Genomic DNA, 72,089 nt, shown 5'->3' with positions numbered 1-72,089 from the left:
TCACACGACCATACACATAAAGAAATGTACAACACACTATGGGTCCAGTCAACCATCGGGTTGGAATACCCCTGGCCCTCAACCATCGGGTTGGAATGCCAACATACTACGAGTCCAATCATCCTCGGGATGGAATACTCTCGGCCCACAACCATCAGGTTGGAATGCCCAGACACCTACACATACAACAACTACAATGGAATACTCTCGGCCCACAACCATCAGGTTGGAATGATTTCCACTAGCATAGCAGTATACTTCATACAGAGTCTTTAGCATAACTGGGCCGTCTCCTTACTCCACTCTAGTAACCACCATCCAACTGCATCAGGCAGCACCTTCAAACGCAAATGCCTCATATGAGAATTTCCAATTCTCCCCCACTTAGAGCACTAACTATTGTCTACCGGCGGCGAAGCTGGTACGCGACTTAATTGTCCCTATCCGAGGCAACGATCTTCAAAGAATCCGAGCTCCTGCTGATGATTTTTGAATCCCTGAATCACGGCTTCTCATCCTGGTATGACGATTTCTCTATCCTATCTCTTTCTATTGAATGCACCACTGGATCCTACCCATCTATAATCCATTAACAATAAATTCTCACTAGCATTTCCTATGCCCTAATAACTCACGCAGAAAATAAAACGGAACTCATAATACCATCATGAACAAAGATAGGAGAAATGACATACCGGCCGTCACCTCTGGCGCTGTCCTGGTCTCCTCGGCCATAAGCTGGTAGGCACACCCATGAGCCTTCAGAGGCTCTGCTCTACCCTGACCCCCATCAGTAAGCCTCAAAGTGGCTGGTGTTGGGGCCTACACTGGCCTGGCAGCCAAGAGAGGACATTGGGCCTTCATGTGGCCCACCTGCTCGCAATGATAACAAAGTCAGACTCCGGCAGCTGGAGTCTGCTGTCTGCAGTCCCTGGCTATGTGACCCTCCTTGCCATACTTGTGGCACCCAGAAGAAGACCAACAACCTCCATCATGCACCTTGCCGCACTTCCCACAAGTGCGACTCCTCTAACTCCCCTGTCGATAATTAGTGGCTCTCAAGCGTTTCGGCGCAGGCTGAGACTGCATCGGGGCCTGCCTCTGCTCCCTCAACATGAGCTCGATCTCTAACGCGCGCCGCCTGGCGGCCTCCTGCAGCTCCAACAAGGTATCACATCTCTGCGTGGACACGAACTGCCTGATATCCCTCTTGAGCATACTCAGATACCGGGTCATCTGAGCCTGCTCCGAAGCAAACTCAGGGCAAAACATCGCCCTCTCCATGAACATCCTGGTGATCTCCGTCACCAACTCTGAATCCTGCTTTAGCTCCAAAAACTCCTGAGCCAACCTCTCCCGCTCAACCCGCGGAACATAACGAGTACTGAACATGTCTCAGAACTGATCCCAAGTAACCGCAGCCCACTGCGCGTCGGAGTATGATCACGTAGCCAATCTCCACCAATCCTTTGCCCCGAGCCTCAATAGGTTCAGAGCACACCTCACCCTCTGATCAGTAGGGCATGAACACGTAAAGAAACATCCCTCCACGTCCGAAAACCATCTCATAGCAACAATCAGATCCTGAACCCCGTCGAAAGTAGGGGGCTTCGTATTATCGAAGTCTCGATACTGAAAGCCCCGACCGGCTCCTCCCCCTGCCGCTGCTACAGCCGTTGTAGCTGTCGCGGCAGCCGTCTCTGTAAGAGCTGCATAGCGCTCATCAAAGTACTCAACCATGGCGGTCTTGATCGACCCAAACATTTCTGGTAACTGGGCCCGGAACATAGCAGCAACCTCATCATGCAGGATCTCACGAATCCTGACATCCAACTCATCCGTCCTCATCTGACCAATGACCTCGGGTGGTGCTGATCCATCCTGACCACCCTCTCCTGATCCTGATCCCGAACCAGATCCCACCCCGAAGCGTCTCGTAACCACCATACTTGAACATGTACCAGGAAGATATCAGATAATCTGCATACATGACGGGGAACCTACTCCCAACCAAACCCTAGGGGTTGTGACTTCCTTGATACGTGTATGGGTCCTGTGCTTTCGGTAGTACGGGCCCATACTACCTTCCACACCTACCCATATTTGTCTCAAGTATCACCACAACACCCTACAATATACATATACATAGCGAGCAATAAATCCTCACTCCTAGACGAATGCTAAATATCTCATAACTGGCCTCCCGGCATCTCACTACCCTCCCATCCTCCAAATGCCACACGACCCTCCATTGGTGCCAGTTAACTATTGCATGAATACAATCACATACCTCACATCTTAAACAATCTCAGACCAAAAGATTTAATCCCACAACGGTTGGACTCAGACAAGAGCTGCGCAGCAGGACCAAATCCCTTACCCTAAGACCATTTAACCCATGTAGCATGTGACTTAGATTATTCACCCAATAGTTAGTTCACATGCGAAAGAGTCATAAACAATCAATTGAGGTACAAAACATAAGATAAGGCATTAAAGATCAGGCAATTTTATCATACGATTCCTGAGGATCCCTATCTTATTACTAGCATGCTGTTCTAACGTATCACATAATATCAAATAACTTGTATGGTATTTTAGGGTCTACTTACTGACTCCGGTTGATCGTACACCCTGCATCCTCCTTTACTTATTTTGAAAACCATTTTAGAAATCATTTTGAAAACTTTTCCTTGATTTGAGACTGGATTCACACGAATGTTCCACCAATTCACTCAAACCAAGGCTCTGATACCAACTTGTAACACCCAAAAAATTCAAACCAATGTAAACTTTCAAAAACAACCCAAGTTCCATTAGTTATTACAAAAAGGTTTCCAAATAGTTTATTATCAGAGTATCCCAGAAACAGAATCATAAAAAGTGAGGTGCAGTACGATCACGCCTTTGCCTTGCCACGATCTTCTGATGTACCTGAAACAATAATCGATAAATGTAAGCTTGAAGGCTTAGTGAGTTACCCCCAAAATACCCATACACACAACCATACACATAAAGCAATGTACAACACACTATGGGTCCAGTCAACCATCGGGTTGGAATACCCCTGGCCCTCAACCATCGGGTTGGAATGCCAACATACTACGAGTCCAATCATCCTCGGGATGGAATACTCTCGGCCCACAACCATCGGGTTGGAATGCCCACACACCTACACATAGAACACCTACTAAGGGTCCAATCATCCCTCGGGATGGAATACCCCAGGCCCTCAACCATCGGGTTGGAATGCCCACATACTATGAGTCCAATCATCCTTGGGATGGAATACTCTTGGCCCACAACCATCGGGTTGGAATGCCCACACACCTACACATACAACAACTACTATGGGTCCAATCATCCCTCGGGATGGAATACCCTCCACTACAAATCAATCATGTGCACATATAACAGCTAATCTCCTACCAACATACATACAGTCAGACCAAACTACAGGTCTCTAAGAATACATGCCCCACAGTGTAAACAATCTTAGGCTAAAGGACTCGATCCCACAACGGTTAGACTCAGACAAGAGCTGTGAAGCAGAACCCAACCCTTCAACCTAAGATCCTTTAAACCATGTAAACTAGCACATACATATAGTCATACAGACCTAACAGATCACTGATCATAACATCATCCTAAAACCAGGATACAGATCTAACATAACATCACAACACGTAGTCACAAGATAACAAGGATAACAATCCAAAGGGTCGGCCTTGGTGCCTTAGACCCTTGAGTATAGTGAGGATAACTCACCTTGAAATGCTGAACTGAAGAGATAAGATCAAATCCTCTGCTCACGGCCACGAACTCCACCACCTAACACTTGATGAAACCATATCTATAAGTTCCCAATTTACCAGAATACCCTTGGAAGTCAAACTGGTCAACTCTTGGTCAAAGTCAAAGTCCTGGTCAAAGTCAACCTTCCTGGTTGACCATACTCGCCGAGTCAACCTAGTGACTCGTCGAGTTCATGAACTCAGAAACCCCACAAATCGCGACTCGACTCGTCGAGTCCCCCCATCATTCTTCGAGCCCTTCAATCCGAGTCCTAGCCTATCCAACTCACAGAGTCCACTCAACTCACTGATCCGCATTATAACCAGATGGGTTAGGGTTTGCGACCCGACTCGTCGAGTCCAAGAACAGACTCGCCGAGTTCACTTAAGTCATCCTCATTCAGACGATTTCAGTCCATCCCACTGCTTCCAACTCACAGATATGGACTCCTTAGGCTAGATTTACACGTAAAGTTTCCAACTTTACGTGCATGCAAGGTGGTATTTGCTCAACACAAGCAAGAGAGAAGGTCCAAGACAAGAATATTCACATACATGCTAAAGGACTGATACTTTATGCTTCCAAGGACTCAAACAATCCTAGATCTGAAGTTGCAATCCCAGATCTGGACCCAAAACCCGAAATGGATCCTCAACATGCTAAAGTAGCCCCAAATCTCATCCATGAATAGATCTAGAAGAGAAAAGCTCAAGGTAACGACTTGTTACCTCAGAAGTGTGCCCAAAATGAAGTAGATTCTGGATCTACACGAATTCCTTGATGCTAGCCTCTTGATCTACAAGCCCCCTTTACTAGAAACACCTTTCAAAGCTTTAAAACTCTCTCCAATGGCTTACACACGAGATTAGGGTTTCCTGACTCTCAAGGGGTAACAAAGAGGCTAGGGTGAGGACTTAAGGTCCTTTAAATAGGGTGCAAACCCTAAAATTAGGGTTTTCTCTTCCCAGCACCGACTCGTTGAGTCCCGCCGCCGACTCGGCGAGTCGGGTCACTTAACACGTGCCCAACACCCGCTCCGAATCGACGAGTTAAGACACCTACTCGTCGAGTCTACTCCTTTATTTACACATAGCACCCCGAACTTATATTCTTGAACTTGGGATGTTATAGTAACACAGTTTTTTTGGGTTGCCCTCAAACCTAGAAATTGGACATGATGACTTTTAGAGAGAGAGATTAATTTATTATGTAATTAGTAAATTGAAATAAATAGTTTATTAATATTTTATGCAAATAATATATTAATTAGAATAGTTATTATTTAATTAATAATTAATCAGAAATTAATTAGTTATAATTTTGGGATTAATATAATTAATTAAAAGTTGAAGGTCTAAAGTACAATTGTTTAATAGTTAAACAAAAAGCTCCAGAACCTTCCACCATTAGAGTTGGACGGTTTTGGGGGATATTCTAGGGTTTCTAGAATATCCCATGTGAATAAATAATGAATGAGATAAATACCATATTTGAAATATTAATTTAATATTCAAATCAGGGTTATCTAGGGTTTCCTTGGACCACTATATAAGGACTCTTAACCCTTGCATTTCTGGTCACTCTTCATTCCAAAGGAATAGCGGATATTCTTACATCCCCTCTCCTCTCTCTATAGTCTTCCTTTTTGCTAGTTTATGTGTGAGCTATTAGAGACACAACAATTGTGATGCTTGCTTCTAAGAGATCTACAAGTGAAGGAATTCTTGTTATTTACTATAATAACAACAAGGTATGTAAACCTAAACCCTTTATGATTTTTGAATTACACCTAGGGTTTCTAGGGTTTCTTATTTGATGTTCTTTGTTATAGGTTCAATAGTGAAAACATAGATCCTTAGGTTGCATGTGAACTTAAGGGTTTTAAGTTTATTTGTTTTACCAAAATCCTATCAGTGGTATCAGAGCATTTCGTTTGTTTTCAATTGAATTGCTATAAGTATTGAATTGGATCAATTAAGGTTTATAGAAATTAAACCCTAAAAGGCCAAGAAATTCGACTAGGGTTAAAGTTTTTTTTTTCGAAACCCTAGCCCCTTCCCTTGGATTTTGAAATTAGGGTTAGGGCTTTCAAACCCTAGCCTTCCTCCCCATGTTTTTGAAAATTGCTATATGGTTAGGGTTTCCCATTTTAGATAATTGTTAGTTTAATTTAATTAAAAGGGATAATTATAAAATTGGCTAACTCCTACACCCTATTTTTCGAACATTAGAGGGTTAGGATTAGGATTAAATTATTTGATTAATTTAATTAGTTAATCCTTATTTGATTTAATGTTTTTAATTAATTGTTAATTAATCGATAAATATTAAATCAATTTTTTGGTTTATTTTAAATTTATATTAATTGATTATTAATTTTCAAATTTTAAAAATTAAATAAACCTAGTATTTTGAAAAGTTTAAAATACACCTTATATATTATTATTATTATTATTATTATTATTATTATTATTATTATTATTATTATTATTATTATTAATTGTTAATATATTATATGTATAAGAATTAGTCAGTCGAATTGTTAGTATTTCTCATTTAAGAAGCTAGTCTATAAGGGGGTATAAGGAAACTGTCTATAAAATGGTAGTTGAATGGGTGTCCACTATTACCCATCGCTTCCTTGATTAGTGGAGGGTCGTTAGCAGAACGGACAGGACAACCAAATCTCATTACAAGTATAATGCTATTAAAATTACTAGAACCTTTTATTTAAAATCCCAAATCTAGTTACTTTAGGAAAAATGTGAATTAGTATGCTAACCCGTGAAATTGCACATTACAGTTTACAAGTCGTTAGTGGAGCATGTGTGCTTAACCAGCACACTAATAGGGCCTAATAACGAGTTGTAATGGGTATCTCATAAATTATCATTGTTGATGGAGCGTGTGTGGTTTACCAGCACATCAATTGGGATGATAAATGACAATGAGATTACCAAGCACATTTCCATGGTTATTCACATCTTGTTTGTGATCCTCGGTATCCCAGTCATAAATAGAAGAACATAATCTGAGATTAAATATGTCATTGAATAGTTTCAATGAATCTCAAAAGACCTAAGAATTTCGCTTAATTTCATTTCTTTTCTGGTGGAATTGGTAAATCGTCATTTACCTACCTTTATAAAATTTACAATTAGATTATGACATCCCTTTTCGAAGTTGTGAATTATATAGTTGGGTACTAGCCTTAATATTTTATTTTGGGTTACTATATTAAGGATTTTTCTTGTCTAACTAAAACTACCTTCCTTTTATAGATGTCTACTCCAGCTGATACTTTTGGTTCCTCCTCCTCCTCCAACCACCATAACTTCTCGTTTTTGTCAATCTGCTCAAAAGTGACATTAGATGGCACCAACTACAACGATTGGATGGGCTGCATTAAAATGACCCTTCGTTTCGAGAACAAGGAGTATGTCCTTGAGAAGGAACTAAATGAAATTGACGAAGAGAATGTCACTCCTGAAGAATTAGCCTCCTACAAGAAACACTACGATGATGCGACAAAAGTTATTTGCATCATTATCACAACTATGACCCCTGAGTTGCAGAGATTTTATGAGGACTATTGGCCTTAGAGGGATTCTTCTTTGGGTCCTTCATCCTTTGCAAGAGTTAGCAATCACAAGATCTCAGTCAAAAGATCAACATTTTTATTGTTTTTATCCTTCTCTAGTCAAATTTTTAAATAGGTTACTATTACTGGTAAAAGCTAGATCCTAGGGTGAATGTATCCTTAGGGATGATTTTGTTTATTTCAATGTGCTAATCCTTTATGTATATATGTAATAAAAGCTAACAATGGTATCAAAGCCTTTAGGTTGTAGTTATATGCACTGCTTTGTTAAAATCAAAAATCAAATTCTGGATCTTTGATGAATGCGGTGCTACCGGATGATTTCCAATTTTTTGGATTTTCTAGTTTTTTCGAACTTTAGGGATAAACCTCTTAATTTAAATATTATTTAAATTATTTAAATTTGAATATTCAATCTAAGATTAGTTATAAATATTATTAAAATAAGAATTTAAATCTGAATAGTTAATTAATTAAATTTTGTTTAATAGAGAGTTAAATTAAAATATTTATGAGATAAAGATTTAAATTCAAAAGGTTTAAATTTATTATATGGTATGATTATTATATGTACGACAAACTTACAACATATGTCCTCACATGTTTAATTAAAACATTATCGTCGAACCATGACTAGGTTTCAGACCTTACATTGCTAGGATGGAAGAGCGGCATTTGGTTTAGTTTTTATGGCGTTACAATCTAACTCTAAAGGATTATATGGAACAATCCTTCATTGAACCCTCTTCCTATCGTTGAATCAGTTGTTCATAAGTTGATTGTAGAGAAGACTTGGTTCAAGTATCAGGAAGATAAATTATCTTCCTATCCTGTTGTCATTTGTTCTGTGATAACCATAATCTTCAAACCAAATAGACCAACCCTTAAAGTTACTTTTGATTAATGTGCTTTCTACAAGTAGAATAACCATTATAAGTTTTAGTTATCATTGTTACTCAACAAGGCAAAGAAACAATAAATTCCCCCACATTTAAAAAATCATCTTGATCGTTTCAGCCACCATTCTAGCCACCTAACCCTCGTCTACCATAATTTACTAATGTTGCACCCACAATAGAAACAAATGTTCATGTTACCACCACACCATCTTCTGCTTTGGATCCTTATGTTTTTTAGGAATTCAAACAGTCCCTTGCTTTGAATATTGATTACATGTAAGCATCTATGTCTCATTTAAGTTTGTATTCGTTTACTACTTCAAGCATGATGGATCTTGGATTTGGGTGCATCTCATCATATGTCACTTTCTTTCTCATATTTTTCTTCTTTTTCTCCTGGTTAACCCATTTCTATTATATTTGTCTGTGATAGATCTATGCATGTAGAGAATATTAACATCCTCAAAAGTTTAGATAAATATAACATGTGTATTTTGAAATGATTGTAGAAGAAAACAAGTGAATTCGTGGTTTATGTAATGCTAAGTCGAGGAAAAATGGAAATGTGTTAGTCTAGAATACATATAATAGACCGAGCTGGCAAAGGTTATCAAATGCTAATCTCTCTAGATTGGTGATAAAGGAGCGAAAATTGAAAGATCCAAAATTATCCGGAAGGAAATTTTGGACGAAGTTGAATAGTTTCAAGATTATTCAAAGGTTGGTTGAAACGGGTGTATTTTTTATTTCTATCATTGATTTATTTAGGAAAAATGAAATATATAGAAAAATCTTAGCTTTTGTAAGACACATGTATAGAGTAGTCTTTTATTTGTAAATTCTATAGTTGGTTTTGACATTATTAAATTGGTGAAGATTGTTATTATGGAACCCTTTAATTTAATGATTTTGAGACTATTAATTACATACGCGGAGTTCTTATCAACCTTGAACTCAGTTTTAGCTATCCAAATATATTGAAGATCAAGTCATTTTGAAGTACAAAACGATTCTTATCAACCTTGAACTCAGTTTTAGCTATCCAAATATATTGAAGATCAAGTCATTTTGAAGTACAAAACGAAGATAAAGATAAGAAGTTTGCACTCAATATAAGAATTGAAGTACTATGTTTGCACCGAGTATTTCAAATCTATTCTAGATTAGTATTTATGTAGTACTCATTCTAGGTTTTCATATACTTTTGTGCATGAGTTTTGTGAGATCAATAAGTTTTAGCTATCATAGAGAAATCACAGAATGTGCTAATAAACTGTGATTTTTTACAATTTATTCTATTTATTCAGAAATCGTAAGTAATAAATATTTTATTTTCACCCATATTCAGTTATTAGTGTTTTATTCTTGAATAGGGACTAACAACAAGTGTGTTGGTTTGACATAAGTATAAAAAGACATAAGATTAGATGGACTTGTTTTCGATCTCTCAAATGTGCAAAAGACATAAATAACCTCACCCTAATAATCGAATTTAGTCATAAAAAAACTTATCCAATATAGAACCATCCCATCTTACCCATGAAACAACCTTAAGGACCACTCCTCTCGTTGTTACTAATCAATCAACACTTATCACGATCATAGTTAACATAAAACTAAATTCATCAAACAACCACACGATCCAAATCACACTTTTAACTTTGCATTAAAAACTTACTACAAAGTCTTCACAACACTTTATTTATTTGTAAATGGAGTTTTCTCTATCATCTCCATCTCTCTTTGTTTTACATTATTATGTTTTACAGGTCGACTGGTTTTATACAAGACACTTGCCAAACCAAGCCACAAGATCCTCATGCGCCTCTTTTGCACACTTCACCGCGATTTCATCATCATCTTTCCATCGGACAGTCCAACCGTGCGAAACCCCATTATATATCTTCACAAAATGATCAATCTGCATACCAACATAAAATTATATTTCCTTCCCTGTCTGTTCATATGTTGGATCCATGACAGAACATAACAGGTTGTACTGTGTTTGACATGCATTGGACTGAAACAGTCTGATGGTAATGGAAAAAAAATCGAAATTTTTTGTCCCACACAAAAAAGTGGGATACGGACTCGCATCCTACTTATATTTCTTTCTATTACAACATTGTACATTCAATTTTGTTGCTTATTATGACATTATATTTTGTAAAAATTTACCCAATTATAACATTGTACTTTCTCTATTTTTTTCTTATTACCAGTTACGACATTAATTTTGAATATTCTACCCAATTATACCATTGTACTTTAAATTATTTTCTTATTAGGACATTATATTTTGAAATATCTACCCAATTATTGCAGTGAAACTGAAATTGATTTGTATTTAGACAACCTTACTAAAATTGGTTAAATTTGGGAGTGCATTGTTATTTTCTTATACTTTATTACAGGTGTAAGAAAAGTAGTACACTTTACAAAGTAAAGTTAAAGGTGAAATAAAAAATGTAAACTTTACAAAAGCTCGAAGAAGTTACCTCTGGTTTTGCTTCTAAAGCAAGCTCAAATTCTTTGACAAGTTCTGGTGGAGACATTCTGTCAATCTCAGCACCCAGTATTGCAATAGGAACCTTAACCCCTAAAAACCATCATATCAATAAGAAAAAAAATTCAAAAAACCTCAGAAATTACAGAAAATTAACGTTTTGATTTAGGTTCGAAGAATTTAAACATGTACACGTTTCTAGAAATGAGGGATAATGATAAATGTTGTTGAATGAAACATACCCTTGATATCATCTAAAGTGAGAAACGAAGGATGCAAGAGAGCAGCAACTTGTATTTCAGCCTCTTTTGCTAGCTCAACAACAACCTTGGCTAAAAAAAAAAAAAAATTAAGTCAACTCAGACCGAGTCAACCAAGCCCGATTTGTTACACAGGACAAGACAGAACATGACAGCCTTGTACTGTGTTTGGCATTTATTAACAAAGTTGATGTGAAGCTAGTCTTACCACCCCAACAGAATCCTGCAGCCCCAATTTTAGAGATACCCTTCTCTTTGAGAGCCTGAATAACCGATTTTGCAAATGCTACTGCTTCCACCTACAAAAAGAAAAGAAAAAAAAAGTATAAATAATGAATGTTATTTGACATTGGAAATCTAGAATTGAAACTATACCATTAATCTATTCATGGTGTTTTCTTTTAAGTGCGAGGTAGATATCACTTCTTACAGAACTTGCTAATTTATATAATTTGAAGTTTAAAACATTTGGAAATGGAAAACAATAAAATTTAACTGATAACGAGGTGTGTGTTAGACAGAAAACCAACCGGTCCATGATTCTTTAGCCAATCTTGAATCGGAGAATCAGGAATCAAGGGGTCTCCATGGAAGAAGTCAGGGACGACGACATAATACCCAGAAGAGGCAATTAAGTCTGCAAGCTTCCTGTAAAATTAAAATTAAACACCGTAATCTTATTTTCCAGAAGGAACTAATGATCAAATCAATAAATTAACCCACAGAAAAGAAAAAATTTAATATAAGGGGATGTTCTTGCAACAAGGCATACCTCAATTTTGGAGCTCCATAACCTGCACAAAAGATACCAGACGCAAACAAATTAGAGCAATAAGATGATCATACAAACTATGGTTGACTTGCAAACCAAAAAAGGGCTAGTGATTTTAAAAGATAGGCTTCACAGTTATAAAATACAGGTGTTTTAATGAATTAGCTTCTTGAAAGGTAAATTATTTATGGATTAAAACCTAATTTTTGCAAGAGTGACTAGTGAACATCCAGATATAAATCTTATCATTGATTACAGTAGTTAGAGTTGGTAAATAAGAACACTAAGAGTGGAGTGAAGTTGCGTACCATAAACATCGGAAATCAGAACAACGGCGATCTTCGAATCAGTGTTCCCGGTAACGTAAGAATTGAGAGAGGCGATCTGCAGGACATCGCCGGATTCACCGCCGGAGGAGAGTGTAGGTGGGTTCTCGCAACATTCAGGGCCAGACATTGTGGACAATGGAGCAGCTTGTTGAATGCGTGCTCTGGTCAACTCAACAGGTGTTTTTGGCGAGGGAAGGGTTGGTAATTTAGTGCACTCTGGTACCCTCGGGTTTCTAATGTATTTCAGATCATACACATAAGTTTTGAGACCTTGCACATTGATACCCATAGTTTGTAGTTTTAGGGTTTCTGAAACCGGTTGGCTATCTTCTATGTCGAAATCACTCCTTTGGAGCTGATTTTGTGTTGTGGTGATTCTTTGCTAGTTTAGGGATCAAATATATATAGAGTAGAAGTGGCCTTACTTTTCGTTTAATGACAATAAGTAACGGATTCACCGCCGGAGGAGAGTGTAGGTGGTTCTCGCAACATTCAGGGCCAGACATTGTGGACAATGGAGCAGCTTGTTGAATGCGTGCTCTGGTCAACTCAACAGGTGTTTTTGGCGAGGGAAGGGTTGGTAATTTAGTGCACTCTGGTACCCCCGGGTTTCTAATGTATTTCAGATCATACACATAAGTTTTGAGACCTTGCACATTGATACCCATAGTTTGTAGTTTTAGGGTTTCTGAAACCGGTTGGCTATCTTCTATGTCGAAATCACTCCTTTGGAGCTGATTTTGTGTTGTGGTGATTCTTTGCTAGTTTAGGGATCAAATATATATAGAGTAGAAGTGGCCTTACTTTTCGTTTAATGACAATAAGTAACCGATGAAAAATATGATATAAGATTTGTTGGACGGTTACAGTTGAGATTGATGATATATATGCTTTTGAAAGAACGACACGTGTAGTCAACGAGTCAAACACACGCACACATGAAGTATATGCGAATGTATGACGGATGCATTATGTATTGCAACGCAAGAGAACATGTAATGAAGAGTTTACTTATAAACTAGGTGGGTCCCATAAATTATCTTATTTTTTAAATCTTATAATAAGTTATATAGGAATAATATTAAGAAGTGCATTGAAAAATATTTAGAACCTACCTTATAGTGTCAAACTAAAATTGATGATCAAATTTTTAGGACCATTGCTTAAACCATCCATAATAAACTTTTCCTAGTTAATTGATTTACAAGTTTTCTATATCTATCTCACACTGGAAACGGAGTAAAAGCTATATAGTTTTTGTTAATAATATAAATGAAGAGTGATTGAAATGTTTCTTAAGGATGGTTTAAGCAATGTTTATTAAGAATGGAGTAAAAATCATTTGAGTGTTTTAGTGTGCTTACAATTTCAAACACTTGTAACTAAATCTTTATGAATTTGAGACACTTTCGAATCATTGATCTTGAACATACAAATGTTTTTATCATAAACTTGGTTGATTCACAACTCTTTATTTTCCGCATTACTTGCCACTTGACGATTCTGAAACTCTGTTTTAGTCTTTTCAACACTTGGACTCTTCAAGTCTAAGGTTTACTGATTTTCACATTTTCTTTAGTTGGTATCAGAGCTCGTGTGATCGACTTTGAGTATTAGAAAAATTTTCACAATTTTTTTTTCAAGTTATAAACTAGTATCACTTGTTCCCAATGGCAAGTGTGAATCAAAACCAAAATGTTCTCTATTCAGTTTCAGTTGCAAACAGTCTTGGCACAGGAAATTATGCACCTATCCTTATACCAACCCTTATACCAACCGAATACTCTTCATGGGCAGATCGTATCAAGTACTATTTGGAAGGTCATGATGGTGATATATGGACTTATATTTTCACTGGGAAATGTACTGCAAAATTTATGAGTTTATATATACCAAGCCGATGTTTCTTGTAACACTCAAATATTAGAATGTTCATTATTGCCCTTGTTATTATAAAAGTTGCACTTTTGGTCCTTGGGCAGTATGCGGGGCGTACCACATGGTACGCTTGGCGTACAAGCTGTGAAGCGAGTACGCAGGGCATACCACATGGTACACTTAGCGTACTGATGCGAGGTGGGAACGGGACTCCGGACTCGTATGTTGGGCGTACAATTATGTGCGCAGGACGTACCTAAGCTATCAATTGCGCACTATAGCGGCACTATAGCGTTTTGTGGAGGTCAAGAACCGCTTTTTCTGTTTAGAATTTTCAGTTCACGGTACAGCTATTAGCGGCGCTATTCACCGGTATTTCAATAACTGCTATAGCGGCGCTATGGGTGCTATTCATTTTCATTCACATTTTGGACCATTTGGTTACTTTGTCGATGAAAAAATAGTTTTAATGATCTCACTACACTTTCATTTTAAAAAGCCCGAACAACTAACATAATTAAAAACATTCAAAGCAACTATGTCTCCCGAAAACTCTCTTTCTCATCTCTTTCTGTACTCACGACGACTTGAGCTGCTATGGTCGAACTCCATTAATGCTTTTTTGTAAATCGACCCACACCTATGAGGCTACGACTTGGGACTTAACTCCTTAAATCAGCCATGACCTACTAATACGATATTGAACCCGTGCAATGTAATTAAACTCTATTTGACACTTTGACACTACCTAGTTTCCATATTATATAATAGAATATTATGTTATGTTTTTATATGGATTTTTAGGTTTGATGATATTAATTTTATATACACTTATAGTATTAATACTCAAATATATAAATTCTATATAAATATAATATAAAATTATAAATTATACGTAATATTAAAAACCGCTATATCATCGCTATACCACCGCGATAACCATGATCTCAAATAGCGGCATGTGACCGCTATTGAAATTTTGACCGCGATAACTGCATAGGGCGTACGTGAGACATACTGAAACCCTAATTTAGGGTGACTGCACCCTATATAAACACCTAAAAACCCTAGAGTGTCCCTTAAGCTTCTTGGTGGTGTTCTTGAGCCCTTGAGAGGATTTTAGTGGCTTTTTTACTCTTTGCGAAGGAAGCTTTGAAGATTGAAGGTGCTTTGCTTGGAAGGAAGGTCATAGATCCAGAATCATCACATTTGTTGCAATCTCTTTGAGGTATCAAGTTCATACCTCGACTTGGTAATACTTAGATCTCTTTATGGTTTGGTTTGTCACACTTTTGGTCCCCTTTGAGTTGATTGATGGTTTGGGACATTTAAAGGGATATTCCTCTAGATCTAAGCTTATTAGGGATTTCTAAGCATAAAGGTGCCAACTTTATAGGGTATTAGGTCTCATTCATGCATTAAGTCATATATTAAGTTCCTTCTAAGCTTAAGAGCTTCATTTAGTCATGCATGAACATAAAGTTAGTAACTCTACATGTTAATCCAACTCAAGGAAGTCAGGTCTAGGTTTTGGAGCTATGTTTTAAGGGATTAAGAGTTGAAATCAAGTTTTAGTTGAATGGGTGAGTATGTTGGGCGTGCAAGCAGGTATGCTTAGCATACAAGCCTTTAAACGAGTATGTTTCACATATGTGTTGAGCATGCCCCACGTACTCAGTCTAATGGACTTCACATGTTTGGGCTTCGGGTTTGGGTTATCCTTTGGGCTTAGTCGCTTGGGGCCTTGTTGGGCCATCTGAATGCATGATTTTGGACTAGGAAAAATTGGTGGGCCTTAGGGTTAAGCTCATGTAAGGATTTGGGCCCAATTTGGAAAATTGGCCCATATGTGGGCCTTAGATGGTTATTTGGTTTTTGGGCCTTTTAGATTAGAAGTTTGGGTCTTAGTCTTAGACCAAACTAGGTAAAGGGTAAAATGGTCTCTTTACCCTAATTATGGACTGATAGCTATGGATTGGAATCCAATTATTAATTGGATGTTATTTAGTATTGATAGCTCGTGGATTCGTCGGTTCGTAGCAGCAACAAGTGTTGGATCTTTTACCTGTCAATTGAGGTGACTTTCCTCACTGGGTTTAGTGGGTCTAAGACACCAATGCCATCCGTTATATGTATGTTAGGATGCTAGGAGTCTGCGTGACACTTGCATGTGTTATGTGCTGCTATGTATACCGGGCAGGGCCCGATGACTGTATCTTATGCTATTATTGTTGGGTTTTAAGCACTATAACACTCCTATGGTGCACATGCAACCCTAGATGCTTTGGATCTATGTTTTCTCTAATTATATATGCATTTTCAATTTTCCAAAGCACACATCCTAACTAGCATACCATAGAGGATATACAATACAAAAACTCATAGTTAGATGAATACCTCTTATGTAGTTGTAGTTCTTGGCCTTAGAAATCTTTAGCACCTCAATTGTGATGCCTCTAATGTGTCACAAACACCAAATGAAAGAAGGTAGTTGAGAGAATAGGCTAGTTAGCACAAAATCAATTATCACTATCTTAGAATGAATGAGGCAACCGATTTTGGCTCTAAGGGGTAGCTTTTATAGTGTTGCAAAGGCTAGGATTACATCCATGCAAACCTTAATGCACCATGACCCTTTATATTACTTAGGCTCCATGCGTTAAACCTCCATGGACTTTCATATTGGTTTAGCCCATCCTAATTAACCATGGATCATTGGCACAGACTATAAGAATCATTTATTTACTTAATCAGTCCCCGTATATTTAATTAGTCTCTTTTAATCACTAAATTAATTCCAAATTAATTCTTGATCAATACTAATTAAATAATATGATTTCTCAATTAATATATTATACTTATAATATATTAATAAATCACAAATAGCCTTATTATCAAAAGTCCAGCCTATCAAATTGCACTGGTGAAGGCAACCCAAAAGGACCATGCTACTATCGGGCCAAGTACATCCCAGTTATAGTTATGGGCCTAGACGCCAAATACAACAGTCTCCCACTTGGATAAGTCTAATAGCTGTAACTGCCAATGTAACTTCAGGATCCGATTAGCAATCGTAGCTTTCCAAAGCTGCTGTCGAACTCTGACTTAGTCAGTGACGCGTCCTTTAGATAAGGTATTATATATTCCTCTATTCTCAAGATATCATGCGGACAAATACATGGAACATAGTCATACTTATTGATTTTCCACCCGGGGAAAGAGAATGTGGTCGCTGATGCTTTGAGCCGCAAGACGGCGAGTTCTTCTGTTGGGGGAATTTATATGAGGATTTCTATTGATTTTCCATTGTTAGGTATGATTAGAGAGGCTCAGACAGATGGTATCAAGGAATAGAACTAGAAACAAGAGCGACTTAGAGGCGATATCGACAGGCTTTCTACTGATAGTCGGGACTCGGTATGGTCGAGTTTGGGTACCAAATTATGATGGGGTCAGGCAGGTTGCGCTGGAAGAGGTACACAAGTCTAGGTTTTCGATTCACCCAAGCGCCAAGAAGATGTATTAGGATCTACGACTTAGTTATTGGTGGTTGTGCATGCAGTGGGAGATAGCATGGTATGTCGAACGATGTTTGACATGTCGAATGGTTAAAGCCGAGCACTAGAGGCCGCATGGCAAGCTTCGGCCTGGAAATAAGAACAGATCACCATGGACTTCATCGCCAGGTTGCCTCAGACAACTAAGGGGGTTGGATACGATTTGGGTGATTTTGGATCGGTTAACCAAGAGTGCTCACTTCCTAGCCGTTCATGAGAGTTCGTCATATGAGAAATTAGCCGATGTTTATGCGCGCGAGATTGCCGCTCGGCATGGTGTTCCGGTTTCTATTGTTTCAGATTAGGAAGTTCGACTTACCTTGTGGTTTTGGCAGAAGTTTTACGAGGAACTGGGTACGAGATTGCACTTTAGCACTGCTTATCACCCTTAGACTGACGGCTAGAGTGAGAGGACCATTCAGACACTGGAGGATATGTTAAGATCTTTTGTCTTAGATTTCGGTGGGAGCTCGGGCTCCTACCTTCCTCTGGTGAAGTTCTCATAAAATAATAACTATCACTCTAGTATTTATGCGTTTCCATATGAGATTCTATATGGGAGGAGGTGTCATACCCAATTCTATTGGGGAGAGATCGGTCACAGGGTTATGGAAAGGACTGAAGTAGTCCTTCAGACAAGAGAGCCCATCCAACAGATCAGGCAAAGGTTGCAGAGAGCTCAGAGTCGGCAAAAGAGTTATGCCGACAAGTTTCGATAAGAGTTGGAGTTCCAGGTTGGAGACATGGTCTTGTTAAAAGTATCACCTTGGAAGGGTGTGATATGCTTCAGGAAGAGGGTCAAGTTGGGGCCTCGGTATATTGGGCCATTTCGAGTGATTGCTAGGGTTGACCGGGTAGCCTACAAGTTAGATTTTCTTGAGGAGCTAAGTCGGATCTGTTGGATTAGGTGTCTAAGCCCATAACTATCTTGGTATGTACTTGACCCGATTGTGCGCATGGTCCTTTTGGGTTGCCTTCACCATAGCAACTAATAGCCTAAGTATAAAAGGAACCCTTGGCAAGCCAAAAACGTCTCTAACCTTCTAAGAGAAACCCTAGGACGTTTTTGGTGCCTCCTCCCTCTCTCCTTGTTCATCTTGTTGCACATGGTGTTTGTGACTCCATTAGAGGTGCAACATTTGAGGCACCAGGCTTTCAGAAGTCAATTACAAGAAGGATTCAGATTGTTATTGCAACATAACAATCAAGGTAAGATCTAAACCCTATTCTTATGTTAATATCGTTTTTCATATGCTAAATCTAGGGTTTATGAGCTTTGGATGATCATTGCATGTATATTAGACAAACTAGATCCAAAGCTTTAGGGTTTGTATGTACACCATAAGATTGTTGTAGTGATCAAAACCCATCAGTGGTATCAGTGACTAGGCTGTTTGTTTGATGTATTTGATGCTTTACATGATTATTCAAAGCTGGAAATCGAAAATTTTTGGATCTGGAGGCTGGACTCGCCGAGTCCATATGTGAACTCGCCGAGTTCACTGGCAACTCGACGAGTCCAATGTTGGCTCGACGAGTCGGAGTATCATATGCCATATTTTTCGGGTTTTTGAGTTATTTTGTTGTGGGATAATTACCAAAAACGTTTTTTATTAATAAAATCTGATTTTTATTGATTGGGTGTGATTATCCTTACCAAAATAAAAGATAATTGTCAAAATTAAGATAATAACTTGTTTTATTAGATAAAGATTTGATTATTTGTAATTTTGATTATCTTGTGAAAATTAAATTAGGTCAAATTTAGATAATTACCAATTATTTGATTAATTTTAATTATTTGTAATTTGATCTAGATAGTTTTGAAAAGTTTTAAAATTTGCCGTCAAGTTTTGGAATTTGAATATTTTGATTAAAAGTTTAATTTTGAAATATTAAATTCTGAAACCCTAGTTTTGAAAAGTTCAAATTACACCCTTATGGTTTTATTAAGTTAATTAAGTGTATAATTAAAATAGAGTTAATAAATCCATAATGATTTGGTTTATATTTAATTAAATTAAAAGTATAATTTATTAAATTATACCACCTAGTATTTTAAAAGTGTAAAATACATCCTTATGCTATATATGAAATTAAAGGTCTAATCTTATATATGTATGAGTAAAGAGTCAGTCTTACTGTGAGTAGGCCTCATTCACGAAGCCGGTCTCTAAGGGGTGTTTAAGGAAATTGCCTATAAAATGACGATTGAATGGGTATCCACTCTTACCCACCGCACTCTTGACTAGTGGAGGGTCGTTAACCGAACGGATAGGATAGGACATAACCTTCCATTATAAGTATAATGAAATACGAAGTAACTAAACGCTTTTATAAATTCTCAAATCTTAGTTACTTTAGGAAAAAGTGAATTTGATGCAATTCCATGGAATTACACTTTGTACCCTTGCCGAGACAATTTGTGGAGCGTGTGTGGTTAACCGACACACTAAGTTAGGATTAGGATTGGTGGCAAAGGGTGGCTCGATGTTAATCATAGATCGATGGAGCGTGTGTGGTTAACCGGCACGTCGATTAGGTGACTGTAACATTGAGGGCACCACGTACATTCGCATGGTTATTCACACCTTATTTGTGATCCTCGGCATCCCAGTCACAAATGAAGGGCATAATCGAGATTAAACATGCCTTTGAAAAGTTCAATGAATCTCAAAGGATCTAGGAGTTTCAATTCATTTAAAACTTAAACCTTCAATTTTTGTTTTTCATGGTGGAAATTGGTAAATCATCATTTACCTACCTTCAAATGTCCTGCAATTTGGATTACGACATCCCTCTTCCAAGTTGTAGAATATTGTGTTGGGTCCTAGCCTTAATATCTCATTTGGGTGTTTTATTAAGGACCTAATCAACTAACTTGAATTTCTCCCGTTTTGTAGATGTCAAAGTCTGACAACTAGGGTCTTACTGAATCCGTTGGAAAAAGTTTTCAACATGAAGATGATGTTCCACGATTGGATTGTGGAAATGGAAATCATGCTTCACTTCCTCCACCTCCTCCAATAATTCTCCCTGACCCACATGTTTGAAGACTTGAAAAGTTCAAGGTCACTCAAGCCTTATTGGCAAAAAGACACAAAGATGGAAAGTCTGTATGTGCTCATGTCTTGGATATGAAGTTGCATATTGATAGATTGGGAATGTTGGGTGTCGATGTCTCAATGGAAGTTGGTTGTTGACTTGGTTCTTCAGCCACTTCCCGAATCATATGGTGAGTTCATTAGAGAGTACTATATGATGGACCACGACATGACCCTCATTGATTTGACTTATTTGCTTATTGCTACTGAATCAAAAATGATTTGGTGCACTGGTCGATCAAATTTTTCTGGTAAATCAATATCCCATCCCTATATGGGAAATGGCAACATTGGAAGTCCAGGAAAGTTTTCTCTACGCAAGAGAAAGGTTGATTCTGAGATAGTCCTGTGTACCATTCCCAAAGAATCTGTGTGTTTCTACTGCCAAGAGAAGGGGCATTGGTTGCAAAGCTTCCCTGACTACCTGAGAGATCTAAGAGATGGGAGAGTCAAGATGTATGACTTTGCTTCAGGTAAAATCCACTATCTAACTCTATTAAGTTTTCTATTTTAGATTCTTAATACATGATGTGACGAGATTGCATTTTGATGTGTTGTAGGATCGAAGAAAAGAGAGGAAGCTTAAAGGAAGAAGCGAGCTGAGTCTGATCGCGAAGAAATGGATTTCGATCGCATGATTCGATGATCTGATTTTTGTAGCTACTACTTTAGAGTTAGGACAGATTACTAAATAATATTTACATAGTTTTCATTTGTAATCACATTGTAAGGACAAGATTTTTTCCGCAATAAAATAAATTTTGATTTTGTCTTATTTATGTTTCCTTGCGATGGATTTTATGAAAATTGGTGTTTGAATGTTTCTATTGTTAGCGATATTGTGAATGGATTTGATTCTTAGTTATGTTATTTGTAGTAATGTTAGAAATTTACCAAATAAGGAAAGATTCTCATTGCCCAAGTTTCAATTGGACAGAAACTTCGAATCATGCAACTGGTATTGTATGATGAATGAAAAACTTCGTATTTAAGAAATTAAGACTAACTCCTTGTTCACATAAGTATGTGACTCAAATAAAGGACTAAAGGATCTAGTGAACAAAAGTATGTGACTCAAATAAAGGACTAAAGGATCTAGTACGCATTTTTGTGCACTGGGTCGAGTCCACCACAAATAACGACAAAATATTCGTCATGATTTGTTAAAAGATTAGTAAATGTGATTATACTTAAAAGATTAACTATGATTCTAAATTGTTGCAAAGATTTCAATAAATAGCAGAACGAATAAGAAGAATCAGTTAGGCAGAAAGATAAAAGTTTCTCCAATCTGAAAAGATGGGAAAGTACTTAACTATCTATTTTATGATTAACTTAGTGATTTGAAACCGTATCATAATTGATCCTCTAAGGACACCTTAGTACACTAGTATGGCTAAGAAGAGGAATCGACAATTGTTGAAATGGTTAAATCAAAAGGTGTATCATACTTCGTTCCAAAATCAAGTCTTAGAGTCGTACTCCAAAATTGTGATTTGAGTGACATCATCTTAAGAAATTTTAACACACTCATCAAATGTGAAGTAGGAAAATGTTTTCTTGCTCTTGCACGTTTGAAATTGGTAAGTTGTGATGTCTTGGATAAGACAAAGACCAACTAAGACCAATTGTGTGTAGTATTTTCCTTGATAAGGACCTACACTAACTCTTGAATATTTGTTTTGTCAAGAAATGTTTCTTCACAAGAGAATCTTATATGTCAAGAGGTCAGTGGGAGTCTAAATGATCTTGAAAAGTTTCAAGAACTAATCAAGGGTAAATCTATTGTTAAACACTAGCACACGACTTGAGGTTTGTAACCTATCGTGTTGACACATTTTTGTTTCTGTGCCATTCCAGGTTAAGTCAACTATGCATATGAGTTCTATGAGTTCTCAATTGATTGCATAGAGGCAAGGCATCCTGATCAATGGAAAGTATATTGATAGGTAGGGGTGAGCTGCTCGAAGACTTGGAAGCAATGGTAGGACCCTTGATGGCAAGAATAAAGAATGAACAAGTTCTGTCCATAAGAGTTTGGATTTGTCAAAAACATTATCTTATGATTATGGTTATGACAGATTCACATGGATAGGAACACATACAACATAAAATCTAAGTGTCATAAGGTTTCTCTCCTTCATGAAAATGATTGTGAGGAAACGCTTTCACTAGGAAGATTTTAATGAGACAACGATTATGTAAATTGCATTCTCAAATTCAATTATGACTACGACATCCCTCTTCATAGTTCGAATTGTGAGATTTGGCAATTAGTTTGAACATTCGAGACTTATTGCTATGAGTTCTAGAATTGTTTAGACACGCATGTGAGCTATATAAGGAAATGTGTATGAGTTGTTTTCTAGAAGCTTAGATAAAAGATTGTCGAAGCGTATTGTATTAGAAATATGATCTTTGGAAATCAATAAGTATTGTTTTCTAGAAGTTTAGCAGATTTCTGAATACATGTCAAAGCTAGTGGGAGCATAAGTGTTATGCTGATAAGGATATAATCATCATGTTAGTGGGAGCATGATTATTATTTTAAGTATTGCAAGTTGGCAATATTAATTATAGAAAACAAAAGTTTCACTTTGCAAAGTTGCAGGAGTTGAAAAGTTGTTTTGCTATAATTAAGGGAGAGAATATTATACTTTGTTTCAATGTCTAAAGGCTTGGATCGAGAAATTTTAATTAAATTTAGTCAAAGGACATATATGGATGTTATGTTGCAAAGATTCAACATATGGAAATCCTATATATGGCAATATCATAGCAAGAAACTGGTAAAGTATCACATTTTTCATTATGAATCGTGTCCCATACGCTTCGGGTATAGGTTCGATTGCATATGTTGTAATATTTGACTGTTCTAAAATTTTCCAAATGCCTAGGGCATCAAGAGGGAAAAAGGACTAGAACCGGATTTGACTAAAATAATTGAACAACTCTCAAGGACAATCTAAGGTTCGCTAAGGATTGGTCGGTTGTGAGCAGTTGGAAGTATAGTAATGAATGGACCATAATGACATTATTATGATTAGATATGATTCTATCAATAATGAGTTTTCGTATGGAAAATATGGAAATGTGTCCTTGCAAGTTGGCAATATTAATTATAGAAAACAAAAGTTTCACTTTGCATAGTTGCAGGAGTTGAAAAGTTGTTTTGCTATAATTAAGGGAGAGAATATTATACTTTGTTTCAATGTCTAAAGGCTTGGATCGAGAAATTTTAATTAAATTTAGTCAAAGGACATATATGCATGTGATGTTGAAAAGATTCAACATATGGGAATCCTATATATGGCAATATTATAGCAAGAAACTGGTAAAGTATCACATTTTTCATTATGAATCGTGTCCCATACGCTTCGGGTATAGGTTCGATTGCATATGTTGTAATATTTGACTGTTCTAAAATTTTCCAAATGCCTAGGGCATCAAGAGGGAAAAAGGACTAGAATCGGATTTGACTAAAATAATTAAACAACTGTCAAGGACAATCTAAGGTTCGCTAAGGATTGGTCGGTTGTGAGCAGTTGGAAGTATAGTAATGAATGGACCATAATGACATTATTATGATTAGATATGATTCTATCAATAATGAGTTTTCGTATGGAAAATATGGAAATGTGTCATTGGGAGTTGGACGTTAAGAATTTATGTCTAGATTAGAAACTTTTATGCAAGAAGAATGTTCAAAGGAATGTATTTTGAATGTGAGACTTCATAACTATGGAATTGTCTTGTAACAATCTCCAATAGAACACTTTGTAATTTCATTGGCAAAGTCTTGGTGACTTTTGTGCAATAAGATTACAAAAGGATCATTGCATAAAATGTTAGAATCTAACATATTCTTGTAGTGGCGAGAATTTTGTGTTCTTAAACTTACGATAAGGATTAGGGATTGTAAAATGAGCATCATTGGAAATGTTTTTCAATTGATCTATTTCACAAAGTATGGACCATAGGTAAACAGATTGTGCATGCTTGGTGCATGGGACAACTGCTGTTATAATTCAAGTAATAAGTTGATTATCCGAAACATTGTACAATGAATAACGTGTAATCATTATGGTGACTAAATAAAAGGAGTTTTATTTATACTCAAAATTTTGGGGCCATATTGGATTTAATTATTCTTGTGTTTCACTTTGCATGTTTTGACTTCTCGAATAACTAGGTTATTCAAACATCCACAGTCAATCATACTTTGGAAGTAGGTAATGAGGTAAGACTGTCATGAATCCAACTGTAGATTGTCTAAAGTGTTTAGACATAGCAAAAGTCTGCTGCAGTGTTCATGAGTGCTCCTGAAATAAGATATGAGTATTGGAATAAACCCACACTCACGTGAATCACTTCATGGATTTTATCACGAGTGATTGTGAGACGATAATATCTTATATTCTTGAAACCGAGACGTGTGAGTTGTATTCTGCAAGTTGGTTGCACATTGATAATATGTAAACGCATCAGTAACTTGGTGTTATAAAACATATTGTTGTGTGTGATTTGATGAGTAGGTACAAGCGAGCATTGAGTCAAAGTTTATCCATTCCTTTTACCCAAAGTAGGATAAAAGCGATATATGTGGGCCCCTCGATGATTTCATGATGACACCCTAAGCGCTTGGCCAAGCTGGGACTAAGTTTATGTGTTCAATTGTAGTCTGTTGTCAGTCGTCATAAATCGGAAGTCGGGAAACAAAACATAGATTGAGAGAATGATTATAATCCATGTCTCATGTCTATACGATATCTAGAATGGAGGAATATATGATCCCTTATCTAAAGGACACGTTCCTGATATGATCAGAGTTGGACAGCGGCTTTTGAAAGCTACGATTGCTGATCAGGTTCTGAAGTCATATGCAAATAGCTATTAGACTTATCCAAGTGGGAGACTGTTGGATTAGGTGTCTAAGCCCATAAATATCTTGGTATGTACTTGACCCGATTGTGAGCATGGTCCTTTTGGGTTGCCTTCACCATAGCAACTAATAGCCTAAGTATAAAAGGAACCCTTGGCAAGCCAAAAACGTCTCTAACCTTCTAAGAGAAACCCTAGGACGTTTTTGGTGCCTCTCCCTCTCTCCTTGTTCATCTTGTTGCATATGGTTTTTCTGACTCCATTAGAGGTGCAACATTTGAGGCACTAGGCTTTCAGAAGTCAATTGCAAGAAGGATTCAGATTGTTATTGCAACATAACAATCAAGGTAAGATCTAAACCCTATTCTTATGTTAGTATCGTTTTTCATATGCTAGATCTAGGGTTTATGAGCTTTGGATGATTATAGCATGTATATTAGACAAACTAGATCCAAATATTTAGGGTTTGCATGTACACCATAGGATTGTTGTAGTGCTCAAAACCCATCAGGATCCCCAATACCTTCCATGTTTCGCAGCTTCAGAAGTATGCAACTGATGATTCGGTGGTTGTACCTTTGGATGACATTTAGGTTGATTATCGCCTGAATTATATTGAGAGACCAGTGGCGATCTTGGATCGAAAGACTAGGGCATTGCGCAACAAAGTGGTATCTTTGGTTAAGGTTCAGTGGCAACATTAGAAGGGTTCCGAATGGAAGTGAGAACCCAAGTTAGAAATGAAGGAGCATTACCCTGAATTGTTTACAGCAGCGGACTTTGAGGACAAAGTTTATTTCAAGTGGGGGGAGAATTGTAACATTCAGTTCAGGTGAAGAATTTTTAGGTTTTAAAACTCTAAGGTTTGACCCTACTCGCGACGTGAGATCTTGTATGTCACGTGGTGAGGAGGTTGGGTGCAGCCGTGTATCACCTTTGGGCTCACGACGTGAGGTTATCCAGAGAGAAAATCCTGATTTTGGGGGTCTTATTCCATATTTAAATGAAGTGAGGTCTAGGGTTACCCAACACTCAACCCCCATCACCTCCTAGCAATCCCTTTTGAAACCCTAGCACTCATAATTGATCTTGAGCTCATTTGTGGTGATTTTAGCCAATGAGACGAAGAAGAACAACATCTAGTCCATCATTTCTGCATTCAGGTCTCTCCATCAAGCATCCTCACACCTTCTGGACCTTTTGTGAGTTTTAAGGTCATTGCTTCATGAGTTTATAAGCTTAGATCTAGGTTTTTATGCTTAAATCCTTCATATCCAAGATGATGTAGTGGTTAGTCCATAAAGTTGCCATCTTTATGGATCTCCAGTGTCCCTTGAGTGTTATAGATGCTAGATCTGGAATATGGTGGAGTTTTATGACTCTTGCATGAGATTTGGTGTCATATTCTCATTTTGCACTTTAGTTAGTGTGTGGGACATGCATTGGACATGCATGTCTATAAAGCCACAATTTTTATGATGTTTTGGAGTGAATAAGACAATAGGAAAGATTTGGTTGCTTTGGCCAAAAATGGATTAAGAGCTTCGTTAAGAACTTCTGTCCAGGGGCGTCCTAACGATGTGAGACCCTGGATGTCACGACGTGAGGATGGTAATCCTCGACTGTTTTAGACTTATTAGGTCACGACGTGAACATTAGAGGTCATGGCGTGACTAGTGGATTATGGACCTTCGAGTATGGATTAATTTTGACCTTGACCAAGTTTGACCTAAGGGTATTTTGGGTATTTGATTTGTATTTGAGCGTGGTCACTATTTGATGAATAGGTGACCGGTAGGGCATATATTTCGAGCAGTATTTTGGCATTGATCTTTTCAGTCCGAGAGGTGAGTTCTCCTCATTGTAATTGTGGGTCTAAGGCACCAAGGCCAGCCCGTAGGCATAGGATTTGGCATCCTGATTTATTGATATACATATTATGCTGAATACGCGATAGAACTGTATGACTATATGATGATTACTGATACACGCTAGACTAGTAGATTTGTAGAGCTATCTATATTTATTGGTTATATGATTAACTGTTTGATGAGAATATCTGTTATCTGTATATGTGGACATTTTGGGATTGAGACTGTGTTGCTTTGTGCTCCCAGTCAACAAATCGGACAATCCAACCGGGAGGTTGTAGGATGGGGTAATCCAACCGGGAGGTTGTGGACCCATTACGTTACATGCATGGCAATCCAACCGGGAGGTTGTGGGCCAGGGTAATCCAACTGAGAGGTTGTGGACCCAACATGCATTTGTATATTTATTTGATTGTATTATGTGGTACTTTGGGGGAATTCATTAAGCTTTGGCTTACGATTTCAGTTGATTGTTTCAGGTACTTCTGAGGATCGTGCGCAAGAGAAGCCTGATCGTGCATATCTTCTGGGTTTCATGATATTGGATTTTGGGACATCTTGATTATGATTAAAAACTTTTGAAACTTGGGTTATTTGTAAACATTTTTTTAATGGGCTAGTTTTGAAAAGTATTAAAGTTTTATGAAATTTATGGGATGTTACATGAACTTTAGAAAAATCGTACAATTTTGTTTATAATAATTTTTTTTGATTAAAATACAAAATTTATTACCAACAAGGACCATTTATTTCATGTTTATTCTGCTATTGGACCAATTTTGTAACTGTTTACTGCCACGGGGAACATTTTTCTAATAAAATGTGCCATAATGACCATTTATGTAACATTTTATTAAATGATCATTTTTTTGTCATGATTTTCCAAACACATATTATAATTTATTTTATTACTTATGTTTTAAATTATTACACTTTCAAAATATACCCATAATATCATCATACTTTTGAAAATGTACTTTTAATACCAAAAAAGTATAGAAAATTATACAGTTTCATTTATAATAAAGTTTTCTGACTAAAATACCAATTTTATTACCAACATGGACCTGTTATGTCATGTTTTTTCAACCATAGGACTAGTTACAAACTGTTAACTACCATAAGGATCATTTTGTATTAATTCTGCCACATGGACCATTTATGTAACATTTTATTAAAGGATTCTTTTCGTCATGATTTTCCTGACACATAGCATAACTTTTTGTATTACTGATATTTTAAACCATTACATTTTCGAAATATACCCATAATATCATCATACTTTTGAAAATATACTTTTAATAGCAATAAACTTTAGAAAATCATACACTTTTGTTTATAATAAAGTTTTTTTTAACTAAAATACAAAATTTATTACCAACTAGGACCATTTATGTCTGCTTTTATCTGGTATCAATGTTAAAACCTAAACTACTATCAGTGAAGTTTTTGGAGTTCAAATAAAACGCAAAGTTGTTATAATAAATTTCAATAGTGCATCAAAGTACCCTAATTCGTTTATGTTTTTAGTAATTCAATATTAATTGAATCAAGCTAAGTATTCATATGTTTAACAGTATTTAAATCCAATCATATGATACATAAATGAAGAATGGGATGATGATGACATCTGATTAATGAATCATTTAATGCTACAAAATGATTTTAGCATTAACCTTGAAGAAGCTTTGGCAGAGGAAATCAAGTAGCAGATCGCGATGGACTAGAAACAACTTGAAACAACTTGAAACAAGTAAGCAATTCTAGAGTTTCCATGGAATCCGTCATCATCAATCATTGGAAGTTGAGATCGTTGAGAAACACAAGCCGAAGAAGACGATGAAGAGTGTGGGGAAGCTTCTTGATATAACTAAATCCACGCAAGTGTTATGACTAAAAAAATGATGCTCGGAATAACCAAAAGTTTCCAAATCATCTACACATTCTTGGATTTTGAAAACGATGAATATGAAACAGGTGTTACCCTTTTCATCATAGTATCTTCTACTATCTCCACTTCATAGGATAGATTCATGGTGATGTGCATATAGACAAATAGACATAGGTGAAAACTTAATGGGTACTTCAATGGAGATGGGTGTAGTGCTTGAATCTCTAAAAATCATATTTATTAGAAAATAAATTTTGTTTTTTAACCGCAAGTAATGTTTGACATGTCACAAACAAAGCTAGACTAAGAAATCTTATACTAACAAAGTTTTTAAACAAAACCTCACCATCAAATAAGCTAGAAACTCATAAGCTTATATATTCAAAATAATTTATAAATCTTTGATTTTTCATTACTATTTTAAATTATCAATAATATTTTTATTCTTAACTTTGGTTTTCACAGGTTTTATCCTATCGATGTCTATTTAACATATTAAAAGTAGCATCTCTAATAAATCAAAATCTTTTTGCCACATGTCACCTTCTCCTTCATTTGGACACATGACATTTTCATGAATTTTTGAAAATTTTATTTTCCACTTGTTATTTTATTGTATTTTTTATTTTATTAAATTAAAATTCCACATTTAATATGTAAGGTAATATATATGTAATGTATTTATTAGAAAGAGTTTATATATATATATATATATATATATATATATATATATATATATATAATGTATTCAACGTATTAAAGCTTCATTAATTTTAATAATTTAAAAATTTTCTCATTTTTCTTATAAATTCAAGCTTGTCAAATTGTTAAAATTTCATATTTTGTTTTAAATAAACCCATGTAATACATGGGTCTCACACCTAGTAATATTATAAATGACAATTTTCAGAAAATAGAATGCTATAGTGTTTTTCTTTTTTATCTGTGGTTTCAATGGGTATTAACTAGTCTCTATAATAAATAAATGTTAATTAAATTTTACAATTAAGGTTTATAATATTCCTTCCTAAAACTCGTATGATGCATTCAATGAATCTTATAATTATTGTTTACAATAAATAAATATTAGTTAATTTTTTTAAAAAATATTATTTGGTGAGTCCACAATGACGCACTGTAAAATGATGATATCCTGGTCATAACCACACAATATCTTTTTCATCCGAGTTCGCATAAAGCAAGGGGAGTCCATATGGCCTCAGTGTTAATTTTGAGAAGACAAAACTACAAAATTGGTCCCCGCGGTTTGCAAAAAACTTTTGATGGGGTCCAAAAACTTTCCAAATTGCATAAAAAGTCCAAAATCAAAAGTTTTCTTTGGTTTTGGTCCTAAAAAAGATGAAAGGACTATTTTTCCCTTATTATTTCTTTTTCACATTTTTTTATTTACTTATATATTTTAATAATTAAAAAAAAAAGAAAAAAGAAAACACCCTACCCCACACCCATCAACGGTACCTTCCTCCCATCTCTCTCTCTCTCACACACACACACACACACACACACACATCTTCTTCGTCCTCCTTCTTCACCAACGACTACATGTCCTCCATCCTTTGTCCACCATCTTCATAATTGACTTGCATCCTCCTCCCTCTCCATCCGTCACCTACATCATCTTAATTCCCCATTGTGACCTAAAGTTAATATATGTGAATTTGGAGAGATCAGCCATGGCTAACCATCAAGATGAAAATCGGATTAGCCATAGCCGACCGTCAAGATCAAAATCTGTCCATCCTAATTGCCACTCACAACTTGTATATTCACCATTGACATCATCAGAGATCTTGCTGGTAATCTAAACAAACTGATCTCTTGTTTCTCTCTCACTCGTCCATCAAAATCTGTCCAGACTCTTCCTCCTCCCCCTCCATCTACCACATATTTCAGTTAGTAACTAGCAAAACCAGAAAAGATATTACAGATCGATAATTATAAGTTTAAAAACCAAACCTAAATCTCAAAATCTGTTCATTAAAAATATGTGGACTCCATTCCTTTGGAGAAAAGCGACCGGTCATCAGAGAACATAGAACGGTGGAGAAGGGAAGAGGGGAAATGGTTGTTAGATGTAATTAGGATGCACTATGATCGAGATCCTCACAAGAAAGCAAACGTGGAAAGACAGGGGGAGTAGAAACCCTCCGTCAAATCGGGTATTATGAGGAATCCATGGAAAAGAAGAGGGGGAATAAGGGGTTTTTTCGATAGGAAGGAGGGAGTTATGAAGTGCCGATGAGGGTGGCGTGAGCCGTCGGAAGAGATGAAGTTGAGGTGGGTGATTTCGTTTGGGATGAGAGAGAGAAAGGGTAGGTGATTCCCTTTTTTTAAATTATTAAAGGGGGTGGGATTTTATTATTTATTTTGTTATGATTATTTAAATATTTAAACAAATAAAAATATAAAACATAAATGATAAGGGTAAAATAGTCTTTTCAAATTCATCAGGGACCAAATTCACAAGAAGTTTCTGATTTTAGGACCAAATTCACGAGAAACTTTTGATTTTGGATCTTCCATGCAAGCTGGAAAGTTTTTGGACCCTATCCAAAGTTTTTTGAATACCACAGGGACCAATCTTGCAGTTTTGTCTTTTGAAAAAAAAAGACAAAATTGCAAAAACGGTCCCTGTGGTATGCAAATTTTTCGGGTTTTAGTCCAAACCCCGAGTTTTTTGGATTCATGGTCCTTTGGAGTAGTTTGTATGTGAAAATAGTCCCTCCGAAAATTGAAATGACTATAATACCCTTGGGGTATTTATTTTCCATTTTTCTTTCATTTATTTTTAAATCTAATACTATTTTATTTATTTTAATAATTAAAAAAATAAGAAGGCTCTCTCTCTCTCTCTCTCTCATGTTTGTGTCGATTCCAAAGAAACCCAAATCCAAAAAAAAACAAGTTTATGCATGTGCTTTTTCTTTCAATTCTTCCCTCTCGTTGCTTTTGCTCACATCCACTTCCATTACAACCATCAGAAAGAAAAAATCGTAGACCACTGTGGAAACTGGTCTGTCTGAACACCATCACCATTTTTCAATTGCAGATCGATTGGTGCACAACTATGTTAAAATTGATTCACTCCAGTAAAATCACACCCCTCATTCTCTTGCAACGGATCGATTTCACATGTAATCCACAAGAACAACCATGAAATTAGGGAAGAGCTGAGTAGGAGGAGGATATAAGCTACCAGAAACCACATCAAGATTTCTAAAAAATGTTATGTCACAAGTTTCATTTTGATTACTTTAGAAGCGGAAAATAACGAACCTGTAGCCTAAGAACTCTTAAAAAAAAATTGATTTCAAACTTCAACTCTAAGAAATCGTAGTTTTTTTTTTTTTTTTTTTTTTTTTTTTTTTTTTTTTTTTTGCAGAAATCAAGTTTTTTTTTGCAGAAATCAAAAATTGATCTTCGTTTCATCACTTTGTAGAAAATCGCGTAGAACATCAATTTCACCAATGGAATTAGGTTGAACTTGTGTGTTGATCTCTGTTTGCATAAATTTCTTGTCCGAGAATAATGATTATTCTTGTTTGATTGGTGAATGTCGAGAGTGAAGAAGGATACATGAGTTGTGATGTTGGTTTCAATTGGATTCTCATCTAGGGTTTGGGATATCTGGTTTGTTATTTTTACTCTAACTTTGGGGGAGACGGAATTGATCCTTGAAATTGGGAAGGTAAGATGAGAAGAAGGAAGACAAGTTGTTATAGATTAATTGGGTAGTGTGGATGAACAAGAAGATGATTCCATGTTCTTCTTTCATCATGAGAGAGAGAGAGAGAGAGAGAGAGAGAGAGAGAGAGAGAGAGAGAGAGAGAGAGAGAGAGAGAGAGAGAGAGAGAGCCTTCTTATTTTTTTAATTATTAAAATAAATAAAATAGTATTAGATTTAAAGAGAAATGAAAGAAAAATGGAAAATAAATACTCCAAGGGTATTATAGTCATTTCAATTTTCGGAGGGACTATTTTCACATACAAACCACTCAAAAAGGACCATGAATCCAAAAAACTCGGGGTTTGGACTAAAACCCCAAAAATTTGCATACGACACGAACCATTTTTGCAATTTTGTAAAAAAAAAAAAGCTTTTTAGATTTTTATTTTTGTGACATGTAGGATGGAAAAAGTTTAGTCTATAAAATAGTTAAGTCCCCATCTTTGGGACCCACAACCCAAAAATACCCAAAAACTTTATGAAAGTATCGATTTTCGAACAAGTCTGCTTCGGATTTTAGTTTTTAGTTTTTACATCCGTAATCTGGATCGATAAACCCCTTCGGCACAATTCTCTTACTCGATCAGGTAAATTATTTCACAAGTACATCTCGATTTTGTGCGTGGTTGTTTATACGTGATTTGAGACAATTTGGATATTCATGCGTGATCACATCGTTTTCTCGTTTTAACTCGTGACCAGTGCGATAGAACCGTAATCACTTACTTTACTTTTAATTTCGTCGATACGAAACCCTAATTTTTTCTGCAAATTGTTCATTACATATTTGAGATACATATTTGAGAGCAGTTGTGTCCTGTTCTCTTATAAACTTGGAATTGGTCCATTTTAGTTTTATATGGTGCTGATTTGTTAGATTTCATGTTTCCATTATATTAGCTTAGTTTAGTTTTTTTTTTTTATTTATTTATTATTATTATTATATATTTTCTTACATTTTGGGTTTTCAAGTTAAGGTTTGACATGTACTTGTGTACAAATCGTCAAATCCATATATGATCACCAGTGCGACAGTGAAATAGTTGTCTTAGCTTAGTATTTTGTCCTAACGTTCTTTTTAATACAATGGTTTTGTTTTTTTCATTTGCGTAATTGGTCATGAATTTTGTAATGATATGAAACTGATTATGATTATACTAATAAAGTGGTTTTAATTGATTTGTTGGATTAATGTTTGAATATAGTAGTTAAGTTTCATGTAAGCTTTAGATAATTACAAGAATCATTGTTATTTGAGAAGGGAGTCTTTGTATATATATGTGTATGCAACTCTTGTATCTTATGTGGAATTTTTATTTAGCAAGGTGTCAAATGTTTATTTTTCTTTTGCCAGTGTAGCAATGGCTAAGACAAGGAGTATGACTAGAAATCAGAAGCAAGGTGTCAAATGTTTATTTTTCTTTTGCAAGTGTAGCAATGGCTAAGACAAGGAGTATGACTAGAAATCAGAATCATGATGATGGATCTAGCACTAAGAAGATCAAGACTTGGGATAATGGTGGTGTGGCACCTTGGTTAGACCTTAACCATGATGTGCTCTTTTTAGTTATGATGCGACTTGGAATTGTTGATTTTTTTGCATTCAGTGGAGTTTGTAAGTCTTGGAGATCGCTCTCACTCTCTAACAAGAAAAGGTTTATGGCATCGAAACCACCCATATTGATGCGTATCTCTACTCGTGGTAATGAGAAAGAGTGTTGTTTAAAGGACTTTGAAGGAAGAAAACTCAAAACCATAATTCCCCATTCTGAAAGGTAGGACCTATTTTGGATTAACTTGTGGTTACTTGATTATGTATGGGAGGGAAACCGAGGACTTCTGGCTTGTGAATCCTATCACCAGGCATGAATTTCATTTCCCTCATGCCCCCTTCTATTTCTATAGTGTTGAATTAGGATTCTGTGGTATCCTTGTCTTTTCATCTTCAATATCAAGATGGGTGTTTGTTATCTCAAGGAGATGCACCTGTCGAATATGGTTTCCTATAGCGGGTGAAGGAGCATGGAATCATGTGTCTTCCACTTCCGACATCCTTGATATACATGCTCTCAAGGGGAAGATATATACCTTACACACTGTTGATCATTATTCATGGAAAGTAGGACATTTATGTGAAATGAGACTGAATCCAGCGCCCAAACTGACGTTACTCAAAATCAATAATTTTTTTAAAGGAAGATAACTATTACTCAATGTTTGTAAGTTCAGGAAAACCTTTATGTGATGATGGAAACTTATTCCAAACATTCTTCGTATAAGGTTCATGAACTGGATTTTGGTGAAATGAAATGGGTGCCATTTGAAGAGACAAGTGATGAATATGATTTTTTTTATAACCACTCGGAGCCTAGTGCTGCTGTTAAACAAGAGTCGTGGGTTGACCCTCCGTCACCAAACATGAAATATTATGTTACCAATAAAAGCGAAAAAGGCAAGTTCTTTTATGCGAATATGTGGTACTTCCCTCATGAATGTATGAATGTTGATCTCTTACATGAGTGATGACTTGTTAGCACTCTTATTTTTGTTTTTTATACTTTCATATGTTGAGAACTTCCACCGGTGGATTTGCATTTGTCAATTTATTGTTTGGTTGTTACTCACCTTTTGCTTCAAGTCTCCTCTATTTTCAAATGTTTGATTAGTGCATGATGTGTAACATATTGGCATGTTGTTGTTTTGCGGATGAAGGATATTTTGTATGTCTTTTGGTGTAAATTGCAAATGTTATGACGAGAGTGGTGGTGGCAACCCTGATAGTGATCTTGGACGTAATATTTTTGCCATTATTTATTATGATTTTACTTATTATTTAAGTGTAGTTTTTTAATGACTCGTTCAACTTATAGTTCATAATGTTTATCTCACTATGATTCTTTGTTGAAACTTTAATTGGTCAAAAGGTGGGTTTATGTTGGATGAGATTGTTTTTGACACCTTTAGAATTTAGAATCGTATCTTTCCTTATAATTTGTAATCTCTTTAATGTTTTTTACTTTTTCGTTCACTTTATATCGTCTCCTACACTCACACGATTATTTTGATGGGCAAGATGGATCTTTGAGTATAGCTAATAATAACATTATTATGAAACAATCAATCATTTGAAAAGCGAAACAAACAACTTTATTTTTATGGTTCTAATAGAATTTTTTAATTGTATAATGATTTTATTAGATGCCACTTACTACCTGGAAGCTGGATTTTATGCTAATAAAAACGTATTAATTTGGATCCTTTCTTTTGATATCCACAGTTATAAATGAGTTGAAGAATTCCAGATTTTTCTTGCTACCGAATGACTTGTGTATTCATCTGCAGAAATTGTAAAACCAGTAGCAACATGTGCTAAACATATCATCTGATTATGAGACTTTTGCTGCAACTTTTATATTTATTTTTATTTATTTATTTATTTTTGTTTTTGTATGCCGTGGTTCATGGCAATCATATCAAACAAAAGAACAATTCTTTGTGAGACATTAAGTTCCTTATAAATTTTCTTGAATTGCCTAAAGTAGGTGATCAAGATCATATCTTGTTGATCTGGTCTGCCGGGATCAAATCCATTCCACTTCAAATCGTTAACACCTTCCAATTTAACTATATACATAACAAGAAAAAACTTGTTTGCCTCAGCACCATATAGATTTGGACATAAATCTTTCAAAATGATGTCACCACACCAACAATCTTTCGAGAAATATGTTTTATCCCCAATGCCAACCAACCTCTTGACAAATCAGCCAACACAGCCCCTTTGTCCAATAAATCATTAACAATTTGAGAGATGCTAAGCCACACACCTTTAATAGAGATTTTAGCGAGAGGTATCCCATCCATCTACGTAATATTATGAATCGGTTTTATGCAAAAAAACCAAAATGAATCAAACCTGTTTTTAAGCCGTCACCACCATTTGGCGAGGAGAGACAAATTAGCCTCGTTAAGACATCCAACTCCAAGCCCACCATATTTTTTTTAGTTTCATTACTATGTCCCAAGCAACCAAGTTTATGTTCCTAATGGTTTCATCACCACCCCATAAGATTCGTCTTCTAACGTAATCAAGCAAGATAATAACCTTTTTAGGTGATCTAGCTAAAAGAGAAAAATAATAAAAAGGCAAGCTACTAAGCACCGTGTTCACGATATTTAGGCTCCCTCCAAACGAAAGAGTCTTCGATTTCCATTTGGATAATTTGTTCTTAAACTTGTCAACAACCGGGCTCCAATTCTTAGCAAGTTTCATATTAGCTCCCACCGGAAGACAAAGATATGTGAAAAAAAAGCAGGATCACACTTTAAAATGTTGGCGAATCTATTCACTTTCAACTCCATATACTTTACTCTTGTGCAAATTCACCTCCTCATCATCGACATCATCGACACCAACCGGGCTCCAATCTATTCACCTCCTCATCATCGACACCAACCCCATATACTTTACTCTTGTGCAAATTCACTTTCAACTCTGAGGAAATAAAAAAAACAGCAAAGAAGTCTATTCAGATTAGCAAAGTAAATCTCCGACCAGTCACCAAAGAATGCCACATCGTCAACGTACATATGATGTGAAATAAAGATGTCAATGTTTGGGAGAGAAAGCCCATGAAAATAGTGAAGGTAGATAGGCGCCTCCATGGATACATGAAGACCCTTCATAGCTATAATAAACAGAAAATGAGACAATGGATCTCCTTGCCTACACCTCGACTAATATCAAATTCTTTCATCGACGAGCCGTTGACTAACATGGAAGCTCTACTAGAGGAGAGACAACCACTAATCCATCTTCTCCACTTTCACCAAAAATTCATTTTGGTCCATAATCGATTTGAAGAACTCCCAACTTCACGAGTCAAATGCCTTATCAAAATCAACTTTAAAAATAAAAGATTATTTCTTCTAACGATCTTGTCGAACACCTTCTTCAAACGATTAACAATTACTTTCGATAACACCTTATATAAGCAACCCACAACGTTAATGGGTCTATAGTCTTTTAAATATAGAAGATCTCTAACCTTGGGAATGAGAGAGAAATGAAGAATTACATCCTTTAGCCAATACCCCCGCGCTCTCAAAGTCTTTCACAGACATAACAACATTTGATTCTATCAACTCCCAATAATGCTTCAAGAACTTAAAATTAAATCCATTTGGACTCGACGCCTTTTTACCCCACAACACCAAACCGCCTCCTTGATCCCTGCTTCAATAAAAGACTTGGTAATGGCAGCCATGTCTTCACATAGAATTTTTTTAAACCTGTTGCTGATGAGTTTAGGTCGGTTGCTTATAGGCTCATTAAACTTAACAGAAAAGAAATCCCAAATCACATTAGTAATTTTTTTTAGGATCACACGCCCATAACCCATCAATAGATAGCCCATGAATACAATTTTTTCTTTTGTTGTTGTTAACGATCCAGTGAAATTTTTTATAATTTTCGTCCCTCGTCCACCTCCCACTTCAACTGATCTTTCTGTTTGAGATCCATCATGTGCATCAAGTCTATCTCTAACACTCTTCAAAACTAAGAGGTAGATTTTGAGATATATATAGGACTTTTGATTACCTAATAAATGTAAAAAACCGAAAATGATGAAAGGTATGATTATGCTTTTAATTTTTGACAAAATTGCAAATTTGGTCCCCATGGTTTATCAAAAATTGGGACTTTGGTACAAAATATTTTGGAGTTGCACGACTAGTCCATAATGTTTCATTTGTTGTGTCTTTGGTCCAATTTGTTTTGAACATTTTTAAAATAACAATTATGCCCTTGCTCTTTTCTTTTCCATTTATGTATTTATAAGAATATAAAAAATAAAAATCCCACCCACCCTTACTATCCTACCACACCACCACTTCTTTAACATATTTTGCTTCTCTATCTACTCTAAACACCACCATAATAAAGGGCCGTAAAAACCTAAAAGTTGCTGCCACCACCACCTGCCAAAAAATAATAAGGCAACCCCACCACCTAGCAGAAAATCAGAACACAAACACAAACAACATCTTCATGTCACCTTTTGTAACCTTAGTGCCACCTTCTCCGGAGCTCAATCTCTCTACGAACACCATCCAACGCCGCCATGAACAAATATCTCCAGCAATGAACAAATATCTCTGGCGAAGAACATATCTAAACCGTGAAGGATGAAGAACATATATAAACTAAGAACTCTGAGCTACGGTTTGCAAACCCTAAACCATTGAAACTGAGAGCAAATGTCGATGTTGCAGATAATGTGAAAGTGTGAGGCAATGGCTGGTTGCAGAACTGACGACGTTGCCGACCTACGCTGGAGGTGGAGATAGTAGGTTCAAATCTGCAATGACGACAAAGGTGATGAAGGTGGTTTGGATGGACTAGCGAAGTTCGGAGGAGCATGGATGGATCTGGAATGAGATCAGCGGATGTTCGGCGGGTGACGACAGAGATCTGGATTTATACATGGTGAGCCCTATGGTGCTTCCGGAACTGAGGTGCCTAAGGCTTCTGGCGAATCTGAAGAAGTGAGAAGCACCACGACCTCTCTCTGATGGTGGTGGTCTAATTTTCCAAATCTGAACTACAGCTAAGAAATATTCAATGACATGTGCATATTTTAATCATGTATTGCGTGCATATTTCTAATACTTTTAGCTATAATTAAGTTTATTTTGAGACATAAGGTACTTATTATGTTTGAAATTTGTTTTGTAGTAGCAAAGACATGCTCGAGATGAAAAGGAAGAAAACAAGGAGCTGGAAGCAGGAAAATGTGGGCTAAGTAAAAAAAGAAGACAAAGGAAGCTTAAAAACTGGAGTACACGACGTGGTGATCACCAACCACGACGTGATAAATGAAAACTTTGCGATCATTAAACTGACTTGGAGAATACTGGATTTCATATAAGATCACGGAGTGGTGCTTATTCACCATGCCGTGGTGATCATATTTATGGAAACTATATATATTCGAACATTAGGTCGAAAGAGGGGACTTCTAGCTGATTTTATGAGGAGGATTACGACAAAAACCCTCTGGAAAATCATGGGAAGATCAAAAATCGATTGGAGCTCAAGAATTGAAGACTTCTAGTAGAAATTTACATAGATCTATTCGGTTTGCTAAGAATTACTCATGTCTAGTCTTATTTACATGAATTTTGTGTCGTTTTTTTGTTATGATGACATGCTAAAAACCTAATACTTCTGTTTGGTGAAGATGAACCTGATCCTTTTGTGTTGATTTTTATTTATGGATGATTTATGTTGATTTTACTTGTGTTTGATAATTAAAACCCCTAGCATGTTGAAGTTCTATTTTATATTGATGTTTAATCAAGTTCTGTGTGATAGATGATCATTCTAGTTGCATGAATTTGTTACCTAATTGTTTATGATCATTAAATAATTAGAGTTAAGATTAATCACATCTTAGATTAGGTAATTAAAGCTAGTAACTTTAACTATGTTAGAGGGCATAATTAATCTTAATTTGTGCTTGGTTGCTTAACTTGATCATAGGAAAGTAATGACTAGATTTATCATTCATAGTCCAATTTATGGTTATATTGATTTTCTGTTTAACATGTGCTTGATCTTTGCATGGTAATTCATAAATTGATAGAACTGGGTATTTGATCATAATAACTAGTAATTTAATGACTTGGTAATTAATTTAATCCATCCACTATAAATCAACGATAAGAGAAGGGGAAATCGAAACTGAACAGAAGTACTCTTTAAATCTTGATGTAAATTCATTTTATTTACTTGTTTAGTTGTTAATTTGGTAGTAATTTGATTTAAGTTCTTCTGATCTTGCAAAATCAGTAAAAAAAAACCCCCACTTTAAGTTTGTTTAGTTAGTTTACTTAAAAGTAGTTATTTTATTAAATGAATTCTATTCCCTATGTTCAACACCCGACTTACCCAAGCTATTCTATAATCTTACTAGGTGCACTGCCTATAAGTGCATAATTTAGCTAAGTAGTTAGGTTTAAAAATTTAAAACTAGATAGGTATAATCTATGCACATCAAGTTTTTGGCTCCGTTTATGGGGAACGACTTATTTGATTTTTAGTTTAATTGGTTTTAGTTATTCGATCCTTTTTGTGGGGTAAAAACCGCAGAAAGTTATTTTTCGGCATTTATTTTTCTATTTGATCAGAAACCACGTCATGGACATCTTGGCCACGTCGTGGTCACATAACAATAAGTTTTTAGTTTAGTCATTTTTATTCGTTTTACATGTTTTGTTTTGTTTTGTTTTTATTTCAATAATTTATGACCAGAGGATCCAGAACTACCATAATTGCACCACTTGAAGATCCCGCATCAGTCTTCCACAAGAAGAAATAATAAAAAAGGTTGACGAATCAGCTATCACTTTCGAATCTGACATGTATGGTCACTTTGAGAAGACTCCAAATAAGAAAGAAGTAGGATACGAGCTAGAAACCAAAGACGATTAAGAGGATGACATAAAGAGTGAATTAGAAGAAATGGCGGACATCACCAGAATGACTATGGAAGATTACAAAAAGTGGATCTGTGAGGATAATGGACCAGGACTTGTACCACCAGAAATTACGATTTCAACAAACTTTGAGCTTAAGGGACATATTCTCTCGATGCTAAAAAACATTCCATTTGCTGGCAAGGACTATGAAGATGCTTTCAAGCATCTTGATGAGGTGCTAGACATAGCCAACTACTTCCATGTGCCATATGTTTTAATAGATGCGATACTACTCAGGATGCTTCCAGTGACATTTACTGGGGATGAGATACTACGGTTGAAGTCACTTGAATCGGGAACAATTAGAACTTGGACCAACCTTCGTGAAGCCTTCATTGAACAATTTAGCCCTCCATCAAAGATAATCAAGAAAAGATAGCTAACTTCCAACAAGGGAGTGAGGAGTTTTTATATGAAGCTTGGGAAAGATACAAGGGATTGTTAAGACATTACCCACAACATGATTTAAACGTTGAACAAGAGGTTTCGAGTTTTCTACGATTGGGTGAATGTGACCACAAGGCAACTTCTTGATTCTCCAGGACCGATGCCAAAGAAGTACGCGACAGTGATCAATGCTTTAACTGAAGAATTCTCAAAACACCCGCGGGAGTACCACAACCCTTGTGATGATACTACTAGAAGCAAAGGAAGTAAGGATAGTGAAACCAAGAACATAGACGCAGTATGTGAAAAACTAAAGAAGATGGATCGAAGAATGACGAAAATGGATCAATCTGTACATGCCATAAGTGTGGGTTGTGACAATTGAAATGGGCCTCATTTTACCAAAGATTGTGAATGTACCACTTAATTCATTGTACTTTTCAGTTTAGGCCCTTTGGGGGTGTAAGGTTTTGTGGATTTGGTCCCTGGGGGGGGGGGGGGGTGGGCAGAATTGTCAAGTTTGGGAAAGTTGGAGTACGCTTAGCATACGTGGGCAGTTTAGAAACCCTAATTTTAGGGCTTGCACCCTACCTAAACCATAAGATAGACTATTTTTTCCTTGTTTAACCAGCCTCCATACCCTTGAAAACCCTAATTCATTCCTTAGCGTATGTGTGGTGATTTTGAGCTCTTGTGAAGCTTTCGCTGGGTGTTGTGCATCTTGAAGTGGTAGAAGAAGAAGCTTGAAGAGTCATTCTTTGGAGGAGAACCTTGAGATCCAACTTTAGAACCTTCATTTCGTGGCTTTTGAGGTATAAAGTTCAAAGCTTGTCACTTCATTTCATCGATCAATTCCTTGACTTGTTTTTGGTCATTTTAGGTCCCTTTGGTTGGTGATTGTGAGCTAAGGTCGCTTTTGGAGATTATCCTTGTAGATCTAGACACATTAAGGGTTTCTTAAGCATACAGGTGCAAACTTTATGGTGGTTTTGGTCTCATGCATGTGTTAAGTCATTTATTAAGCTCTTTTGAGCTCTAAAGCCCCATTAAGCCACGCATACATGTAAAGTTGGCAACTTTACATGATAAATGATATGGGCATATTTAGTCATATAATTCATGCATTATCTTAATACTTTATGTTGATTTTATCTCAAATATTGAAAAAAAGGTACTTAACTAGTTTAAAATTTCAATTTCAGCAACAAGGACATGCTCGGAAGGAAAAGGAAGCAGATTTAGCGATTGGAAGCTTGGAAGCTTGGAATTTGGATTTTGAAGAAACAATGCAAAATTGAAGAAGAACGCGGCGAGTTTACCCTACAACTCGATGGGTTGCTAAGAAGATTCCCGACAAAATAGTGCCTTGCCGTACACTCGATTTTAATGAAAAACTCGGTGAGTTTGGGTCCTCCAACTCAACGAGTTGAGCCTATTTTCAGAATCAATTTATAGATCGGTTTCTGTTTGAAACCCTAACGTTTGCTAGAGGCTATTAGCGACTTTTGGAGGCCAGAGACATTCTCAAGAAGCATTGGAACTTAGAATTCGACTAGAGGTTACTTTAGAAGAGATCAAATGCATTTAACCATTACTTTTCTCTTAATTATTTGTGTGAATCATGTTTGCAACATTAGATTTCGAGTTTGTGATTTTATTTGATGAAGTTATGAGCAAAAACTCCATACTTCTGTTTAGACTAGATGAACTTATGAATATGGTTTGATTAATGACTTTGGATTATATCGATTTGATTATTTATCTTGTTAAAAGAACCATATGTATTAATGATAATTATTTTTTGTTAATAACTAAGTATATTGAGTTGTATGAACATCTGCTTGATTTCTTGAATCTTATAGTTTTGTGAAAACAAGATTGTATGCCTAGTGTTGTGAACATAACCTAGGGTTAACTAGAAAATACATAAATTAATGTGTGAGCGTGTGTGATGACCAACCACATATGTGTTAATTGAACCAAACAATTTAATTAACTATTATTACAAGTATTACTTGATTCGAACTGAACACTAGGAAACTTGTTAGTTTAATCACTTGATCACTGCTTGAATTAACTTGTTTGCTAAAGGATTAGTAATAGTGAACATGAACCTAATCATATTAGAAATCAGTAATTAATGATATAGTAATCCATTGCACTAGCCACGAAATCAACCATATGAATAAGTGAATCGAATCTAAATGGAAGTCTCTTTTATCTTATTGAATCTAGTTGTCTTTTGTTTCTCTTTTAGATGTTAATTGTTCTTTGCATAAGTGTTTAAGTAATTGCTTAAGTTTCTAGTCTTGCAAAACTAGAGAAAAACCCCTTCTTAATAATTGTTTTACTTAGATAATATTAGTAGTATTTTAATTTTTTACCGTTCCCTGTGTTCGCTACCCTACTTGCCTACACTAAACTTCTAATCGATAGGTACACTGCCTTCCATGTGTTTGTTTTTGTGTTAAGTTAGTTAGGATTAAAACTAGTACATTCCACACGTATCAAGTTTTTGGCGCCATTGCCGGGGAACGGTTCTTAATAGTTAATTTTATTTACTAGTGTTATTGATCCTCTGTGTGAGATTTATCTCACATAAAGTTACAAGATTTTCTGTTTTAATTTTCTGTTTTTGCGTTGAACTCGTCGAGTGCAATTCTGAACATGATGAGTTTGTTGCGTTTCTAGTTTTGTTTTTATTTCGTTTTGTTCATTTTACGCATGATTTTCTATTTTGTTTCAGGAATTTATGACCCGAGGCTTTAGTTCTCCTATAGTACCACCCGTGGAAGATCCAGAAACAATTCTTCACAAAAAGAAGGAGAAAGCAATTGGGGTATCAAGCGGGTTTGGAACCGAAGAGAAAATTCAAGACGGGAAGGTAGAAGATTACGAGTCAGACAAACCTGAATTTGAAGAAGAAAGTGAAATCGAGCTAGGAGATGAGATGAACGACATTGCAGACATACCCATGAGGACGTACAAGAAGCGTATACGTGACAGTACTAGTCCAGGTCTTGTGCAACCCGCAATTCATGAGACAACAAATTTCGAGCTAAAAGGTCACATACTTGCCCAACTGAAGGACATCCCATTCTATGAGAAGGACCGCGAAGATGCTTATAAGCATATCGAAGAGGTCATCGACATAGCCAACTACTTTCACATTCCAAATGTGCCTTGTGAGACTGTTTTACTTTTAATGCTTCCGGTTACGTTCAAGGGAGCCGCAAAAGATTGGCTAAAATCACTACCTCCGGATCCATAACAACATGACAAAAGATGCGTAAAGAATTCATAGATCAGTTCTGCCCACCATCCAAATTAGTGAAATTGAAGAAAGCGATTGCCAACTTTGAACAAATGGGAGTAGAATCACTCTATGAGGGGTGGGAGAGATACAAGAGTTTGATAATAAATTGTCCATAAAATGACCTTAACCTGCAACAAGAGGTTTCCATCTTCTATAATGGATTAAATGTGATAACTAGGCATCTCCTTGACTCCCAAGGACCACTCATGAAGAAAGCAACAACAATGTTAAAAGAGTTGATTGAAGAATTCTCAAAGAACTCAAGAGAATATCATAACCCACGAAAGGACTCAACTCGAGGAGTGGTGAATTCAGTTTCTGATGACATGGAAACAATGATGGCTAAATTGGATAGCATGGATCGTAGGATGACAAAGACAGACCAATCCATCCATACCATCCAGGTAGGGTGTGATAATTGTAGCGGGCCTCACCTTACTAAATATTGTGACCTTGAAGAGAATGGGAACCAGAAAGTTCAAGTTTATTACTCAAGCGGGGATAGGTATGATGATGATTGGAGGAAACCTAAAAAGGAATGGCTACCATATGAAGAATACAAGAAGGCAAAGGAGGAAAAATATAGGCAAAAGGCGAGAGGTTTCTATCAAAAGGAAGAACCGGTGCAAGAAAAGAAGACGAATTTTGAAGCCATGCTTACATGTTTTGCATCCGCATCCTAGAAAAGACATGACGAGTCCGATACTGCAATAAGGGATCAAGAAAATATGATGAAAGAGCACCAAGTAATGATGAAAAGCAACTCGGACAACCTGCAAAACAATTCAAGGAAAGAACACCGGGCGGACTTCCAAGCAACACCGAGCAAAACCTGAAAGGAGCACATATAAATATTACGACGACTAGGAGTGGTAAAATAGTCACTGCTCTGGCCCCACTCCCGAATGATGATCCAAAAATGGTGTAGGAAGTAGAGAAAGAAAACTGTGAATCGCAAACAGACTACTAAACTTGGTGAGTTTAGGAGAAGAACTTGACGAGTTTTCCATCTGATGAAAAAAATAACACTCCAATTAAGCCGTATCAGCCTCCATTGCCATTTCCGAGCCGAGCTAGACAAGATGAACAGAATGAAGATTATAAAAAAAATTTCTTGGAGCACATCAAGGCCCTTCAAATTAACATTCTTTTCATTGAGGCGGTTGCACAAATGCCCACATATGCTAAATTCTTAAAAGACCTTCTCACGAATAAAAAGAAGATGGATGAGGCATCCAAGGTGGTCTTAAACGAGAATTGTTCAGCCGCAATGTTAAATAAATTGCGAAAGAAGATGGGTGACCCGAGTAGTTTGACTTTGCCATGTCAATTTGGGAATTTGGCTACAAGTTATGCATTGGCCGATTCGGGGGCTAGTGTGAATCTTTTTCCTTATTCATTATTCAAGAAGTTGAACCTTCCAGAGCCGAGACGCATTCGAATGGCGATTCATCTAGCAAACAAGACAATGATGTTTCCAAGGGGAATATGCGATGATCTATTAGTAAAAGTCGGGAAGTTCGTATTTCCATCCGATTTCATAGTGCTAGATATGGAAGATCACCAAGTGCCCATCATCCTTGGAAGACCTTTCTTAAACACCGCGTGTGCTATAGTGGACATACGAGAGTCAAAACTTACTCTTCATGTAGGAGATGATTCAGTTACATTCGGAGTTGATGGAGCCATGAAGCATTCGATGTTTAGTGATGACACAGCCTTCTAAGTGGACATTTTGGAAGAACTGATGGAAAAAGAATTGGAGGAATGGAAAGAAGACAACGAGAATTAATCCAACTTTAGCTTAGAAGATGAATTTGATGTGGAAAGAGACCTAAAGGAAATCAAGAGGCTACTTGAAGAAAGTGAATATGAAGAATTGAAAAGGCATGTTGAAAACTCAACTCAGCGAGTTGAGGAGCTCAAATCGACGTGTTGGAACGAAAATACTCGATTTGAAGGAATAACTAGTCATAACTCGGTGAGTTCTGTTGATGTACTCGACGTGTTCAGTGCTCAGAGTACGAAGTTAGAGCTCAAAACTTTGCCAGAACACTTGGAGTATGCTTTTCTGGAAGAGGATGATAAAAAACCTATGATTATAGCTTCTGACCTCACACCATCTGAAAAGGAAGACATCGTTAAGGTTTTGAAGAAAAGGAAGAATGCCATCGCATGGAAGATTACAAACATCAAAGGGATTAGCCCCTCTTATTGCTCACACAAGATCAACCTAGAAAAAGGCACGAAACCGGTAGTATAACATCAAAGGCGGTTGAACCCAAACATGCAAGACGTGGTGAAGAAAGAAGTTGTCAAGCTCTTGGATGCTGGGATAATTTACTCAATTTTTGATAGTCCATGTGTTAGTCCAGTTCAAGTAGTGCCAAAGAAAGGAGGGATGATAGTCGTGACGAACGACAAGAACGAGCTCATACCCACACGAATGGTAACCGGTTGGCGAGTGTGCATCGATTATCGAAAGCTAAACAATGCCACTTGCAAAGACCACTTTCCTCTTCCTTTTATTGATCAAATGCTTGAGCGATTATCTGGTCATTGCTATTATTGTCTCTTAGATGGATTTTCAGGTTATTTCCAGATTCCTATTGACCCAAATTATCAAGAGAAGACGACTTTCACTTGCCAAAGTGGAACATTTGCATATCGACGCATGCCTTTTGGGTTATGCAATGCGTCGACGACCTTTCAACGATGCATGACAGTGATATTCCACGACATGGTGGAGAAGTTCATGGAAGTGTTTATGGACGACTTTTCTATATTTGGCTCTTCTTTTAAGGATTGTCTTACTAACCTTGATTTGATGCTTGCAAGGTGTGAAAAGACCAACTTAGTCTTAAATTGGGAAAAATGTCATTTCATGGTAAAGGAAGGGATCGTTTTAGGCCATAAGGTGTCAAAATCGAGGATTGAGGTGGATCGAGCAAAGATCGACACTATTGCTAAATTACCACCACCAACCAATGTGAAGGGCGTTAGGAGTATTTTAGGTCATGCGGGTTTTTACTGCCGTTTTATCAAATATTTTTCTAAAATAACTAGACCTTTAGCTCAACTACTTTTAAAAAACACACCTTTTAATTTTTCTAAAGAATGCTTAGAAGCTTTTGAGATTTTGAAAGAAAAATTGACTAATGCCCCGATCATTATCGCCCCAAATTGGAACTTGCCTTTTGAGATAATGTGTGATGCAAGTGACTATGCCTTAGGAGTTGTTCTTGGTCAAAGGGTTGATAAGCACTTTCAATCCATCTACTATGCAAACAAGACCTTAAACCCGACCCAAGAGAATTACTCCACTACTGCAAAAGGAATTATTGACCATTGTTTATGCCTTTGACAAGTTTCGTCCCTACCTTATATTGTCCAAAACAACTGTTTTTACTGACCATACTGCTATCATGTATTTGTTTGCCAAGCAGGATGCGAAGCCTAGATTGATCCGATGGGTGCTTTTACTTCAAGAATTTGACATCGAGATCAAGGATAAGAAAGGGATGGAGAACGTAGCAGCTGATCATTTATCCAAATTGGAGAATCCAGAGAGGGATGAGATAGACAACAAGGGTATTGGGGATAGCTTTCCAGAAGAGTACTTGATGATGATAGTAGAAAAGAAGATTGGTATGCTGACATTGCAAACTTATTGGAAGGCAACTTTCTCCAAAAGGGCTCACTCACCAGCAAAAGAAGAAGCTCTTTTTAGAAATCAAATATTATTTCTGGGATGAGCCCTATCTTTTTAGAAGTTATGTAGATGGGATAATCAGAAGATGCGTGTTTTGAAAGAAAATCCATGATATTTTAGAGCATTTTTATAACGGGCCGGCAGGAGGACATCATGGGGTTCAATACACGGCCAAAAAGGTGTTTGATGCTGGGTTTTATTGGCCAACAATCTTCAAAGATGCTGCCACCTATGTGCGAGAGTGTGACTCTTGTCCAAGGTTGGGAAATATTTCTGCGAGGAATGAGATGCCACAAAGAAACATCCTAGTATGTGAGGTGTTTGATTTATGGGGTGTAGATTTCATGGGACCATTTCCATCATCTAGAGGGCATAAATACATCCTTGTGGTGGTAGACTATGTGTCCAAATGGGCAGAAGCACAGGCATTACCCAATAATGATGCACGAGTAGTTGTAAAATTCTTAAAAAGACTATTTTCTAGATTTGGAATGCCAAAAGCACTAATAAGCGATAGTGGAACCCATTTTGCCAATGATCAACTAGAAAAAGTGTTACAAAAATATGGAGTATGCCATAGGTTTGCAACACCATATCATCCACAAACAAATGGACAAACCGAGATCACAAATAGGGCACTTAAGAGAATCTTGGAAAGATCGGCGGGTAGTAATAGGAAATATTGGGCAGATAAAATCATTGACGCACTTTGGTCATTTAGGACTGCATTCGAGACACCCATTGGAACCACACCCTATAGGTTAGTTTATGGGAAGAACTGTCATCTACCGGTGGAGTTCGAGCATAAATTTTATTAGGCCTTAAAAACATGCAATTTTGAGCCCAGTGAGTTGCGTGGCAATCGACTCTTGCAAATGAATGCTATAGAGGAATTGAGGAACGAGTCATACACCAACTCGTTGATTTATAAGGATAAGAAAAAAAGGTGGCATGATGCAAGGTTGAAAGGGAATAAGGAATTTGAAGCTGACCAGAAAGTTCTTTTATACAATTCAAGGCTAAAGCTTTTTTCGGGAAAATTGCGCACTCGATGGTACGAGCCTTTTAGTATTAAGCATGTGTTTCCATATGGGGTGATTGAGTTATGGAACAAGGATGGATCAAGTTTCAAGGTAAATGGACATAGGGTTAAGCATTATGAAGAAGGAATTCCAAGTGAAGAGAAGATTGAAGAGGGCATGGATTTGGAGAAAGTCGCTACAACGTAGAGCAGGAAGGAGTCCAACTCAAAACTCCTCAAAAAGAAACGCTTGCGGGAGGCAACCCGTTATTTGAGTTTGCTTTCTTTTCCTTTTCCTTTCTTTTCATTTTTGTCTTTTATTTCTTTAGTTATTTGTGTTTTGTTAAGGATTTTTAATCTTATTCTTCAAATATTTAAAATGATGCTTGAGGGAAAGCAAGGCTTAAGTGTGGGGTGTGCTAATTTTTTGTGAAAAAAGCTAAAATTTGTGTGTTCAGAAGCCTCAACTCGGCGAGTATGAGTTGTCCACTCGATGAGTTGAGGCGATATTTCACGATTTTCACACATGAACCCGTCTCAACACGGCGAGTTGGTTCCCCAACTTGGCGAGTTGCCCTTTTTATTACCAGAAATATATAATTTTTAAACTCAGTCAAATAAGGGTTTTAACCCTAAAAGGAAAAAATTCATCAGATTTCACCCACTACACCCCAGGCTCGCCGTGTTTTCCTCTCAAGTTCAACAATCTTCAATCCTTGCGGTTCTACTCGAATTTCTACAAGAAAGGTCATATTTTTCGCATTTAAACCTGTTAAAGTTAAGATTTTTATGAGTTTGGTGTTTAATTTAGTTGAAAATCCCGATTTTTGAACTCGACATAAACTCTAGGGTTTCGATTTTGATCAAATTTGGTTGTTTAAACTAGTTTTTCTTGTGAATAAATGCATGTTATAGTATCCTAATGAAACCCTTGAAGTTATTATAAGTTGGTTTGGTAGTATCGGTTTGATTCAGATCTGTTTGCTCGACATGTTCGTCGAACTCGCCGAGTTGTTCATATAACTCGATGAGTTGGTTGTTCAGAATGCTCAATTTTACTTAAATTTTGTTTGACTTCCTTTGGTATTTATTTGTCTTTAATGTTGTTTGTTTTGCAGAAAAATGAGGAGAGGTGGCAGAGGACAGCAAATTCGAAGAGACCAAGAGGATTTCCCTTGGTATAACTTCCCACGAGTTGTTTCCCAACGAACTATGACAGGGTGGTAAAGAAAGTTAGAGAAGTTGAAAAGAAAAGAGTTCTATATCGCAAATGAAGTGAACTGGACATGGTTAGAGGAAGTTGGGTTAGTTGAAGCAATGATTCCATACCTAACAAAAGTGTTTGTGAATGAAGGGGTAAGGGTTACGTGCACTGCATGGAGAAATTTTTTTCAAATTCAAGAGCCAGTCTACAAAGAACTATGCCTGGAATTCTATGCCACAGTCCAATTTCCGGGGGGGGGTGATGATTACTTTGATGTACACAGTTTGACTTTCCGCCTCGCGGGAGTATATAAAGACTGCAATATTGCTGAGTTGGCTTGGAGAATGGGTTTGTACAATCGATCGGAGGTTATGAATGAAGCATTTGGTGTATTTTTAGACCATTGTCGTAGGGGGTTTCCAGATGGGGTCAATGGAGAAAATTGGTGGACAACGATTGCAAATAGGGTGTATATTCCATCGGCGACGCAAGAGGGTAGTATCTGGTCACCGATCCACCGACTCATTCATAGGTTCATCTCAAGCATAATCAACATGAGAAAGGATGACGACAAGGTTCCAAGCCTTGATGTATTTTTCTCGTGGAGCATCATTTTGCCAAACACGTTTTGCAACACACCATATTGCTTGGCAAGGTATTTGGCGGAATGAGGTGTTAAGGATAGGAATACGTCAAGAATATGCGGGGGAATGTTAGTGATGCAATTGGCAAGGTCCTACGGGATATTTGAAAGAGGGGATGGAATTTTTTTGACAATGATGCAAACACGCCCGTTTAGTCCTCTTCTCTACCAAAGGGCATGAATTGTGGAGGATATTGGCGGGGGAAATTTTTCTATCCCCGATAATGATGACTTGGTGGTGCCAGAGGAACCGGGAAGAAGAGTTCGGCCTCGACACGCAAACGTACACGAGGAGCCGTGTAACAACCCGAAATTTCTATCTTGTACAACTATTCAACTCAATCAAAGTCAGACTTGTTTCTGCTAACTTTTAGCACTGTTTAGTGTCTGTTTGAGCATTCTGAGCCTATTACATCCAAGGAATGAGTGATAGGAAGTGTCTGCTGAAGTTCAAAACCAACAAACAAGCCATAATGTCACACCCCCGAACCAGACGGCGGAAACGTCCGGGGGCTGGCATGACTTGAATTGAAATACCATCACAATGAATATATATGAAACATAACACATGCATCACCAATCATTACATAGTACAACTGGCATTGTTTACATCAAGTACAAGGTTTACATTACATGATTTCAAAATATAAAGAGTTTGGTGATTAGCAACTACAAAAGAAACTTTCAACATACTGGATGCCTCTTTGTCTAACGATTACATGAGAATACAAGTCATTTTGAAAACGGTCAACATATATAATGTTGGTGAGTTCATAAGTGTGTTTAATGTAAAATAGTTTATGTCAATGGTAAAACCCAGAAAATCCGATATTTTCTGTATTAATTATTTTCTTGAAAATGTTGTGATGATCCTGTAAGTGTATGCGTGAATGTTTTCAAAACGTGAATAAAAGAGAAGTTTTGCATTATGGTTTTTGAAGTAAAAATGAGCAAGATTGGTTTCCCCGGAAAACCCGATGTTTTCCGATAAAAAGATATGATTGTTTTGCATTAATGAATCGTTACATCGAATGAATATGATTTCCCTTGATTAATGATGTCGGATTTCTACGTGAGTCGTTATAACCATGCGTGATAATGACTAGTTCGTCTGTCTTGGCATTCTAATGAACACCGAAATTTGATCCTAAGACTTTGTCACCCTAGACTGGCCGAGTCTAACTGTAGCGAACAGCTTAGGTGTGGAGGAGTCACCCCCGTATAGATCTATACACAAACTCTCGCTCTCCCTCCAGGAGACTTTGATTACAACTACAGACTACGACCGACACCTATTGGTGTCACCCGTTATTACTCACTCAATCCACATGAATTTGTTTAACCTGGATTAATGATCCGATTTTAGTTTACTTGAAGAGAAGGTAAGCCTAACAGACGAGAAGAAGAGGACTACTAGGCCCTACTAATTTCGTATGTTATTTAAGGCTGTCGAGTATACGAAAAACGCGTTGGCCCATTTCGCATATGATTAATTTGGACCTTACTAGTAATGCTAATGGGCCACTGAGGCCCAATAGCATGTAAAAACCATTGAGGGTCCCTTAAGCATGTAATTGGGTCACAGAAGGCCCAATAACATGTATTATTTATGTTGGGCCCAAAAGCCATGTTAATGAGTCACGAAGGCCCATTAAGCATGATTAGAATCTCTCAAGCCCAACCATTTGAACGTTTACTTGTTTTATATAGAATTAATGTTGCGAGTTGTTTAATCGATGTGTCGTATAAATCACGAATTTGTTTTATAACTATTTATAGATTTATAAACATAGTTGTTTTTCTATTTAAAACCCATAAGTTATAAAGTTTTGTATATTTTGACCCAATTATTATTATCATTAATATAATTGACCAAAAACATTAATTTGACCTATTCAGCCACTTTATTTTGGTAAAGTTGGGAATTTTAGTCCTTTTTATAAAAAGAATGACATATTAGGTCCTTGGACTATTTTTCTTGACATCTTTGACCCAAACACTTATTTAAATAATGTTTTAAGCCCAAAAGTAAATTTTTGGAAAGTTTCAACCCTTTAGTTAAAAGATTTGCATTTTAGTCCACCTTTTTCGCAATTTTTACACTTTTTACCCAAAACCCAAAATCTTTGCATTTTCAATCCTTTTTGGCAAATAAGGCCATTTTAACCCCTGAAATAAGTTTATTTACTTTTCTACCCACTATTTTGAGAAATTTACCATTTCAGCCCCCTTAAATCCATTTTTTTCGCAACTTGGGCCTATGGGCCGAAAACCCCAAAATTTAGCCCAATAAGCCATAAATTTCACTTTTAGTCCTCTGAAAAACATAATGTTCATAGAAACTTGTATTTTAACTGTTTTGGCATTTTGAACCTTGTAAAAACCGTAAATGATAACTTTTTCCCAAACTTTTAGTTATTTGACAAAAATAGTCCAAAAATGAGTTTGATGTTGTAGTATGTTATTTTAAAGCTTGTATATTAGTTTATCTTGACATGTTGAGTGAAATATGAACTAGATCACATATTTTTCCTTCTTGAACTATAGATCTCGAAATATCTTTCATTTTAGCACAAATATATCACAAAATCACAAGAAAGCACACATATCATACAAAGACACATAGATCTTCACATTTTACTTGCATTCTCCCCCATAAAACATATGAAAACCGAAAATAGAGGGGTATGAACTCACCTTGCATTGATGTTTTCGATTTTGAAGAAAGAAATGGAAGAGTTTGGGTCCTAGTAAGCCTTCTTGGGTGGATCTCGAACTTAGAGTTCTCTAGGATGATGATCATGAGTTTGTGTGACTTTAGAAAGATTCTTGATGAAATAAAGAGACTAGATTATAGATCCAAGCATTTAACTTACCTAAGATGATGATTCTTGTGGAAGAACCTCCTTGAAATGCTCCAAGATCTCGAAAATTTGAATGGAGAAGAGGATGTGCTTGAGAGTGCTTAGGATGAGAGTTTAAAGATGTGTGTGTGTCTTTAGTGATCCTCAGTCGAAACAAGAAGATGGGAGAGGGGAGAGAGTGAGATGAGTTGACATGCATATGAACATGAGAATGATGCATGGATACCCCATGGATAATTATGAGGTGGCACCATTAAAAGTCAACTCTCCTTTATCCATTCTTTTATATTTGTTTTTGTTTTACATGGGCCGAGAGAGAGAGAGAGAGAGAGAGAGAAAGAGAGAAAGAGAGAGAGAGAGATGAAAGAAAAGATTTGGGCCTTGATGTTAGAATCCAAAATATGGAGCCCAAATTAATAGTTTTCGGCGCATTTGGGCCTTTGGAGTGGGTTATGGCCCAAACGTGCATGCTAGAATGGATTTGTGGCTTTTTAGGGCTTATTGGATTGTTATGGCCCAATAAGGCCCATTAAAGGTAAACTAGTCCATTTTAGACTTATAAAGCCCAAAAAGGTTAAGTCTTATGAGAGTGGGTCCAATTAGAGCCCATTTAAGAGTTCTAAGCCCAAAATAGTCACATTGGAGGTTTATTGGCCCATTAGGCCCAATAAAGGAATCCTAGTCCATAATGGACTTAAACCGGGATTTCTAGGGTTTCCAACCTTTTGTTGACTATTTGAGTGTTTTGAATAGAGTGTTTGATGGAATTTGGTTGTCGTTGAATAAGCATCATACATTGCTTTCAAGTTTTTCTTACAATGTTATCCTTGTTTAATGTTTACAAAGCATTATAATTCCTAGTTGTGACACATAAACCCCTTTATGAGGAGTTTACGGCCAGGGCACAAGAGTTTACGGCCATAAACTCATGGTGGCCATAAACTCTTGGCTATATATGTAAAACTTGGCCATTTTTCAACACTTTTACCAATTCCAAGCCAAGAAATCGGGTTTTGCTCTCACCTAGCATCAAGGATCTTCATTTTCTTCCAAAAAGGTAAGTGATTTATCTATTGATTTGTTGCTACATCTTCTTATCTAGCATAACCCATTGATTCCATCCATTAACATCATCGTTTGGGTTAGATCTTCAAGAACACCAAGAACACACACTAGTGTTTTTGTCCAAAATCAACCTTTTTAGCTTCTATATCGTAAGTATTACTTCCCTATACTTGATATCTAGTAAGAACTTTTGTTTAGCACCTTGAAATCATCCAATATCCAAGAACAAAGATAGTTTACGGCCAAGAGCATCTCCCTTGGCCGTAAACCCTTATTAAAGGTGCAAATGTGGTCATAACTCTTCCTAAGGCTTGGACTTAAGGCTAGAACACTTCCTTGTGATTTGTAAGACCTTAAACCACCTCTTTGGCACAAAACTTCATGCGTTTACGGTCGTAAACTCACAGGGCCGTAAACCCTTTGGCCGTAAACTTCAAGGGCCATAAACCCTATGGCCGTAAACTCAAGGGCCGTAAACTCCTTGGCCGTAAACACCAATGTGTGGCCATACACCCCTTAAATGCAACCCTTTGTACTTCTAGCACTTGAATCTAAGTGTTTCCTATGTCCTAGGGTGCCTTTCCTTGCTTAATTAGTTGTTTAAACACTAATTAGATACATATATGTCTCATTATATGCTTAATAGGATTGACACCTAGCATCCTATACCACTCTTTCATCCAAACCACTCACTACTGGTGAGTTCATACCCCTTAACTTATCTTTTAAATGATTTTAAATGCTTTTATAGGGGGGGGGGGAATACAAGTAGAAACATTATAGTTATTATATCAATCACATGTGATTAATAACTATCAAACAAACAGATTTACTTTACTTCAAACTGTGTTATCAAACAAACTGCTTCAAATCGTTTTACAAACTCTTTTATATGCAAAACTCCTTATTAAACTCTTTCAAACTTATATACTATCAAAATCATATCTAGATAAATATAGTTATATAAGTAGGATTGAAAGGACTTAGGACTGATAACTCACCTTACTTCCTGTTCCTTGTTTGGTTGTGGACTTAGGGTATTCGGTTGTTTGTCTGACGGCCGTTTGAATCTTAGTTATATATTATGTGTATGTATATGGATATTAAAGTTCTACATTCAGTTCAATACCTTTGGGTAGCAAAGGTGTACAAACATGTTCATTCATTCAAACAACTTTACTAGTAAACTATAATAGGTATAGTTTAGGAAGTCACTACTCACTATTTCTAGTACAATGAAACATACAAGAGTCAGTTCATTCATGAGTCAATACAAACATACTATAATGAGAAACTAAGAAAACGTACAATACACTACACTATACAAGAGAACATACTATGATGAGAAACTAAGAAAACATACAATACACTACACTATACAAGAGAACATACTATGATGAGAAACTAAGAGAACATACATTATACTAGTACAAAGAGAACATTCAATACACTACACTAGTACAGAGAGAACATACAAACACTAGAACACTATAACATTAATGTGAGCCACTACTTCATGACATAGCAAGCAATTTCCGTGTCGCTTTTTGCTACCAGAGTCTCCTGGAGGGAGAGCGTGAGTTGGTGTATAGATCTATACGGGATTGACTATCCTACACCTGTTGGGTTTTAGTATACTACAACATCCTATGGTGCACATACAACCCTAAATACCTTGGATCTATGTTTTCTCTATTATACATGCAAATATGAAGTTTCCAAGATATTACCCTATACTAGCATACAAATATCATATACTTGGGTAATAAAATAGATAGAATACATACCTTTTTTTTGATGTAACTTGTCTTCATGAAGCTTGAGTGCCTAGTGCCCCAAGTGTGACACCTCAAATGGTTCACACAACACCATGAACACTTGGAATAACCTTGAGAATAAGGATACTTTGGTTCTCTCTAGTGAAATCGGCCTTGCCCTTTTTGTGTACACACACTAGTGCCAATTTCACTAACCAAGGACATCTTTATATAGTGTGGAGATTAGGGTTAAACCCATGAACCTTCATTTCATATGATCCATGGGTTCAACACTCCATGGACTATCCATGAAAGCTTAGCCCAACCTAAATGAACTTGGCCCATCACACATATATATCTAAGAGTCCATATTTAATTAGTTCCTTTTAATCACTTAATTAATTATAAATTAATTCTTGATCAATACTAATTAAATAATATGATTATATATTAATATATTAGAACTTATAATATATTAATATAAATCACTAGTATCCTTTTTTTCTCATCTTGTCTATCCAATTGTCCCGATGCCATGCAACCCAAATGGACCATGCCGGGTCGGGTCAAGTACATACCAAATATAGTTATGGACTTAGACATTAATCCAACAGTCTCCCACTTGGATAAGTCTAAAAGTATTATTGAGTATGACTTCAAAACCCGACTAGCAATCGTAGCTCTCAAAAGCTTCTGTCGAACTCTGACGTGTTAACTGAACTCTGATCTTGTCAATGACTTGTCCATTAGATAAGGGATCATATATTCCTCCATTCTAGATATCATATGGACTGAGACATGGATTATAATCATTCTCTCTGTCCATTTGTTGTTTCCCGATTTCCGATTTATGACGACTGACTGATTGAACAAATCAAATCAGTCCTGGCTTTGCCAAGCACTCTCATGTGTCATCGCTAAATCATCGAGGGGCCCACAGATATCGCTTTTATCCCGAAGGTAAAAGGAATGGATAAACTTCGACTCATATGGCTTGTTCTACTACTTGTTCAATCATACACAAGGGCACGTTTTATAACATCGAGTTACCAATGCGTTTTCATGCAATCAATGTATAACCAACTCATAGTAACAACTCATATCTCTAGGTTTGAAGAATACTGGATATTATCGTCTCATGATCACTCGTGATAAAATCCATGAAGTGATTCAAATGAGCGTGGGTTGAATCCAATACTCAGAACTTATGAGCACTCATGAGTGTTGTAGCACCACTTTGTCCAACATCTTAGACCTCTACAAGCCAACCCATGACAGTCTTGATTCATATCTACTTCCAACATATGACCGACTGTGGATAGTTTTAATAACTTAGTCATTCGGGAAGAATAACCTAGTTTATTCTGGAAGTCAAAACATGCAAAATGAAACACAAGAATAATTGAATCTAATATGGTATCAAAACCTATGAATATAAATAAGACACTTTTATTTATCACCATACTGATTACTCATTATTCATTGTTTCGGTTTCATCAACTTTATACTTGAATTAAAAACACTAGTTGTCCCATGCTCCAAGCAAGTACACTATGTTTTTCAAAACAACAGATTTGCCATACACCAAGTATGCACTCTATGTTTTTCTATGATCCTTACTTTGTGAAATAAACCAATTGAACATAATTTCAATAATTCACACTCCCAACTCCTTATCGAAGAATGTAAGAATTCCAAATTCTTATCATTTACTGAAATCTGTTTAGATTTTAAACTTGTATGCACTGACCCTCTTGTAATGAATATGTACAAGGTCATAAAGACTTGTCAACGGTCATTACAGGGCATTCCAATGAAGATCAACTCCATGGAAACTAATTCCAACAACATTGCTTTGAATATCCTTCTTGCATTAAGTTTTCTAATCTTACACAAATAACTTCCACCTATGGAGACAACTCCATATTCTCATTTTGACTATCACTTCTGAACAAGAGATGCCTCTTTTCAGAATATGTCAATATGGTCCTTCCAAAATTAGCACTATACTTCCAACTGTCCCTGAGCAACCAATCTTTGGTAAACCTTAGATTGTCCTTGACAATTGCTTAATCCTTTTAGTCATATCCAATTCTAGACCTTTTCCCTTCTTAATGCCCCAGGCATTTGGAAAATTTTAGAAAGAATGAATATTATAGCACATGCAATCGATCCTATATCCGAAGCATATGGGACACGATTCATGATGTCTCACATAAAGACATGATACTAGACCAATCCTTTTGCTACAATATTTCTATTTGCCAAGTTCTCATAATTCAGATTATGAAAAGGGATGCCCTAATCATAATCTAATTTTAGAATGCAAATAATAGACCCATATATAGAATTTCCTTATGTTGAGTCATTCCAACACAAATTTCATATATATCCTTGACTAAAGATGATTAAAACCTCAATCTAAGCTTTTAGAATTGAAATGAAGTATAATTTCCTCTCCCTTAATTATAGCAAAAACAACTTTTCAACCCCTGCAACTCCACAAATTGAAACTTTTGTTTTCTATAATTAACATTGCTAACTTGCAACCTTTATCATAATTATCATGCTCCCACTAACATGATGATTATTAGCATAACACTTATGCTTCCACTAGCTTTGACATGTACTCAGAAATCAGTTGGACTTCTAGAAATCAATACTTTATTGACTTTCTTACCAAAGTTCAGATTTCTGAGACGAGATTGCCTTGATAAGACTTTATCAAAATCATACACCTTTCCTTAGATAGAATGCATGTGTGTCTAAACAATTTCAGAACTATGAAAAGGGATGTCATAATCATAGTCTCAATTGTTTAGACCTTTTGCCATCTGCTTCAAATCTACTTGGTGGAAGTGTTTCCTCACCATCATTTTCATGAATCGAAGAGAAACCTTATGACCCTTAGATTTTATGGTGTATGTGTTCTTATCCATGTGAATCGTCAAAACCATAGTCACAAGACAAGGATAATGACAAATCCAAACACATATGGACTGAACTCAATCTTAATTTCTTACCACCTGGCAGCTCCAGGGCCTGCCATTGCTTCCAAGTTGTTATGCAACCAACTGAGAACTCTCAGAACTCATATGCAATGCCAACTTTAACTGGAATGGGCACAAAAATGTCAACACGATAGGTTATAAACCTCTAGTCGTGTGCTAGTGATGAAATATAGGTTTTATTCTTGATTAGTTCTTGAAACTAGTTCATGATCTTTTATACTCCCACTGTCTTCTTGACCTATAAGACTTTCTTGTCAAATATTCAAGAGATAGTGTGGATTCTAATCAAGACAAACACTTCACACAATTGGCCTAAGTTGGTCTTTGTTTTATCCAAAACATCACAACTTACCAATTTCAAATGTACAAGAGTAGGACACTTTTACTCTTACATTTGACAAGTGTTTTAAACCTTTCTTGAAGATATGTCACTCAACTTACAGTCTTGGAGTATGACTCTAATACTTGTTTTGGAAAGAAGTATGAATCATCTTCTTGATTTAACCATTTCAACAATTCATGACTCCTCTTCTTAGTCATAAGAATTGTAACACCTGGTTCTTGGTACGTATTCTTTTTATCAAATCTTTAAATGTTTAGCATATTGGGTCTTGGACTCGGCGAGCTGAAGGACCAACTCGCCGAGTAGAAGCGGGATGGGACGTGGGGTTTAAGTGATGTACTCGGAGAGTCGGGTCCCCAGACTCGGCGAGTAGACCCTGTTTGGACAAAAACCCTAATCCAGGGGTGTGCACCCTATTTAAACACCTTAACTCGGCCTCCTTCGTCCCATTTACTCCCAGAAGACCCCCATAGCAAACCCTAGCCGTTATTGAAGAGTTTTAAGGCATTTAGATGGATCTTGGTGATTTTGTGGTTCAAGGAAGAAGGAAAAGCTTGAAGAATCAAGAGGAGGCTAGAGGGATTAAGTTGTGAGCATCATTTGCAGTCTTCAGAAGGTATAAAGTCTATACCTTGCTCTTTCATTTGTTAGATCCCTCTTTGGGAAGATTTAGGGCTTTTATGAGCCATTTTGGTAGCCAACCATGTTTGCAAACGTGGTTGGGGGTTTGAGCTTCTGAATGACATCATTCAAAGAGTCACTAGGCAGATTTGGGTTGCTTTTGCACCCATGAAAGGTTCCATGTGCCATATGAGCTTGTTTTATGTCCTTTTGAGCTCAAAGTCCCATGCAAGCACGTAAAGGTTGTAACTTTACGTGTTAGATCGATTGTAGAAGCTTGGATCTATCTTTTGATCAAAGGATGTACATCAGAAATCAAAGATTTAGGGTATGGACGTGACCAAATCGGCGAGTCCACTATTGAACTCGGCGAGTCTAAGGGTTTTGCCCTTTCTGTTGAGAGTCAAAAGAACCCAGTTGAGTGTGGAAAGGTTTTAAGGGGGTCCCAGGGAGTGACCCAACATTCTGGACTAAGCCATTGTGCTGGAAGTTCATGGGACTCGGCGAGTGCATGAACGGACTCGGCGAGTCCAAGGCAATCTCCTTAGAACTCGGCGAGTTGTTCATCAACTCGGCGAGTTGAGGACAGATCTGGTTCATCAGATAAAGGCCAACTCGACGAGTTGTTCATCAACTCGGCGAGTCGGATGAGTTTTCATGGGGCGTTTGAATGAGAGAAGAACTCGTCGAGTTGACGGCCCAACTCGACGAGTAGGGTCACGGATGAGGACGAGTAGAGAGTGAGGGACTCGGCGAGTCGGGTCAACTGGAAGTTGACTTTGACTTTGACTTGACTTGGTTGGGGGTAAATGGTCATTTTACCCTAAGTATAGAGATCAGTTTCTAAGTGAGTGTTTATGGGGTTTGTAGCCGGAGGATTTCCAGAGCAGCAGCGGACGGAGGTTTCCCGCACAGATTATCAGCAGCCACTTGTACGAGGTGAGTTACCTTCCAGTAGGGGTGGGTCTACGGCCACAATGCCGGCCCACCAATGAGGAGTATTTAGAAGATGATTGTCTTTGTGATATTCATCTTGGTATGGTTATGTGTTTGGTTATGAGTTATATCTGTATGATATGTTACGTGCATGGTAGGGATAGTTTCCCTGATAGTGGTCCTTAGGACCGAGGGGTAGGTCAGTACCCGGATATGCCTGACTGTATGCTTATATCTTGTATTGTATGTTAGTGGTAGGGGGTGGAATAGTCCCCAGTTACCGGTTGAAAGATACCGATGAATGGTTACCGGTTGAAAGATACCGATGAATGATTACCGGTTGAAAGATACCGATGAATGGTTACCGGTTGAAAGATACCGATGATATTGTATGGTATGTGGTATGATAGGGGAACTCACTAAGCTTTGTGCTTACGGTTTCAGTTTTGGTTTTAGGTACCTCTTCGTCTAAGGGGAAGGAGCCGGCGGCGTAGCATGGCATCACACACACATGATTTTCCGCATGGTGTTCTCTGGGATTGTACTCTGATATGACATTTGTTTATGTTGTGGGTTTCAAACATGATACTTGGTTTTTTTGAGATGACGTGTTTATACAATATTTTCTAATAAATGTTTTATGAATTAATTAATCAAAAATGAAATTTTTGGGCTTGAATTTTGGGATGTTACAAGAATGCACTAAGATGTCCTTAGAAGACCAGTTGTGATGTGGTTCTTTAATCATTAAGATGATCACAAAACATGATACTAAAGTACTCTCCCATCTTTTCAGATTTGAGAAACTTTTATCTTTCTGCCTAAGTTGATTCTTCCTATTCGTTCTGCCATACATTGAGACTTTTCCAATGTTTCAGAATTATACTTAAACTTGTAAGTATAACCATATTTACTAAGCTTTAGTAAATCATGACGAATAGTCTTAACGAGCTTTGTGGTGGACGTGACCAGTGCATAAGAATGTGTACTCGATCCCTTTAGTCCTTCACTTGACTCACATATACATGTGAACAAGGAATTAGTCTTAATTTTCCAAAGATGAAAATTTTCGTTTATCATACTATACAACTTGCATGATTCCAAGTTTCTATCCAACTGAAACTTGGGTGATGGGAATCTTTCCTTATTTGGTAAATTTAGACACTACCACAAATGAAAGAATCAAGTCCATTTTTTTTCCTTAATATTGCTATCAATGGAATCATATAAACAACGATTTTTCACAAATGCCACTTGTAGGGATATTTAAAATAAATATAAAATTAAAACCTTTTATTTTATTTCAAAACTTTGCGGAAAAAACTTATCCTTACAGTGCAAATGCATATGAAAAACTTGTTGTTATCTATTCGTAAGCAATATATCATAACTCCTAAGTAACAGCTTCAAAAATTCTGATCACCAAACCATGTGATCGAAATCCATCTTCGTGATCAGAATCAACATGTACTTCCTTTAAGTTTCTTCACTTTTCTTTGATTCTTAAAGCATCAACATGTGACCCAGTCACATCATGTAATGAGAATCTCATAATAGAAACTTAACAGAGTTAGATAGTGGACTTTTACCTGAAGAAGAGTCAAACTTCTTGACTTGATCAACCTTATGATCTTTCAGGTAAATAGGCAGCTTCGCAATCAATGCCCCTTCCTTTGGCAAGATAAACATATGGACTCTTTGGTAATGGGACTATCTCAGACTTAGCCTTTCTCTTTACCATTTGGTCAACCGGGTTGACTATGGCCAATCCCTTTCCATTGGGAAGAGAATGCTTTTTCTGGGTATCCAATGTTACCATTGTCAATGTCCATTGAAGGTTTTTGGAAGTTGATCTACTAATCAGATTTGCTTTACTAGCCTTCCAAATCATTGCTGATTCAGCAGTACTAAGCAAATAGATAAGATCATTAAGGGTCTTGTCATAGTCTGTTTCATAGGAGTCCCAAAGGAACTCAATATGTGACTTAGAAACTGATTGAACCACCAACTTTCTCAAGACTTTGACACCCAACTCTCCCGGCTTGTCAATATGTGACTTCATCTCCAAGATGTGATCACATCTAGACCTTGCCTTGCCAATAGGGTTTGAGTGACCTTGAACTTGTGGGTTAGGAAAATAATTGGAGGAGGTGGAGGAAGTAAAGTTCCAAGAGATTTGGGAAGATCATAGATGTCTGAGCTAGACATCTTTTGGGAGATATTCAAGATAGTTGATTCAAAGTCCTTAATATAACACCCAATATGAAATATTATGGCTAGGACCCAACACATTATTTTATAACTTGGAAGAGGGATGCCGTAATCCAGGCTATAAAATATTTGAAGGTAGGTGAATGACGATTCACCAATTTCCACCATGAAAAACGAAATAATTTATTAGGTTTTTAATTGGATTTGAAACTCCTAGATTTTTTGAGATTCATTGAACTTTTCAATGGCATGTTTCAATCTCGAGTGTGCCCTTCAGGTTTTGTGACTGGGATGCCGAGGATCACAAAACAAGGTGTGAATAACCATGCAAATATACTTGGTACCCTTAATAATTTACCCATTAATCGATGTGCCTGTTAACCACACGCGCTCCACCGATACTATGATAAATATTAAGTTACCCTTTGCCTACCTTGTTAAATCCAGGTTAGTGTGCCGGTTAACCACACACGCTCCACTAACGGTTTAAACAAAGTGCAAAGTGTAATTTCATGGGTTAGCACCAAATTCACATTTTCCTATGTAACTAAGATTGGGAATTTATAAAAAGTTTAGTTACTTAGTATTTATCATTAGTACTTTTAATGAAGGGAGAATTATAGTCCTTGTCCTACCCATTCGGCTAACGACCCTCCACCAGTCAAGGAAGCGGTGGGTGAGAGTAGACACCCATTAAACTGCCATTTTATAGGCAGTAAACTTATACCCCCCTTATAGACCGGCTTCGTGAATGAGGCCTACTAACGGTAAGACTGACTTGCTCTTATACATATATTTATTATTAACTTATAATACTATAAAGTATAAGGGTTGAATTTTAACTATTAAAATTCTAAGGGCTAACTTGGAATTAAAGTATTCATGGGGAAAACTTTACAAATTCCAAAACTTGAGGGCAAGTTTTGAAACTATTCAAAAGTCTTGGATTTTCATAACTTATGAGTTTAATTAAAGTTAAACATTTTATTTAATGAAGAGACTCTTGAACCTCCACAACTTGATGACAAGTTATGGAGTCATAAAACCTATGACAATTTTTATGAGGTTTAAGATTCATAAATGTGACTTTTCATATAACTTGAGGACAAGTTACAAAAACACATTTTATGAACTATTTCTAGATCAATTTGGATTGAAAACAACTAACACACAATTTTTTTCTCTAAATTAACTCATAAAACAAGGTAACACAAAAAAAACTTTTCATGTTCCATAACTTAAGAACAAGTTATGGAATTCTTTAAAACATTAAGACCAAGTTTTGTAACTCCATAAAAAACTTTGAATCAATTTTTTGTAAAACCTTTTCATATCCATAACTTATTGAGGTTTCAAAAAACTCTTTAGATCAAACTTTTAAAACTAATAATATAATCATATCATTTTATCGTTTACTAAATTTGACCTAATTCAACTCATATAGCGAATGATTCAAATTTTACAAATAATTAGTTTTTCACAAAAACAAGTAATTATCTTAAAATTTGTCAAATGTCATGTTTTTTTTTTCGTTTTTTTTTCAACTTTGAAAATAAAACATTTGCATCAATATAACAGAAAACAACGCATGTCTCTGATACCACTGTTGGGTTTTAGTATACTACAACATCCTATGGTGCACATACAACCCTAAATACCTTGGATCTATGTTTTCTCTATTATACATGCAAATATGAAGTTTCCAAGATATTACCCTATACTAGCATACAAATATCATATACTTGGGTAATAAAATAGATAGAATACATACCTTTTTTTATGTAACTTGTCTTCATGAAGCTTGAGTGACTAGTGCCCCAAGTGTGACACCTCAAATGGTTCACACAACACCATGAACACTTGGAATAACCTTGAGAATAAGGATACTTTGGTTCTCTCTAGTGAAATCGGCCTTGCCCTTTTTGTGTACACACACTAGTGCCAATTTCACCAACCAAGGACATCTTTATATAGTGTGGAGATTAGGGTTAAACCCATGATCCTTCATTTCATATGATCCATGGGTTCAACACTCCATGGACTATCCATGAAAGCTTAGCCCAACCTAAATGAACTTGGCCCATCACACATATATATCTAAGAGTCCATATTTAATTAGTTCCTTTTAATCACTTAATTAATTATAAATTAATTCTTGATCAATACTAATTAAATAATATGATTATATATTAATATATTAGAACTTATAATATATTAATATAAATCATTAGTATCCTTTTTTTTCTCATCTTGTCTATCCAATTGTCCCGATGCCATGCAACCCAAATGGACCATGCCGGGTCGGGTCAAGTACATACCAAATATAGTTATGGACTTAGACATTAATCCAACAACACCTTGCTGCTAGCTACAGTGGGACCTGCAGGTTTACGGGTGACTAATGTCATACCATTTCGATGCCTTAGAGCGTCGTGTTTTAACTAAGTCGATCAAGCATGGTTACAACTATATCACATTTTCCCTTAATTAAAAACACTGGTTTTAAGGTAGTTAGTACAATGGTAGTAGTTATATACTAATACTACAAGTACATCATTATTATTTTCCCATTACATTCATATTGTGAGCTACTCACATAATCGGTAATGTAAACTATATTTCTGGTAAATGATAGTCTATCTTTGGGGAAAATTACACACTTTTACAAATAAAGAACATACAGAACATTCGGGCCTTGCTAGAAGGCTACTTTTAGTAGAAAATATAGGATTTTCTAGGAGATACAAACATTTACAAACATTTACAAACATGTACAAACATTTACTACAAACACTTTCATACAAGCAACGACACTAAAATACTTATGAACTCACTAGCTTTAATGCTGATCTACGCTTTCAAAATAACTTGTATTCTCAGGTCATCAGTAGACAGGTACCGATGCCAGATTTTGAGAAGATGGAGCACGTTCAAGACTCATCTCTTATTTTGATTCATATTTTTGGTGTCTTATAACCATACAGATCACACTTGTATTAAATTATATTATTAATGCAATGGATGATGTTGTTTTTGTTGTTTACTATTATGCATTGTTGTGATACTGTACATGACGTCCTCCGCCCTCGAACGATTCCGCCGTTCAGGTTTTGGGGCGTAACAGATTGGTATCAGAGCATTGTTTATAGTGAATTGAGTATATCAATCCATAAAAGATATACAACTATAAACACAAAAGGGATTAAATACTCTGACCAAGAGTTTATACTTTTAAATAATAAAATATTTAACCAAAGTATACATACCTGCATTCATACTAAAAATCAGTGTCACTAGGACAGAACAAAAGTATTACGATTGTTGAACAACACAATCAGGCTTGGGAACATATAATCAGATCTGGGAGTGATATAGCCTGATCAACTATATCTTTCCGAGAAGTGATTAGCATGTCCCTAGGAATGGTTGTGGTATTGCAACAAGTCTAAAAACTTACCAACACTACTACAATGAAAACATTAGAATAGAACATAAACTGAAAATACTATAGGAGTATTTTGTGTTACTATAATTACTCCGAACCCGAAGTCAACGATCAACCCCTGGTAGCTCTAAACCCAAACCCTAACCCTTGTCCAGCATTTCAAGGTCCCACACCTCTGTGGGCCACAAACTTGAACAGATGGAGCCACAAACAGGGTTAACCCTTACCTTACAACGGAGATCGAAGCTTCTATGACTTGAGCGAGGGAGGCTCAGAGGACAAGATCCTGCCTATTCTAGTCTGCAGGGTTGCTCGTACTGATGAGCAGGGTAGAGCGGCTATCAACCAAATCATGGAGGTTGATGCCAATGCGGGAGTCAATACCGTACGCATTCGTCATCTGGAGTCTGCTCAGGCAAGGACTCAGAGTCAGAATGCTGCTCTACAGAGAGAACTTACTAAAACCCAAGCCGAAGTCAGGGAACTTCGAACTCGGCAGACAATGACTGAAAGGCGCATGAGGGACATGGAGCGCCGTCTGTCAGAATCAAGGACCCACTCTAGTGGTTCTCGTCACAGATAGAGCCTACTCAACTTTCTCTTTTGGATATAACTTAGGTCTATGTAATAGCTCTATTTTTAGTTTCCTATCTATGATAAGACTCTGAACTTGTTAAGTCTTTTTAGGTCATAGTTCTATCAAAATTTTCCTATCTTGGTTTGATGTAAGACCAACTTCTAGGTCATTTTTCCCAAACTTGTTACATCTGTAATATCAGTATTATTGACAGATATCTACTCTCATGGAAATTATTATCCAAGTGCTTTCATCTTCTAGTACTAGATCTTCATTCAATCGTACTCTCATTTGTGTTGTTGGACTATGGAGAGTTAGTCCATGGGTCACTCTTATCATTCTCACTATCAAATTCTTACCAATATCTTCATCTTTGTAAACTTTTAGTTGAACAATGCCTCCACGAAGAGGGACAAGACGCAACCCTCCGATAACTCCAACACCACCTCCTCCTCAATATAACCCAACAGCAATTCAAGCTGCGGTTAATGCGGCTGTTACGACAGCCCTAGCTCAGTTCAGTGCTAGTGGAACTAGCAGGAGTGGGACGACTGTTCATTCCACTCAAGGTGATGCTCTAGTGCGCTCTAGAGAGTGCTCGTATATGGACTTCACCAGCTGCAAACCCACGGTCTTCAATGGAACTGGTAGAATCATTGCCCTCTCATAATGGTTCGAGAAAACGGAGTCGATCTTTGAGATCTGCTCCTGTCCGGAAGGGAGAAAAGTAAAATTTGCCGCCTGCACCTTCGTGGACCGAGCTCTGACGTGGTGGAATAGCCATGTCAAGTCACTATCTCTAATAGTGGCAAATGCCATCAGCTAGGAAGCTCTGAAGGAGCTCATGATCGATGAATACTGCCCAAGGGGCGAAGTTCAGAAGTTGGAGCAAGAGCTCTGGAGCCTAACCATGAAGGGCTCCGACATAGTCTCCTATACTGCCAGATTCAGCGATCTGGTAGCACTATGTCCGGGAATGGTCACTTCTGAAGCGAAGAAGGTGGAAAGGTTTATCTGGGGGCTGGTGCCTCCATTCTAGGGGAATGTATTAGCTTCAAACCCCGCTACCTTCGATAGTGTCAAGCGATTGGCACAAAGGCTCATTGACCATGGGGTCCGTATCCCGTCAACAACAACGACCCTAGCCATCTCAGAACCCTCCAAAGCCGTTGATAACAAGCGGAAGTTCTGGGATGACAAGAAGAAGAAAGCTGCCGAAAAGCAGCAGGTCGTAGCAGTCCATGCTGCGATAGCACCTGCCACTGCTGCACCAATAAAGCAGTACGCTGGAAACTTGCCGAAGTGCAACAAATGCAACTTCCATCACACTGGACCTGCCGGGAAATGCAGTGCTCCAACTGTAACAGGAAAGGGCACACTGCCCGTTTCTGCAAATCTCCGGCAAGGCCAATCAACCAAGTCCCCGGCGCTGGTGTGGGCCAGACTTGCTACGGATGTGGCGAGGTGGGCCACTACAAGAGGAACTGCCCGAATGCAGGGAATGCCGGTGGAGTGGCAAGAGTTTTGGCTATAGGCCACGAGGAAGCAGTTGCTGACCCTACAGTGGTCACTGGTACGTTTCTCCTCGATAACTCTTATGCATGCATACTTTTTGATAGTGGAGCTGAGAGGAGCTTCGTAAATAAGAAATTTGCTCGCTTACTTAAACAACAATCATGTGCACTTAAAGAACCGTTCACCATAGAAATGGCTAACAGGAAGACAGAGAGCACTAGCTCTATATACATAGGATGCACACTAACACTAGATAGACATTCGTTTCCAATCGACCTCATGCCGGTCTCAATTAAAAGTTTCGACGTCATAATCTGCATGGATTGGTTGAGTTCTCATCATGCCGACATCATGTGTTACGAGAAGGCTGTTCGCCTTAATCTGCCGTCTAACGAAACTCTAGTTATCTACGACGACAAACCCGACACGAACCTCCGTATCATCTCGAGCATTCAAACTCAGAAATACCTGCGGAAGGAATGTCGCACATTCCTTGCTCATGTTGTCGATGTGAGCCAAGAGACGAAAGACATGAAGAACATTCCAGTAGTACGCGATTTTCCCGACATCTTTCCAGAAGAACTACCAGGATTACCTCCGCAACGTCAAGTCGAGTTCAGAATCGACTTAGTTCCAGGGGCTACCCCAGTAGCCAAATCGCCCTATCGTCTAACACCAGCTGAGATGCAGGAGCTATCCAGTCAACTTAACGAATTGCTCAGCAAGGGTTTTATTAGACCAAGCTTCTCACCATGGGGAGCACCGGTCTTGTTCGTCAAGAAGAAAGACGGATCGTTCCGTATGTGCATCGACTATAGAGAATTGAACAAACTAACCGTCAAAAATCGTTACCCTCTGCTTCGCATAGACGATTTGTTCGACCAACTTCAAGGGGCGAGCTTCTTTTCAAAGATAGATCTGAGATCCGGGTATCACCAATTACGAGTGCTAGGGGAGGATGTTCCTAAGACAGTCTTCCGAACTCGTTATGGAGACTACGAGTTTGTAGTGATGCCGTTCGGATTGACCAATGCGCCCGCAATATTCATGGATTTAATGAATCGGGTTTACCGTCCTTACTTGGATCAGTTCGTCTTCGTCTTCATCGATGACATACTTATCTACTCTCATAGTAAGGAGGAGCATAATCAACATCTTCATCAGGTCTTAGAAATACTGCGATCAGAGAAGCTTTATGCGAAGTTCTCGAAATGCAAATTTTGGATCCGAAGAGTCAAATTCCTGGGTCACGTTGTTAGTGAAGAAGGAATTCATGTGGACCCTTCCAAAATCAAAGCCATTGAGAACTGGTCAGCACCGAAGACGCCTACAGAAATTCGTCATTTTCTAGGCCTCGCTGGCTATTATCGCAGATTCATTCAGAGCTTCTCACGGATTGCCAAACCTCTTACAACTTTGACCCAGAAGGGCGTGGCCTTTGACTGGGAAAAGAAACAAGAGAAAGCATTCCAAACGCTCAAACGAGCCTTATACACCGCACCGATACTATCCCTCCCAGAAGGGATAGAAGACTTCGTGGTCTATTGCGATGCGTCCAACCAGGGGCTCGGATGTGTTCTAATGCAATGAGGTAAGGGCATCACCTATGCCTCAAGACAACTGAAGACACACGAGGTCAACTACACCACACATGATCTTGAGTTAGGAGCAGTAGTGTTTTCTCTGAAGACACTACCTTTACGGTACGAAAAGCACTATCTTCACCAACCAAAAAAGCCTACAACACATATTCGACCAGAAGGAGCTCAACATGAGACAACGACGGTGGGTCGAGCTACTCAGTGACTACGAGTGCGAAATTCGT

General features: G+C 37.0%; 2 protein-coding genes and 2 non-coding genes across 4 annotated transcripts; 1 reads left to right on the top strand and 3 right to left on the bottom strand.

The window, feature by feature from the left end:
* Nucleotides 1-9,933: 9,933 nt before the first annotated feature.
* Nucleotides 9,934-12,516, bottom strand: LOC145115920 (endo-1,3;1,4-beta-D-glucanase-like). Its single transcript, XM_079052275.1, has 7 exons — nucleotides 12,142-12,516; nucleotides 11,834-11,855; nucleotides 11,592-11,709; nucleotides 11,270-11,360; nucleotides 11,044-11,133; nucleotides 10,794-10,894; nucleotides 9,934-10,216 (listed from the first exon to the last, which is right to left on the bottom strand). The coding sequence occupies exons 1-7, from the start codon at nucleotides 12,449-12,451 to the stop codon at nucleotides 10,076-10,078; spliced, it is 873 nt and encodes a 290-aa protein (XP_078908401.1). The 5' UTR covers nucleotides 12,452-12,516; the 3' UTR covers nucleotides 9,934-10,075.
* Nucleotides 12,517-41,997: 29,481 nt separating this feature from the next.
* Nucleotides 41,998-42,103, bottom strand: LOC145117848 (small nucleolar RNA R71). The gene has a single exon (XR_013712842.1). It is a non-coding gene; the product is annotated as a small nucleolar RNA R71 (small nucleolar RNA).
* A 3,253-nt stretch (nucleotides 42,104-45,356) lies between these two features.
* Nucleotides 45,357-45,463, bottom strand: LOC145118136 (small nucleolar RNA R71). The gene has a single exon (XR_013713115.1). It is a non-coding gene; the product is annotated as a small nucleolar RNA R71 (small nucleolar RNA).
* A 1,047-nt stretch (nucleotides 45,464-46,510) lies between these two features.
* LOC145112556 (uncharacterized) lies at nucleotides 46,511-47,065 on the top strand. Its single transcript, XM_079048708.1, has one exon. It carries the CDS (start codon nucleotides 46,511-46,513, stop codon nucleotides 47,063-47,065), a length of 555 nt encoding a protein of 184 aa, XP_078904834.1.
* The last annotated feature ends 25,024 nt before the right edge of the window (nucleotides 47,066-72,089 follow it).

The sequence above is a fragment of the Lactuca virosa genome, chromosome 5 (genome assembly GCF_052849685.1).
Source record: "Lactuca virosa cultivar CGN04683 chromosome 5, Lactuca_virosa_CGN04683_v6, whole genome shotgun sequence".
In the NCBI taxonomy this organism is placed as follows: domain Eukaryota; kingdom Viridiplantae; phylum Streptophyta; class Magnoliopsida; order Asterales; family Asteraceae; genus Lactuca; species Lactuca virosa.
The sequence above is the reverse complement of the archived record's forward strand: the minus strand, read 5'-3'. Positions and strand labels throughout refer to the sequence as shown.

What these genes read in the sequence shown, in the direction of transcription:
- LOC145115920 (XM_079052275.1), bottom strand. Translation starts at nt 12,451, where the DNA reads ATGGGTATCAATGTGCAAGGTCTCAAAACTTATGTGTATGATCTGAAA. An exon ending in TCTGATTTCCGATGTTTATG is followed by an intron (nt 11,856 to 12,141) that starts GTACGCAACTTC and finishes TCTTTTGTGCAG; the next exon opens with GTTATGGAGCTCCAAAATTG. An exon ending in CTTTAGAAGCAAAACCAGAG is followed by an intron (nt 10,217 to 10,793) that starts GTAACTTCTTCG and finishes GTTGGTATGCAG; the next exon opens with ATTGATCATTTTGTGAAGAT.
- LOC145112556 (XM_079048708.1), top strand. Translation starts at nt 46,511, where the DNA reads ATGCCCACATATGCTAAATTCTTAAAAGACCTTCTCACGAATAAAAAG.